Source organism: Liolophura sinensis, chromosome 6 (assembly GCF_032854445.1).
Source record: "Liolophura sinensis isolate JHLJ2023 chromosome 6, CUHK_Ljap_v2, whole genome shotgun sequence".
NCBI lineage: Eukaryota > Metazoa > Mollusca > Polyplacophora > Chitonida > Chitonidae > Liolophura > Liolophura sinensis.
Window position 1 is genome coordinate 71,199,145 of NC_088300.1, and position 60,948 is coordinate 71,260,092.

Sequence of the window (60,948 nt, forward strand, 5' to 3'; positions counted from 1 at the left end):
AGAGAGGAAACCGTACTGGTCTTTGTACAAATATAGGTCCAGATAAGATGTTCTGTCTGGAGAGTGTGGTTTCCTTTTAATCCAGCAAAGGCGGATATATATCGTTCACAGCTTTGGCTATATACAGACTGTTTAAAGTCAACGGATCACCAATATACCGTTTAGTGAATGAGAACGATCGGGCCTGGTGAGCATTACTCCTTAATAGTTTCTGCATGTAGTCAGATTCATGCGCGATCAATTATAGGACAGCCGAAAGAGGGGCACAATTTGTACCCATCGGAATATCTATATACACTGTTGATGGTTATGGTTTTCCCGAATCTCACATAGATGTTATTAATGAGAAATTCAAGCAAGTCGATGGACATCGAAACATCCCATGAATGATAACACTTGTATGAAGAACTATGTATGACCAGTATTATTAAACACCGATCCAATCAGTGATGACATTTTACCTATTAAATCTATGCGAGGAATAGTAGTATAGAGAGTGGAGAAATCCCAAGTAGAGATGTCCTTATACGGTACTTGTGTTTGACCGTTTAATTCTTCGATGAGCCGTTTGGAGCTTTTAAGAAACCAAATGCAGTGGACGCCTGATTTTTTTTGCAACTGCACAAAAGCACTTTTTCAAAAATGACTTTTTGTAGAGCTTTCGTTAAGAGAGTAGATTAAAGCCATAATACCATGACATTGGGCATTCCAAGTCGATATTAGCAAGATCCATTTCTAAAACACCAGTTCTCGAAGAAATATGTACGAAACATTATTAATATGTAAATGGTAAATAAAGCTGGTAGCCGGTTAGAGATATAAGTAGTCAACAGTTTTCAATGATACAAGGAAAACAATCTATATTTTAGAGATGAGAGTAGACTCCGTGGCCTAGTGTTAGTGTGCTAGCTAGCGCTGTGAGTTCAAGTCCAGCTCACGCTGGCCTCTTCTCCAGTCGTACTCGATCCGGTTTCTTTCCACCATAATACCGGTCGCCGACCTATACTAGTGGGGCGTTAAGCACAAATTAAATAAATTAATAAATTTTAGGCATGATACCTACACAGCAACAATGCATCAATGCTGACACCGACTCAGTTAAAAAAAAACATATTTTCAAACCTACTCATTTATGATGCTATGATGCTGAAATGTGATAGATTGCAGTTAGATCATTTGGAATAACAGACTGATTGCTTGATAACTGAATGACAGTGGACGACGACAGAAATCATCTGGTAATCCCTTCGTTTTTCTGAGAGAATTGATGCAAAATAGAATAGTTCTTTACGTAAGGGAGCGGCAATAAGCTAGAGTCTGTTACCGTGCCATGACTGATGTATGAATAAAGCACTTAACAAAGGAGAGGGGCGTTAAGGAAGATGCACTTTGTGCAGATTGTGTATCAGTGCTGATATCAAGCCACTGACTAAATAAAGCTACATAGTGATGATGTCACCATCAACATGTCTGAATATAAATCTGACATCAGACTTAGAGTTTAGGAGACTGGTTTATCCTGTCAGCCTTTCCTCACAATACCTGTTGCATTTCGCTAGTTTATGTATTAATCATTATTGCCGAACATTCCGCAGTGTAATTTTGCATTCATATAAATGCACATTTGAACGCACTTCTGGATTCAACAGATCACCGCTCTCATATTTTAAAATGTAAAAGTTTCTCACAGTCGACGTGGAGTTAGTGCATGAAGAATTTTGTGAGAACATGTATGGAAAGAGTCAGTATCCGTATCTACCAGGAAGCTTGGTTTCACCGTTGTTCAGTCACCGGGGGTTTCATTCGGCCACTTCATCAACTCTGATCGACTTTACCTGCAGGAACACCTGGACTTTTGACGATGTCGAGACACTAAGGCGCTTTTCGCCGTCTGAAAACTTCAATACGACAACGCGTGCAGCTGCAAAGTACAGGTCAGTTGAGCACTTTCCGATGGGTCGGAGATTCCAACCAGTTGTCATTTACCCTCTAAGGCGTGGTGACCCATCCCACATTCCGATTTTTACGGGTTCTCTCCGAGAACCACCTTGTTTCCCAGTTTTCAGGGAAATACAATCAAAATACTTCAGTTACCGAAGATCGTCGGACAGTACTTCCCATTTTTCAAAATTGTCGATTCAATCTCATGAGACAGTCAACTTAAACCAAGATAGTGAAACATTACCAGGCCTATCTTTGGCTCTACACAGCCCATCTTTGGCCCGACACGGCCTATCTTTGGCCCAACACAGCATTCGGGACACGAGGCATCCCTGTCCATTCTGTCACGTGACCTGTTCCAACAAAGGCCAGATGAAAGGACATTTACGAGTACATACGGGTGAGCAAATAGTGAAATCAGGTATTTTATCGAACATTTTCGTACTTTTATCATTCCTCAAGGTTATGTGGCATATACATGCGGGCAATCGGGTTGATCGTTAGAGGCAGGTACTGTTTGCTTGTGCGTTGAACATGCGACGGTGCTAAACTATTACACCAGACGGATCACACATTTATCAAATACTTACAAAAAGATGCAGTCGTCAGAATCATACATATACAGTAATACTTTTATCGTACCTATATCATATATATGTACACTCTTAACAAAGCTGAAAAGGTGGAGTTTGTTTTGTCATCTTTTTTGACCACTAAATGAATTCCAGTATTTATTTATTTACTTATTTTTTGTTTACCCTATAGTTTGCTGTTTAGCCGCGCATGATAAGCACTACAATGTGTAATGATAACAAGAATAAAAAGAATATAACTGTCTGGACATGATAATTCCGGGGATCGTCTTTGAAGGTCCTGCACAAATATTATTGGTAATAGCATTTCTAAAACTGAAAAAAAGGAAAAAATAATTGTCCAACAAAAAAAGGAAATATACTGGATTTGAATTTGATTCAATCATATCCACATGATTATACTAACATGGTTGTTTAATAAATCACAGGGGAGAAACCATATTCATGTGATCAAATCGGGTGCGGAAAGGCCTTTGCGAGGAACGAAGAGTTAACCAGACATAGACGTATACACAGCGGACAAAAACCTTACCCGTGTGGACAATGCGGCAAGCGATTTGGACGTAAAGATCACCTCAATAAGGTATACTTTCCAAAAAGTGTAACATCTCATTTGAGTAATGTGACAAAAAGTTTATGTCTAGAGACTAGCGGCTACCTGAACAAATTATACGTCTATATCTGAACAATATGGTTAAAAAAAGTATGGTTAAACTGTGAATAAATACAGTTTCGGGTTGAAGAATTTAATTCCATACAGATGCTAGATTTCAAGTTAAACAATGACGGAATTAAGATCATTAAGTCTTGTTCTATCCCAAATAAGACATAATTTTTAGTATTCTTTCCGCTCATTTAATTTTGTCCGTAAAAAGTCTTTTCATTACTTTTACGGAAAGGTTTTCGCTCCAGATATGTTTTTTTCAGTTTACTTGAAACATGAAATAGTCACGTTAAAAGTGTTTGAAAGGAACAATATGTTTCTATTGAAATGTGTTAATTGTGTATCGAATTGCAAAAAGAAACTTGTAAGAAGTAAGAACTTTCTTTGTCTTTGGTAAGTTGCTTATTTGTACAACGGTCTATGTTTTTTTTTGTTTTTTTTGACAGCACAAGAAGACTCATCTGCAGACAAAGGAAAAGATTGTCTATACCTGCGACTTTCCCGAGTGTAAACACAAGTTCACGAGATCTGACGCTCTCACCCGTCATCGTTGTAACAGTCACGAAAAGCAATTGTAATCACAATTCATATTGTTTCCGGTATCAGATCGAGGTTGTGTTAGACCTGTGCTGTTTGGTGGCCATATTGATACGATTATCGGAACTTCCAGGTCTTTGGGACATATATTCCTTCGATTCATAGGCAACAAATGTTGAATAAAAACTTTTTTTAACCTTTTGAAGAAAGAAGAGAATCTACTATAAAAGTGAAGAAAATAGGATGTTTACTAGGTTGTCTTTATCGTGGAAATGAGAAGGAGGTTCGATATAGACGAAAGCGACAGGGTGACCATGTATTGTACTGAAAGCGCTATCTTTGTGCAAGACAACAGCAATCTGCACAAGCGGCAATCTCTTTTTTAGTCTGATGTGAAGGCGCAAAACAGTTTCCTACTTACCAGTTTTGATGTTATTCTTTTACTTTTATATATGTGATGATCAAATTATTTACCGCGCATACACATGTGCATTACTTCACACATTCCTTTCATTCAATGCCTGAGTCAGTGTTTTAACACAAAAAAACATTCAATAAAAATGAATTATCTTTGAGTCTTCTAAAACATCCTTGCATCACATAAACAGAGACTATTAATTTATCTCTTTATTTATATGTAGGTGAGATACAAAAAACGTAAGTGAGATGAGAAAGAAACACATTATTCACATGCTACATTTTGTTCACCAAACAACACAAATCACATCTTTATGAGGTATCTGTGTTGACAAGCTATTGCCAATATAAGGGTATTTGACGGTCATCCATGCAGATCAGTTAACTGGTGAAGGGCGAAAGATATAAATATGTAACATGATACATATACGTCCGAGTAATGAAGATAATGATACGATTTCCGCCCCTGTCTAATATTGTCAGCAATCAGCATGTTAGAAACAATCTGTTTTAAAAGCACGGAGCTGATGGTGAAAGTCCAAATGTATAGGGGATACCTGAAAAGAAAAAAGACAAAAAAGAAGCTAATTAGGACACTACTGGAAATGGAAGCGGGATTAAGACATGTCTTTGGCCGTTTTATGATTGGCCTCTTTGAAAGGATATTTTCGTGGGAAACGTATTGTCATAGGCCGCCGGGAGCGTATTGTGTGGGGCTTAGTAACGGATTACTAGTATAGTAATTAATGATGAAATGACATGACGATGCACTTTACAGACCGCGACGTGCAAGAAACCATTCCATAACCTTTATGAAGAACCATTCCTGTTGTTCATTGTTCAGACTCCCAGGTTCATTAGTATAGTCGTCTTTTGCCTCTTAACTGAAGCAAAACACAAACAATGCTAATTCTAACGCAGCTTCATTAGCTTTCGGCCTGATATTTTTTCACGTTGATCAATATTTTCAAAAGACGGAGGGCACGTGGCAATATTTATCAGGCTGCATACCCACGCAACACGCTGGTATAGTGAATTTATTACAATGAAATGCATAAGGGTCCGACGCACGCTGCCTTTTCAAGGACGCTTTGTCACTATATCGCCAACAGCGACGTCACGGCTCATACGATGAGAAAAAGGGCGCAGTGCCCGACTCTGTACCTTGGTTGAGCTGAGAGAAAATACTTGACTTAGAAGGACAGCCAGTTATTCAGTTTTGACTCGAATAGCAAGGCTTTGCAATTTATTCGCCTCACAAAATGGCACGAAAAGTTTTTTCACATCTTGTTGTTATTTTATTTAGAACACTTGAAAATGAAGGCTGGTTGCTATCGGCTGGTGCGTATGTCTGTAGCTTAGTAAGTATATAGAAAAAATATCCAACGCATGGGCTGTATTCCGTGCCTATTTGGCGAATACCATAACTTATTCAATGCGACCAGGTCAGGTCCAAAGACTTTAAAAATGGTACTTGTTGCTGTTTCGTTTGGCGCTCAGCACTGAGAGGTTACAACTAAGAAACAGGACTGGTTAGCCCGGTGTTAGTATGATGTGGCTGAGTGTGGTGCCATGTCTGGTGTATCTGGCATGATACTTCAGTGACGGCAGCACTTTGGCGGTATGCATGGACTCTTTTTATATGTACACATATCTAATGACTCCCCGTCGTCATGCATATGACTAAAAATTGTTAAGTTCGACGTATAATTCCAAGCATATATACACATACATCCATACCTAATCAGTGCGGATTGATCATTCAGATTCCATGAATTTTCTTTGAATTGTAAATCACCAATACACCAAGCCACTTCACCACCACGGTGCGCTTCATATATATGTAACATAAAAATGTGATGTAAGTTTTTGCCTTATATACGTTTTTTTTCTTCATAAAGAACAACCGGTAAAATAAAGAGGGGTCTGACGACTGGAAAGGTTGGTCAAGATCAAGGTTTAGCTTGCGAAATTAGTGAAATACCTAATTAGGGTACGTGGGAAGGTCTGACAACAACCTGCGGATGGTCGTGGTTTTCCACTGGGCACTGCTCGATTTCCTCCCCCCCACAATGCTGGCCGCGGTCGTATAAGTGAAATATTTTTGATTACGGCGTAAAAAAACACCAATCAATTACATAAATAAATAAATACATAATTTGGCCCTTCGGTGATACCACAATTTACATCAACCATGCCTGTGAATAGCGTAATTCAGTATCAAAAGCGATCTTTTTCACTTAATTTTTGACGTTAAGAAAAATGAAAAATTGTATTTCGCAAGAAAGCATTTGAAGTATTCCTTCAGTACGAATTACCCTGATCAGATCACACACTTGTTGTAACTAAATGTACTTAAATGAATAGAGTAATTTTCGCATGTTCTATATTTATTTATTTGATTGGTGTTTTACGCCGTTGCATATTCTGTAGTCATCATTTATATTTACCTGCAAGGCAGTTGAGTCTGCTCCTGAAACAGTACAGAGGGATGCCAGTAGCATACACACCAAAGTTTTCCTACCTTGACACCACAGAGTGTTGATGTCCGTTGTTACCCTTTTCAATGTGTACTTGTATCCACACCTCCAGTCCTCGTTCGCCTTAGTGTTAAGCTGTGGATTTTAGTAACCACGCCTTTGTAGGCATTCCTGTACTTCTTGTTGACGAGACCGTAGACGACAGGGTTAGCGGCAGACGACATCCACACGACAGTAAAGCATGTCATGTGAACCGAAATTGCCACAAAGACACCGACCTGGGAAAGGGTATTGTCCAGTAGTGATGGTATAGCCGTGACAAAATACACAACGTAGACGATGGCCAACATCAGAGAGAGCCTGGCCTCAGTTCTCCTAGTAGCGCCTAAAGCGGTCGCATCCCCTATGGCCTCCACTCTCTTCCTACTTGCAAGAACGTGCAAGAAGATCCGGATGTAACACAAAGTCATAAAAACTAAAGGAAATATGGCCGTAATACCTATGACAATGGGTTTTAGAATACCGTTTCCTATCCATCCGCAGTTCTTATCCTGAGATTCGAACCCGAAACTTCCTAAGGATTCGTCAAAAATTGTGGGCAGTAGTATCAGGAAAGGTACAAGGAAATCGCAGAAACATGTTATGATCACAACTCCATTTCTACTTATGTAGTGGTATTTGCTCTTCAGAACAATAGCTATGTACCTGTTGATGGCAATAGCACCTGTACTCATCACCGACGACCCCAGAAGCCAGTTCGTGATGAAGCCAATGGCCCAGCAGGCCTTTGGGGCTGGCGGATGTCCGCTAAAGTATGTATAGGTGTGAACAGGAACAGATATACAGAGAAACAACAGGTCGCAAACGCTCAGACTTAAAACGAGGAAATTTGGGGCGCTTCTCAGTTCTTTGTTGATGATTACTGAAGCAATTACTAAAAGGTTACCTGGAATCCCGATCAGCATTATAATGCCACTTAACCCAGCCAAAAATATGAATACCGAGTCACCGTCCGGTGGAATGTCTCCTGTTGAATTGAAATTAGTATCGTTGCCTCCAGAATTGTTGAGAGCTTCAGAAATCAAGTCTTCCATGTCTCTTGTAATCTAGTCAGATACTGTCAATGAGCGATTTACATACTCTTTTTATCAGCTCTACACGCCGCTAATGAGTCGCTAACTCCGCTCTTTGAGCATCCTGCCAGCTTCCTGTTCTCTGGCCGTCTAGACTTGGGTATCCTTATTCTCCCCCATTATATATAGGTGTCTGGACTTACCCGATTGGTTGAGTTACGTGTCATTCAATTGCAAAGAACAAATGAAGCCGTTGTTTATTCGCAGCTTTGCACAGGGAATCCTTGATATTTTCCCGGATCTGCAATTCTGCTTTATTACATGAAGTTTGTTAGAGACCTCTTAGTAATAAGGTATATTTCTTTGCGCGGGCGAAAGTCTTTGCATCACACATGGGAAAGTTCTCGATGTTCGTCTCAGAAACTCCTTTGGTTCTTTGTTGAAGAAAGTCTTCAAGTCTGCTAATCATTCTCGGCACTTGAGTAGAAATATCAATCACACCAATAAATGAGCAATCTCAACTCAGGCCGCCCCAGTAATTTCAGCCGTTATACAGCGGGAATATATTCCCTACTTATGGCCATTCGGATACTAATACAAAATAAATAAATTCTATTGCGTAAATCATGTGTCTCAGCATATAACGAATCATGACTAACCTTCATGGTGTGTCATGGTTTACATTGCGACTCTTTAACTTCTATGTACTACAACAATGGGGCTTAATATTTATTTATAAAATCTATTTTTCCATATATATATATTTATATTTATGATATTGTTGTAATTATTACCCCTGCAGCCAAATATGCATATCAGTGCTGCGAGTGCGCCATTGGCCTATGGGAATCTGGAATAAAACACCGTTATTCTATGTGGAATTATCCTGTATATCTCAAACGCCATTTTTGATCTCGTTTTTAGCAACTACTAACGCGATCTGTAATTCGCTTTTTCTGTCTATCTATCGCTCTTCCAGTAGGGCTGTTGGTCTGCCGTTGGGTTGGTCTTTCGTACGGTTGGTTTGTCGTTGGGTTGGTCTGTAGTACGGTTGGTCTGTCGTTGGGGTGATCTGTTGTACGGTTGGTCTGTCGTTGGGTTGATCTGTTATGCGGTTGGTCTGTCGTTGGGTTGGTCTGTCGTACGGTTGGTCTGTTGCTGGGTTGGTCTGTCGTATGGTGGTCTGTCGTACGGTTGATCTGTCGTTCGCTTGGTCTGTCGTACGGTTGGTCTGTTGCTCGTTGGTTTGTCGTTGGGTTGGTCTTTCGTACGGTTAGTCCGTCGTACGGTTGGCCTGTCCTTGGGTTGGGCTGTCGTTGAGTTGGTGTGTGGTTCGGTTGGTCTGTCGTTGACTTGGTCTTTCGTACGGTTGGTCTGTCGTTGGGCTGGTCTGTAGTTGGGTTGGGCTGTCGTTGAGCTGGTCTGTCGTTCGGTTGGTCTGTCGTTCGATTCGTCAAACTTCTGACATCCTATTCTTAAACATGGATAATTCAGATAACGAATGGCTGGAGTTCAGGACAACATCGATTCTTTAATCGGTTTTTATGACGAACACACCAACGCCCATTTTTGAGGGTCTTCAGGTGTGCCCTTTATTTTGTGACCAGAGGGAATACTCGTTATCCTGTGAAATACACAATTTCACGATACAATATTCTAATACATACAACAAAGTGAAAGTATCACGTGTTTGTTATAGTTATCATAAAAAGGTGTCTGGACGGCAAGATACTAGGCTAACACACTATACAGCTATATATGCTGTTTATAGTTTTAAAGTTACACATGCAGAAGCTCTCAGACGTTCATCTCAATGAAAGATATTCCTTAGTTTGTTATGTAACCAAACGATAAATGAAAGATTATAAGGTTTGAAGTACATCGTCAACTTTGAACTATGAACTATAGATGAAACAAGAGAAAGTTGAGAGTTTGTTAGTACTTGGGCGGTATTTGTAGATTATAGCAAACATATCAAAGTTTATCATGGTAACCCCAGTAATGGAACAAACTGCCCAACGTAGACTCGGAATGGAACTACCACCACTCAAAGATTTGAAACGGCTTGTGTGGCGTCTAAAAGAAGTAAAGTGAATCTTTTGCACTACGAGAAATCAATTATTGTACAGGTCCAATGCTTAATGCAAACACAATTTGCAAAAGTAACAAAACGTTCTTTTACTCTTTTCAAATACATGTACTAATGATATACATGCTGCTCGAACCTAATATATCATTAGTTAATTATCCATATTTAATCAGCAAAACAACAACAATATTGTACCGACTACAACTATCGTCATTCAATTATCTGGGGGCCTCCGTGGCTCAGTCGGTTAAAGCGCTAGCGCAGCGTAATGACCCAGGAGTCTCTCACCAATGCGGTCGCTGTGAGTTCAAGTCCAGCTCATGCTGGCTTCCTCTCCGGCCGTACGTGAGAAGGTCTGTCAGCAGCCTGCGGATGGTCGTGGGTTTCCCCCGGGCTGTGCCCAGTTTCCACCCACCATAATGCTGGCCGCCGTCGTATAAGTGAAATATTCTTGAGTACGGCGTAAAACACCAATCAAAAAAAAAAAAAAAAAAAATCAATTATCTGTTTTGAGATGGTGCGTTAGGCCCACCATACATGAACATATTACAACACAAATAAAATTGAGAAATTGTCACATATATCATGCGTAACAATACATACACTCAACCTACCAAAAAGTAAAAGGGGCGATGCGGGTAACGGGTTTCAATACATTGGAACGCACACGGTAGGATGGTTATCTGCGTCTGTCAGATTACAAAATACAAGTAAGGGAACAAAACAGTTCCCTATACTCACAGAGCGACAATAACTAAGTGCAGCTGAAACTTGATTATTTACAGTGCTATTGCTAATAAAAAGAGAATAATAGCTACACACTACACTCAGAAAAATCTACAGATTTCGAAAAAGTAGAAACTCGAGGTAGGAGTTCTAACCATGGAGACCACCCAGAGCATCTGTAACTTGCTTCATCCTAGGGAAGCCTGTATCTGACATAATCATACCATACGCCTATTACAGAATAACGAGTGGCTGGAGTTCAGGACGACATCGACTCTTTGCGAGATGTTTAACTTGCACTTAAATTGTGTTTAAATTCTTCACTGGGATATCGTAGGTACACTCTCATTACACTGGGTTGGTCTGTCGTTTGGTTAGTTGTTTGGGTTTGAATTACTGGTTTAGCTAAATTGTGCAAAACCCTGCTGTTCGGGAGCTTATTAAGCCTATAAATGTCTCCCTATATTTGCGTATGTATGTATGCTTGGCGTTTTGCACCGTACTTAACAATTCATATGACGAGGAGGAGTCAATAGGTGTGTGTATTTGTGTCTTCTTATGGCAGAGCGAATCCATGCCGCCAAAGTGCTGCGGCCACTAGATTATCATGTCGAATTCACCAGACACTCCACCCAGTCACAGTATCCATACTGACAACCAGTCCTGTTTCCATGCTGTAACGTCTCAGTGGTGATTGCCAAGCAAGGCAGTAAGTACCATTTTAAAAGCCTTTGGTATATCCTGACCGGGGTTTCATCCGTGGTATTCCGACTGCGAGGCGGAGCCTCTCACCATTAAGCCACCGAAGCGGTCTTATATTTGAGTAGTCCACAAGTATATAACACAGTTTCTTCCACAACACGTTGTAAGCTAGATTTGGTCCTGTAGCCTGTACGATTAAGTAGGGATGGAGGTGGCAAAGAGTTCATAAATACTGAAATAAACGGGATTTTCCAGCACATTCCAGAAGAAATCAATAATTGTCTTCCTGGACATTCTTGTAGACAACATAACGAACGGAGTAGCTAGCGCGCAAGTCCACAGATATATCACCTGATATGAGAGGTCTAGCTGGTTTCATATTTGATACCGTAGAATGTGTAACGTACAAAACAGTAGTCAGGACTATCGGAGAATAATGAGGAGAGCATCAGAGCCTGTGCGGAAAGGACTCGCCACCTCCTCTCACCTCTCTCCTCCCGTCAGGTAGTTGACAAGGCTGCTTGCTGGAATGCCAGTCCATACCACTGGGTAGTTGACAAAGCTGCTTGCTGGAATGCCAGTCCATACCACTGGGTAGTTGACAAAGCTGCTTGCTGGAATGCCAGTCCATACCACTAGGTAGGTGACAAAGCTGCTTGCTGGAATGCCAGTCCATGCCACTGGGTAGTTGACAAAGCAGCTTGCTGGAATGCCAGTCCATGCCACTGGGTAGTTGACAAAGCTGCTTGCTGGAATGCCAGTCCATGCCACTGGGTAGTTGACAAAGCTGCTTGCTGGAATGCCAGTCCATACCACTCGGTAGTTGACAAAGCTGCTTGCTGGAATGCACGCCCATACCACTGGAGTTATTCCACAGAGCGATTCGGACTGAAATCAAAGTTCAAAAACATTAATATAATACCTCGTTTGTGACCGCAGAACTTTGAAAAATTTGACAGATTTATCTTAAAATAGCATTTGCTTGTGAAGAGTTCTCCATTTTAACACTCATTGAGCGTTTTTATCACATTTCCCACGTTGCCTTCAGTCAAACCTGACTTATAAGAGCCGTCCTTGAATTCGAACAAACCAGACTACAAGTTTACATGATTGTGGTTAACAATTCAAGGGTGTAATTAATCAAATCCCTTCTCCTGACAACATGCAATATGGAATATTCCATTTATGGACTCATGTGGACAACTCTGAATAACATAAAGTCCCTGCCATACGGCTCTGTGGTCAGTGAATATCCAGGGGTGTGGGGACAAGAATGAACAATCGAACGTAGCACAATACGGTTAAAAAAGCGCATTTCCGATTTTACATCTTTTCATTAAATGTATTCAAAGTTTTGATTTAATGATGCCCTGCATTATTTGGAACAAACGATTCGGAAGAACTGATATTTCCAGAATAGCACCGAGTCTGTGAGAAATTGCCATGCCCGCAAGCTGTTATACATGCGCTTCATTCAGTCTGGAAATATACATTGTTCAATATAAGCTGAAACCATTGAACACCCCGCCGGCGTTTTATATACTTATAGTTGCCTACCCGTTGTCACCAGTACAAAACGTGCATTCAAGCAAAGGATTAATGTCCTTTTAAAGGGTTTAGTTTCATGATGGAATGATAATGTCATCAGACAAATATCAAGTATGTATGACGTCAAAATCCTACACACAAGCTCAGTCCTGTATATGCTTCTAATCATGCACTCAAAGCCTTTAAAACCAAAGCGGACTATATATATATATATTACAAAGACCTTTTGTGCATATATCATCCTCAGTATTGTGTTCACTGTCCTCCTGTCACTGTATAAGAAAATTAATGAGAGCTTGTGGGGCATATCCGAAAAAGGTGTGAAAATCTACTTATTTACTATATGGCTGTGAAAATAGCTGATACCCGAGTTAGGCTGGAGGCTGGTGGAGACACTAGGACTCAGCTTTTAAAGAGGAAAACAACAAATAGTTAAACTTTAAAGGAAATAAGACAACACTAGCCTAACTGTTTATATACATCGAGAAAGTATACCACCACAAAGCTTTAAAATATCTCTCAATCTCTGTTTAGGAAGCAGTTCTTCGATTAGCAGAAAGTCCTTTTAACTATACAAGACACAGAATGTCAGTTTTACTTGATTTCAATACAATAGACACCTTATCCCGACTGCAGTGCGCCATGAGAAATGTATCGACCACATCTACAGGAATTTCACCACCAGAAAGCAGACCTATGGTTAGAAAAAGAGTACAGTTTACAGGTGGTGCATGGTGAAATATGGACATAAGCTTCAGACAGAACGGAATTTCACGTGAGAATTTGTGTGACACACCATCGTTTACCAACGCACATATAGTATCTGTTTACTTCAACGATGACACCAGAGCAAGATAAAAACAAACAAGCAAACAATCTTTTTATGCATAAAATTAAAATAAGCCCAATGCCTTGATCATGCACAAGCAGTCACACGGCTAGATAGCTACAATCACGCATACACTGTATAGCTGTAGATACCTTGACTGCGGGATTAAAATATGTACGAATAATTTGAATTCTTAATTCACAGTGAGATCTGAACGGAATGGATCACGGAAGTGAAATTGTTCTTTCACTTAGGAAATGATCTAAAGTATTCATTATACGTGATAGAGTAATTGTTGATTTCTAATGGTAAGTACATAATGATATCATATTCCGCAAAAAAATGATGCATAAACAACAAGCCCTCTCAAACAAAGCAGCGTCACGCGCACAACGCCACACGTCGACAGTCAACGATCTAGCGCCAGAAACGCTCGCTGTTCTACATACGGTACCGAAAGTTTTGTTCATATGATGCGATTTGTCATATGGATTCCTCGAACTCGAGAAGTTGATTGACAATACAGCAAGTCTATTTCATAAGCCACAATTAGACAATGCAATTTGAATAGTCCGCGCTGTGTATGGTATAGTATACAATAGTATAGTATAGTATAGTATGGTCGGTTTGTAAAGTTGGGTTGAGCAGCTCCATCGCGCCAAAACTGACCAGTGACGACGAGGTGTTGACGCGTGAATTTCGTTCACGTTAGCGCGGATGGGATAAATTGAGGTAGGGAGGAGCCCTGAAGTTGCAAACTACTACGGCTATAATAATATGCAACGCCAGGTGACCCTGCCTTTATGAAACGATCCGCTTCTGACACCCCTCTGCTGCCAGAGCCTGCAGAGAAGGAGGTGTGCATGCCATTTCCCAGTGAGACCGTGACCAAACTTCAGCTCGCCCCGTGACTGTGGGTGGAGGTGCGTGATGACAAGATGACTGAGATTCTACAATGTCCCATAGACCCCGACTCCCCACCCAAGCCTGCCGTTCTTGATGGCTAGGGTTAGCTTGAAGGAACTGGCTGCAGATGTCTCCGAGGTTGGCTTGACGGTGCGTCAGCCGTTATCCGACGGTTGGTGTCTCTGTACTCTGTCCATCCCCTACGGCGCCATGTTTGTCCACGTGAAAAAATGGAGAGCATACCGACTCGATGGCTTGAGGTGATCCTGACTACCTTAGAATGCGCACGACGCGGCACTCCAGCCCCTCATCCCACAATTGCAGTGCAAAGCATACGCTCCAGGCCTCAACAAACCACGCTTGGACATGACCGACCAGACCTCCCTTCCCTCATTGCTGCAGGACCAAGAGCTGACCATCAGCATCATGGACGAAATCCGTTACCTGAAAGAGGGAGCCGTGCTGCGCCAGGCGCGCAAGGCCCCACCAAGGAGGCGGGAAAGGAGGTGAAGCAGCAAATGAGTTAGTTTTTGCACGAGACACCTATTCAGAAGGCCAGCCCTCACTTCGTCCAGATGTACGTGGAGCATATGGCAGCCAAACTGCGCAGGCCCTTCATGACTGTCCAGGACGAGCCCGCAGACAAGTAAGTACTTTTTTGCCCCACCGTCGCCACTTAGGTGTCGATCAGCATTCTTCCCACGTGTGTACAGGGACGTTAACAGGATGCGAGTTCTGAACATAGATCATTGCGAAGACTTTCATATCGGTGATTCACCATTGTCACCATCACGAAACATTTCTCACGGTGACCGGACATGTTGCCCCTGCATAAAATACACACATGACTGTTGGAATAAATGCAATAAAAAAAGAAAAAAAATGTGACATTGAACCCCCGGTCTTTTCGTTGGTTATTCCGCCTACATCATGTGTGTTATGGGTAGTCCACAGTATGTGATTTTATTATTGGCTGTATTGGTCGGTCGGTGACGGCACTAGAATGACGGTATGTTTTTTAAAAACCCTTTGTCTTTCTGGCCTGAATAACCTGCGAACCACGAACGGGTGGAAAGAATGGGTGGACGTCGTCACCGACCTTCCGCGTTACACGGGTGTACTCGTATTATGTTTAGGGATGGTGTCGTCAGTCAGGGACGTCTGTAGGTCACGCGAGTTTACACCGAAGACGTCTGCCGACACAAGGATCACGAGCCCATTCAGCAGTATTATTTAAATACTGTTCTCCCCACGTTGATGTTTGAGGCTGTCGCCCCTACTCTCAAGACGCTCCATGTTAACTGCATGTACACAGTTGCCAACAGCAGCAGCAGCAGTAGTGCCGACAGAGGCGGCGGCGGAGGCGGAAGCAGGGATCAGATCAGACCCTGTTGATGCCACTTTCCATATACCATACTTCGAGCCCGATGGCCAAGCCTTCTTGCAGTTAAGCAGGTAACGGTTGTTGTTGTTCTCTTTTCAAACGCTCTCAACTCGACCAAGTCCGCCTGACATTGACTGTCTAAACCACCAGCCACGACCCGGTTACAGAAGACCCTATCGATGTCCATGCATTATACTACGAGCCCGACAGCCAAGAGGCTTACAGTGACGTCTGGTCCTTGGTTAGGCAACCCGGCAACAAGGACTCAAAGTGAGTCGGTCCCGTGTGTCGGCTTGGTCTGCAAGGCATGTACACGCTGTAACCGGGTCGTGGTTGGTGGTATAGACAGTCAATGTCAGGCGGACCTGGTCGACATGAGAGCGTTTGCCAAAGAGAACGACAACAACCGTTACCCACTTAACTGCAAGAACGCTTGGGTGGTTCCACTGCCCTCCCCTGTTCGTCTGATCCAGGTGCTTCAACACATTTTCAAGACGGGGCGTCGACCGTTGTACCTGCAAACGGACGGAAGTAAAGAGTTTCTGAGCAGACCTCTCTGGGCATTTTAAATGACAACGGGGTCTTCTTCTTTCACACGTTTAAGAAGACCAAAGCGTCCGAGGTAGAACGGTTAAACCTACCTTGAAAGCACGCATGTACAAGTATTTCACTGCTCACAACACTAGGAGGTATCTGGACGCCTTAACGTTGCTGGTCCGCGGCTACAATCGAGCGTATTACCGGAGTATAGGGCGGGATGTCATCGAAGATGCAGAACCGGAAAGTAGTTCGTCGTGCGTTGTATGGCCCACCCACGTTCAAACGATCGGTGTACCGTTACCGTGATGGCGATCTCGTCCGTATAAGAAAAGTGAAAGTGAAAGTCGAAAAATCATACCTCCCGACTTGAAGCACGGAAATGTTCCGCATCGTCCGCATCCACCCTCGTCAGCACGTCTTGTAGACACTGGAGGACGAACGGCGAAGGGCTGCTCTGGCCGTTTTACCAGACTGAACAGCAACCGGCGACTGCCGCGGCAGACAAGTTTTATCAGGTGGGCCAGATCTTAAAGACGGGGAGTTACCGAGGAAAACCGTACTATTAGGTGAAGTGGGTCGGTAACCACCCTGCTTCAATGCTTGGGTGCAGGCCACGGACGTCAAACGTATTTAACGCCGAGGGTGGTGGGGCGTCTGTCACTTCATAATCAGCCTGCAACAAAGGATGAATCAGTGCGTACAAGGCTTGCGCGAGAATAAAGAAGCACCGTGGAAGCCGTGCTCGGAGTTCTTCTGTTCAGACTTTGTCTTGGAGTCTTGGTAGGTGGTTTGACCGCGGGACTCAGCGTGCAGCTCCTCCATTCATTATCTACAAGGGCAATTGAACAAGACGCCTCGCCGTTGGCCGTTGGCCAGGAAGTCTTCTCCCTTACCACCGCTGCCGCCTCCATGGCCGAGTGATATTGTGAGTCGACTTGACAGCACTATCCTGGGCGAAGACCTGACACACCGCTACCCAAGCCGTTTACCGGCAAGCGGGACGCCTCCACGGGCCAACCCACCTCTTCCTGGTCGAATTTTACTGGATCTTCCAGTCCACCCAAACCCGCCGCCGACACCGACCATCACTCCCTAGCACCACCTCACCTCAGGCGACGGCGGTCACAACGGACAGAAGGACTAACCCAGCTTCTCCAGCCATGGATATTCGATGAGAACATCCGTTTACCTGGATTGTCAGCAGACAGTCGGGGTGTGGAAAGTCCGTGTTTGTGAAACGGCTGGTGGAGCACGCTCAAGCCCTCATTCACCTACCCCCGCACCGCGTCATCTGGTGTTACGGAGAGTGACAGCCGTGGTACGTCACGCTATGCAACGTACTGTCTGAAACAGGTGTGCCTAGCCTGTCAGCATTCGACGTTAGTCGTCGTGGACGAACGCATGACAAAGCTGTTTACTTCAAAGCCATGAAGATCCCTCGAATCAGGGGATGCATCCCAACATGGGGCGACACCGAGCGATTTAACGATCGCCAGTGCGAGTGAGTGTGGGAAAAACTGGACACACCACCCCATGCGAAAAAAAATCCTCTACAGCATCACGATCTGTGTCCGCCCTCCTGCCTACCAGTGTACCACTCCTCTTGCCTCTCCGTATACCACGCCTTCTTCCTCCACCATCTCCACCAAAACCACGCCTACCACCACGCCACGCCGACTACGCCCTCTCTCCAGCCATCGTACCACCGCAGATGTGGAGTCCTTATTAAATACCCGTACCAGATGTAAAGACGGCCCCCGTAGGAGATCACTGCACCAACATATCTTACGTGACCCTACTCAGTAACAGCTCGCACGGCTACTTGCCCAACAATACCTTGGCGCGTTTCACCACGAAACTGCCACAGCCCATGGTTGGAGACACGCTGGCGCCACTGGTGCCGCTGATTCCCACGAAGTACGGGCAGCACATCTCCAGGACCGTCCAACACGTGGAATACATCCCCGTTCGGAGCAAGCATTTCTCGGCGGTGGAAATTGATATTTGGGACGACAAGGGCCAACCCGTGCGATTCGATCGCGGAAGAGTGGTGCTCACTCTTCACTTTTGTCAGCGGCGCGCTTTACTTTTGTAATGAGCGTCATAGACAACCCCGCGATGTGTCGATCCTATATCGACTATTACGCCATGCAAGCTGGCGGAGATGGATTACCTGTGTTTCGGGGTGCAGCCGTACAGCGAGGTCACGATTTGCTGGGCATTTTCATCAAAATGGCACAACTCTTGTTAAGCCTGACGAGCAAGCGTTGGGAAAAACAGCATTACGCACAGGACTGAAAGTCATGGACGACGTGTGGGGTGGAACACCGGTGAGCCATGCATAGAAACGTTACGTTGTGGACAGAGGAAGACAGTTGTTGGGCAAAGCCGGTCGCTATGCAGGAGAGCAACACCGGGCTTTACAAACGGTGGCAGCTCACGGCCCAACGTGGGATCGGTAGACATGCTGGGGCGCCTGCACTGCGACAGGTTCCTGCAATACATGCTGTTGCCCTGCATACGCATACCTCGGATCACGCCACTCGCGCTTTGGTGGTTGCACAACACGGAGAGGTACACGTCCTTGTCTACAGCCCGAGCGCTAACGCCTTTGCAGGATAGTTTTTCTTTACTGTTTAATTCCCCGCTTTAGCAATAGCATGTCTTCGAACACAAGCTGACGATAGCTTTACCAGTTTACAAAACTTTGAAGAGCCCTGGCGTGTGTTTATCAAAGTCGTAGTGGTCGCGTCGAGGCAGCTATTTGTCCCGCTCCGCCTCGTATACCGCCCGCAGTTGGGGTTTAACCAAGGATTCCCAGTCTGGGTCTGACCTGGCCATGTACGTCAAATCCGTATCCATCACACGGTACTTCCAGTCAGGCTTGTCAAAAAAGCGAGCCATAAAATGGTAGCAGAGCTCACACATAATGAGTTTGGCGTATTGATACACCATACATCCTATTTGCAACGGTAGGTTGTAATGAAGGGTCTTTCGTCTCCACTTCAAAGGCGTTGTCATCGATCTGGTCGACGGTACGGTACCGTACACTCCCCAGTAACTGGCGCGTCTTCGATAGGCAACAGATTTTCACATTCACGTGTCGGCCTTGGTTTGTCACTGTTTTGTCATACCCGGAATTTCCCAACAACTTCATTGTTTCACTGATGAGTGCCTTGGAAGGGTCAGCCTTCTTTTTTTCGCTGGGCTTGAGTGACGGCGTCCGCAAAAGTTTGGAAGGCTCGCTAGGGCGTGTACTCCATCACTTGGTAAACGCGGGTCACTACCAACCCGTAAGCGTGCTTCCTCCACGTCTCCTGCAGGGTCTTCTACTCGGCGTCCGTGCACGGTTGATGGGTGAGATCGTTGTCGAAAGCGTGGCGGGGTGCGAACGTCGTTTCCTCCAGCCGGGCGAGGGAGTCTATATAGCTATAACAAAAGTTGCCTTCGGTGACGCGGCATTGCCATAACTGTAATTAGGGGCCAAGTAATTCGAATGTCCATAAGTTTCAGCTGCGGCGTACTGAGGGAAATATGATTGTTGTTTCTCTTGATGACACCCAACTTGATCAGGTGGGGGTAAAGCTGTTTCTTGATCAAGTTCAGGCCGTATTTGCCCGAGTTGAAGCCGAGGACGGGGCACTGGTCGTTTTAGTGGATGAATTTGTCCCCAACTCGCCGAGTGTAAAACTGTTTGGTGTCTTTGGATTCGATGCGCTCTTCTAACTGGTCCAGGATGTAGGCGTAACGCTCTGTGAAATAGGCGCTACTGACCTCACTGATGGTATTGAGGTAAGCCATCACCCGTTCGACGGGTTGATCGTAGTTGGGTACGTTGGTGTTGGCACTCATGGGTATGTGGTGGGACGTCCATTCCGTCGAGCCGGTAGTCCCTTCGTTCACAGAGGCCAGGTAAGTTTCGAAGTCGTAACATGCTTGTTAAGGGAATATCCCGTTGTCACCTTCAAGGAGATAAATGCCCATGTCCGGCAACACTTTGAAAATAGTGGGTTGATTGTGGAATACACCTCCCGGGCACTGGCAGAGAACGGCGTTGGTGCACGTCTGACCGTGTCGTCGTAATTTATACAGCTTACTAAACGTCTTATGACATACTTCACACGTGTAGAATTGAGTGTATCAAGCCACTGGATTCGATGGGGAGGCAGGCCAAGAACTGATATGATCTGGTATTCATACTGCCTACCACACGCCTACCCCGCCCAGCGCCGGAAAGCGTCTCCAGAGCCGTCTACATCATCTCCATAAACAAAAGAAGAGCTCTTACAATGTGTATTTACTCGTCAAGACAGTGGGAGGGCCGGTACGTTGAATCCGTCGAAGTCATGGTAGGAGAGATAGAAGCCCGAATACGAGAGCGACCCAACAATGTGTAGTGGTTTATGATCCAGGCAGCGTTAATAGCCCAACCATCCCAAGGCGCACCAACGGCAGCAGCAGTGGTGGACGATGCTAACCTAGTGCCAGGGGTACCCACCGTGGGTGGTGTGACAGCACCAGTCACAACCACGGAAACAGCGTATGAACAGATCCCCTCAAGACTATCATATATGCTACATGCGGCCGTCTGAGAGATGCCACCTACCATGCGGCCAAGCGTGAATTTGTAGTTATTGTGTGGCGCATTTGGAGCGTTACAACTGCCATATTTGTAAGGAGCAACAACAACATAACAATAACAACAGCAACAACAATAATAATAATAATCTGAGAATAAGTTTTACAGCGGTGAAAAGTTGTGTTGACGAGGATTGAATGAGGTTGTGTACCAGGGAAGCGTGCCGTGGACGTTTGTGTCCAGTCGGCACAGCTTGTTGCACTGGTCCGATACTTCTTACATATAAACAACGCTCAGATTTTGATTTTTACTGGCACATGCAGCCAACTCAGGCCTGTACCAGCACTCTTCATGTACATTAACGAGGTTGTGTACATCCAGGGTAGTGGGCCGTGCACTTCCTACATATAAACAACGCACATCCGACAACTCTCCATACTCTCGACGTTGATGCCGCTGTAATTTTTCCCCGGCTTACTGATACATGTTTGTATGTATTAAGCGTTAGATTTTAGTATTGTGCCTGTTACATTATGGGAGAATCGAGCGTGGTCGTTTGTGTAATGTAGTTACGAAGGCGGTCGGTACTCCTATATTGTGCTTTCCCATATCAACAACGCTCAGTCTTTCATTCAATTTACTCTGCATTTTATTCTTTTCTGACAAATATGTGTATGTATTAAGCATTAGATGTTTCTCTGTGTTTAGTGTTTGTTTAAAAAAATGAATAAAGTATAAAAAAAAACATAAAAAATTTCCTGACTAGTCGGCGGTCAAATTATTTTTTTTAAGTCACTGTCATAGAGAAAAAGTATGGTCAGTTGGAGCCGAGGTGTGGGGGTGTGGAATGGGCTGACACCCCGGCGAGCAGTGCGAGCCACGAACTCAGCGTCCGTAGGCTCGCCGATGGAGCGGCCACTTTGGAGGATCTGTCTATAGCCGAGGAAAATGGGGTCTTCCAGCCCTGTACAAAGGGAAGCAAATCTTAAAACTGATAAACAGCAGTGCCCTCTACCTATTTAAATAACAATACCACTGATTTCAATACTAACACCAGTAATGATGGATAATAAAAGCTGACATTGTTATTCAAATAAATAGAGGGTACTGCTGTTTTATCGGAATACAAGATTTGCTTCCCTTTGTGGAAGGCTGGCGAAGCCCATTATGGCGAGGCAAGAAGCATGGGGCGGAGAATGCCAGGCCCTCGGGGGTGCGTGAAGGGTGATGCCTAGGGCTGTCTTGAAAACATGGCAGCAGTGACCGTGCAACAGTTTCTCTGCACTTTATTCTTTACCGACAAAGTTTTGTATGTATTAAGCATTAGATGTTTCTCTGTGTTTAGCATTTGTTTGAAAAAATAAAAACAATTCCCGACTAGTCGGCGGTCAAATCAAGTTTTTTTATAAAGTTACTGTCATAGAGAAAAGGTATTGTCAGTTGGAGATGGTGTGGGATGGGCTGACACCCCCGCGAGTGTGAACCACGAACTCAGCTTGCGTAGGCTCACCGATGAAGTTATTGATATTTTTCTAATGGGCCAGGCGACCACTTTACGGGATCTATGTATAGCTGGAGATTATGTTGGTGTGGTGCTCCGTAGGGGCTCAACGACGAGATTTGTGATAGTGTCTCATGGGCCAGGCGGCCACTTTGCCGGATCTGTATATAAATTTAGCTGGGGACAATTATGTTTTTGTGGCGAGGCAAGAAGCATGGGGCGAGAATGATAGGCCCCCGGGGCGTGCGTGAAGGGCGATGCCTCGGGCTGTCTTGAAAACATGGCAGCAGTGACCGTGCAAAGGTGTCGATGGTGAATTTGTTTGGTGTGAGATCCCCCGTGGGGATGTCCGGGTACTGGCATCAAGCACCTCAGCCCCTTAGGGTAAAAGCGACTAACCCAGAAAACCTCTGACTTTGGTCCGACTAGTTAGTTTGTTTTGTTTGATAAACTTAGCGATATTCCCTGTGGGGGTCCCTGGGTCAGACATAACTACCTAAGACGATGCGCTCGCCAACCCTACAACCGGTAAAACTGTCTCCTGGCAGGCTTCATATGTGTAAATCCGCTCTTTCTTTTTCCCGTGCATCTGCTGGTGCCGGACCAAGTGCGTCCTCGGACAAACGCCCGGGCACATGAACGTGTGGTACGTGAATCTCTCTCCCCCTATGTGCTGCGTTCGCTCATGCCTGAGCTAGTTGTCTCGTCTGGAAAATGTCCTGGCACATGTTCGGCAAGCGAACTCACCCCTCTCCGAAGACTCTCCTCCTCCCCCTCCTCCTCCGTCAGACGCTCCGTGCCCTTGGCGTTGATGTCGCACTAAATTATCTCGGCGACTAAATTCGCGCTGACATTGTGCACATGTGTGGGTCATGATTTGTTTTGACGAGAAATGCCGTCCGCTAACACTTTTCAAGCCGTTTTGTACACGCTGCTAAAACCCAGAAGAAAAAAAAAACAATAAAACAATCAACTACTGTGATGGGAGCGCACCCTTCCTTCTGTCGTCAGCGAATGGGTAAATCGGAGAAAATAACAAGGGTTTAGCTGTAGCGGCACGATCCCCGTATCTCACAACCTTTTATTTATCCCGCTAACGCGAACGTAAACGAAATTAGCGCGCCATACGTTTGTTGATCTGCTCGTCGCAGCGCGGACATGAACGAACTCCAAGCGGGGAAAAAAACCCAACCCACCCGTTTTGGCGCGACACATCTCAACACGTAACTCTACAAGCCGACCAGACAGTATACTGTACTATACTATACCATACTATACTATAGCATACACAGCGTCGACTCAACGACACCTCCTCCGCCCCAAATGGACACGTTCGGCTCATTCTATACCACGTGTTTTTAATGGATATATTTGACATCATTTCACAAGTGCGTCAAATCTGCGTAGACAATGACGACATTGACGAGCATTTTGGGAAAGTCACCGACTGCATTGACAATACGCAGACATGTGGGCGCTTAAACCTGCCCAAGGTCAAATCAGTACATTAATAAGCCACTCACTACATTGACAAGTCAATCACTACATCAACAAGTCAATGACTATACGTTAACAATACTATATGCAAACTTATTGTGATATTTTAGGTTGAAGTTTACCTTGGTAAAGGTTCGAAACTAGGCTTGGGCTCTGTCACTATTTGTAACCTCTTATAGTTACATGGACCAGAAGCTAGCGTTTCACTGGGAAAGTAAATGAACCTTATGTGCGTACAACGCTATAGGTACTTGAAATTGATTACCTTCAGCTTGCTATATAATGAGTCTATACTTCTATAATACACATAACGAGAAAATGTATTTCACATCCTGATATATTTCCAACAGGCTTCAAGATACATCAAAATGCGATGTGGTAGGTTACCATGACAACGTGGCATGTCCGGAGTAACGATGACACGATCAACCTTCCACTGTAAAATTCATATAATTCTAGATTTACCATTTTACCGTTATACATGTACTTTCAGAACAAACAATTCAGATACATTGAGATTCTCGAAATAACTAAATGTAAAATAATTTCGACCAAAGATTATCTTTAGGTAAACACTAACTGTCTAAACAGGAATTTTCTGTATTGTTCTGTTACCTGCCTGGTTCTAGTCGGCACTCACCTTTGCAGACGACGGGAACGTGAATAATGCTGGCGTTGCCGTGGATACTTGCATCCATGGTTACTTGCATCCGTGGATACTTGCATCCGTGAAGGCATCTCCTTGTTAATCGTCGAGGACTATCACCATGCATCATGAGTTCCTGGATATAACTTGGATATACATTCAATGTTTCAATAAGTAAGGTGACATTCATAAAATATTCTTATTGATTTTTCATTATCTGTCAAGTAAGGAGGGAAGTCAAAACTCTGATGCATATGTCTTAAACTTTGCACTATATTTATATAGTCCTGTTTGAAATGTTCTGAGTGGCAAATGTGAAAAAGCACGTCTTACAAATTTACCGATACATCGATCTAAAGCAATACTTTGTCTATACCATGGAGGTAGAATTATGTAATCTACCTCCATGCTTATACAATTAACGTCAGTCTCGATAAGCCCAGTTTTACTTCATACTGAGTTTACTTGAAATGGCTTAATTACACCTATACTTAACCAAAAAGTATACATTTTTTTCAGAAAAGGATTGCCACAAAAGCCTCGATCACGCCAAGTCTCGTGGACAGGCTCGTCCTGTCACGTGAACATTAACCTAAAATCCATTCGCCGAAACTAAAAGCGACACAAATGAATCATTGAACATATAAATATGTGCTTTATTCGCAAAGCAATTATAGGTGTTAGCTCTGGGGTAACACCTGGTACAACATGCCTCATAAAGCCACATTTAAATCTGGGCAGATGTATTACGGAAGTGCATCAGTTACATTCCTGTGCATGCTTGAATGCTCTGGGTGCCGAAACGTATACACTCAAAAAATTAATATGCTAATTTATACAAAATATCCATTGTCTGAGTGATGCTAGAATGTATTCTGTTATTTGTTTTATATTAAACATAACATTTTGTTAATTTAACAGAATCTTTGTGTTGATTTAATAGAGCGTGTGTGTTATATTTAACAAAATAATCTGCTGTAATAACATTCGGTCGTTCAGACAATAGACTTTCTGTTACAGATTAGTTTTTTAGTGTAGTAGATTTAGATGTCATATAAAGCTAGTCTCCATAACCTTAGATTATCGGATAGAAAAGTTGGTCCATTTAATGAATACAGCTTACTGCTACAAAAGACAAAACAGGGTTTACACTGTAAGTGTTATGTGAATCAAAAGCGTGAAGACCACGTGATTTGTTGAAATGGTTGGGTCCAGCTGATCTTTACAAAAACAGAACAAACACAAGAACAACGCAGATGAAAATATCAAAGCTGAATGCGTGAGTGTTTTGTCTGTATCATCTAACCCTTTCCATACTTCCAAGAAAAAAAAAGATATTGATTGCAGTGATGTGCAGCTGTGTAAGGCAGGGTATACAACTCTCTCCTCAGTACAGATATACAGACAACATGGATAGCAGGAATTCCGTGCACACCACTGTCTCTCTGCTACTGCTGATTTGCTTCTCGGTGTCGGGGTGTCGCGGCGCTACCCGTCCACACGTCATCTTTATTGTGGCAGATGATTTAGGTAAGACCTAATATTTATCTAAATATTTCACAAAGTTATCAAAAAACTATCTTACACTTAAGTCAGACCTAGTTAAAATTTCTACTTAAGAATCTTTATTTAACCCTAAGTCTTGTCTTACAATTTTAATTACATAATTGAATATTAACGTTTAGATAAAAATCTTAGTTCAGTAGTAATAAGACACACTCAGACTAGTTTGACTTAAATCCAAATAGGCCTACTGTGTGATATCTGAGCCAATTGCACGAAGCCAGTTCTGACCTATGTCAAACTTTGATACTTCATTTAAACGCTTCTTTAAACCAACTTTTAAAGTATCGACATTAATTGTCGAAAACCTAGTAATAATTTCGTAAATGAAATCAATAAACTGGAACCATGTTTCTGGGCAAATGAAACAAAGTGTGTTCAGCAATAACGCACCAATGTGACTGCATGTTTTCTACGCCTGTTTTATCGTGTGAACATGAGAAAATAAACATACATTTGTGAGTACCTTTGTAACTACACAGTGTGCATCATAGCAAGCCGTTTTGGTATTCTAATTATTTATTTACTCAAATGGTGTTTTACGGTATTCTCAAAAATATTTCACTTGAACAACAGTCTAATATTACCCTGTCACATAGATGGGAATATCAACAGTCTAATGTTACCCTGTCACATAGATGGGAATATCAACAGTCTAAAATTACCCTGTCACATAGATGGAATATCAACAGTCTGATATTACCCTGTCACATAGATGGGAATATCAACAGTCTAATGTTACCCTGTTACATAAATGGGATTATCAACAGTCTAAAATTACTCTGTCACATAGATGGGAATATCAACAGTCTAATGTTACCCTGTCACATAGATGGGAATATCAACAGTCTAAAATTACCCTGTCACATAGATGGGATTATCAACAGTCTAAAATTACTCTGTCACATAGATGGGAATATCAACAGTCTAATGTTACCCTGTCACATAGATGGGAATATCAACAGTCTAAAATTACCCTGTCACATAGATGGGAATATCAACAGTCTAATGTTACCCTGTCACATAGATGGGAATATCAACAGTCTAAAATTACCCAGTCACATAGATGGGAATATCAACAGTCTAAAATTACCCTGTCACATAGATGGGAATACCAACAGACTAATGCTCGATGAGGATCACACACTTGTGTTCCACCAATATGGAGTGCATATATATGTACGCAGCATTGTAGCGTGATTGTGAATCGGGAGTTTACACTGGGGACTTTTGATTCCCCCACCCATAGCGAATTCGTGTAAGTGAACTATTTGTGAGTATGGTGTTAAGCAAAAATCCAATATATAAAGTAAGTATAACTTTACATTATATTTATTTTTTATGGATTTATTTATTGACTTGGTTGGTGTTTTACGTCGTACTAAAGAATATTTCACGCATACGACGGCGGAAGCATTAGATTTGGATGAAACCGGCCCATTCGCAGGCGTCTGGCAGGCCTTCCCACGTCCCATCGGTAGGAAGATCGCATGAGCTAGAGTTGAGCTCACAGAGCCGCTCCTGATTAATTCGGCTGCACTAGTGTCCTAACCACTCAGCATAGAGGCCCCATGTGGCATTGTTACACTGGCAAAACTGAAAGAATTACTTGGAGATATCACAGAACTTTAAGGAAACATAAATATTCGACGACTACAGATTGGTTAACAATGTTTTTCTCCTTCGTAGTGTTATTCAGGTATTCAATTGACGAGTTATATGTTGAAGGAATTGTATTATTCCATAGAAATCCTATGGATTCTGGTAAGCCCTTTCAGTATCTATATCGTAACTATGCATGTGTACAAGTCGTTTGTATCTTTGAAATAAATGGATACAGATAAACGTTAAATGTGTGTACATACAATTATTTTATACACATGTGAAATCTTTTGTATATACATGCAGTATGTATGAGGAAATCTTTTGTATATATGTGTGGAAATCTTCGGTACATGTGCAAATAAAACTACGTTTAGTTTGTTTGTACATGTAGTTTACATATTACATATTTGTAGTATGTTTATAGTTAATTTGAACGTATGCATAATTAAAGTTAAATAGGGGCCTCATTTCAGTACATGTGACAGTTAATCCTGTGATATCTCCAAGTAATCCGGTCGTTGTGAATTCAAGACCAGCTCATTCTCGCTTCCTCTCCGGTCGTACGTGGAAAGGTCTGGCAGCAACCTGCGGATGGTGGTGGTTTTCCACTGGGCTCTGCCAGGTTTCCTTCCACCATAATCCAGACCGCCGTGGAGTTGGTGAAATGTTCTTGAGTACGGCGTAAAACACCAATTGTATAAATAAATAATTGGAGAATAAATATCAAAACAGCTTGGTATAATGCACCTTGTATACTTACAAAGGTATTCACAACGTATGTTTATTTTCTCACGATAAAACAGACGTAGAGAACATGCAGTCACATTGGTACGTTATTGCTGAACACACTTTGTGCCAGTTGCCAGACTGTTCCTGTTTATTTATTTCATTTACAATATTATTAGGTTTTCAACAATCCACGTCAATACGTTAAATGTTCGTTTAAAGAAGTGCTTAAATGAATAAATAAATTAATACATTCATATACTAAAACCCGCTTGCCCTTGCAGGCAAGCTGTTTCGGTATTCATTATCGAATGTTTCACATGTATACAGATAACCAGTGCTATATAGCTGCTACTCCTAGATACCTAGGCCGTAGTAATGTATTAATTGTAGTCGTTTTGAGGGATCATACTCTGATTTGTGGGTATAGGATTTATAACAGGGCTGCTAAGCGCTTTACGCATTAGTAAGCACTTTCTCCACTCATCTACAAGTGCTTTGCTAACACATGTATATAGAATTAGAAATAAATATCAAAACGGCTTGCCATAGTGCACTTGACAAATTCCAAGCCAGACAAGAATTGAATTCTACTGGATGTCTCACATCACTATAGATTTCTCAAACTGATTTTGTAATTTAACGATATAGAAAAAGGTAGGCTGTAAGGCAAAGCTATCAGGTGTCAGTGAGTATACTACAGTGCTGTGCACATATCAATACACACTGTTTAAAACTGAATTGTAGTGCATTGAAGAGAAAACAGATTGCTTGGCCGAAATGAACTCAGAATGACATTTTCTGCTTCATATATAAAATACCGATATCGCTGGAAGAGTGAGTGCAATATAATGGGAGCTTCCGTAGGCCAGTCGGTTAACATGCAGAGCAGCATAATGATTCAGGAGTGATAAGCCGTGTGAGTTTAAGTCCAGCCATCCTAGCTTCATCTCCGGTTGTGCGTGGGAAACTCTTGCAGCAACCTGTGGATAGTTATGGATTTCCCCGGGCTCAATCCGTTTTTTGTTTAAAAAGCAGATTATCTCATTACATACGAGGACACTAGTTATTTTACATCATGCAAAGCTCCACTCAGCAAATTGAGATTTCTGAACACAAGATGTATTGGCCTAGAGGCTCCACGTCCCATTTCCCACATCATTATGCTTGCCGCCGTCTTATAAGTGTAATATTCTTGAGTACGAAGTGAAAACACCAATCAAATCAAATCAACCTCACATCATCTTCTCCATCATACCATTTTTAATTTGCTACGTGTAATGTGAGTTCAAGTCCAGGTCATGCTGGCTTCCTGTCTGGTTGCACGTGGAAAGGTCTGGAATCAACCTGCGGATGGTCGTGGTTTCCCCTGGCTTTGCCCGGTATCCTCCCACCGTAATGCTGGCGGCCGTCGTATAAGTGAAATATTCTTTAGTACGGGGTTAAACCACCAATCAGATAAATAAATAAATAAATTTAATAAACAGCTTTGTTTATTTGTGCAATAATATAACTAAACTACATGCGATATTAACTCCAACACTTTCACTGTTACAACATAAACAAAAGTACTTGGTTCAAAGAAAAAAAATTTCTCTTTTCTAAGGCTGGAATGACGTGAGTTGGCACAACCCTGATATCATCTCGCCACATCTCGACGGTCTCGCGCGAGATGGTGTGATACTAGGTTCTTCTTATGTGCAACCAAACTGTTCACCGTAAGTACAGTCACGTTTCAGTTCGTTTATGTTTTTACTCTTAGATATAGTTAGCTATATTTGATTTACCAACGACCTGCAATAGGGCAGTATGTGGCTGGGATAAATAATAGTTCACATAACACTGTTTTCTGATGTTTAGTAATGTTTACCTAGTTAAATGTCAATGAAATGATTATAAACTTTGCAGTTCAACAGACATAAACTCATGTCCTGAGATGAATTATGTTTTCAATGTGGGTTTCCTATTATACGTTATAATTAATGTCCTAATTCGGTGACTGTGAGTTCAAGTCCACCTCATACTGGCTTCCTCTCCAGTCGCACCTGCAACCTGTGGATGGTTGTGAGTTTCGAGACCGGTTTCACACTATTATGCTCGCAGCCGTTGTACAAGTGAAATGTTAGAAGTCGTATAAGACGGGCTCCACTTTATTACATATATCGCAGGGTAGAACAAGACCTATCAAATTGCTGCAGGGAGACCACGCAGCCGGCTCTGCTTTAGACAGTTTTATTTTTGTGAAACGGCCCTAGTCAGTTTTATCCTAGCCTGCTTACGGTGCTCGGCTAAACGACCCTTAGCCAGCTAACAGACGTTTATGGAGGGCTGCAAAAGTTTTGTGAAACTGGTCCCTGTACCTTTTCTGCATGAATACAAGTAAGCTATGTACCAAAATTATTAAAGAGTAATCTACTCGTGCTCGAGCGTCCTCATTCACTAGACAGTATCGTGATGTGCTAACTTTAAAGGATACATGACAAGCTTGGTTTTAATTTTATTTTATATGCAGTTAAGACGTGTCCAAGAGTGCAAAAGTAACAAAAAGCTTCTCAGATTTCTTCTTGGGGAGTAAAAGCTCATAGCGGTCAAACACGGACTTTGTAGAGCGAGGAGAGAGTCCAAAGGAAGGATGCTAAGCTGACCCGCGTTCGCAGATGACGTGTTTCGAAAATTTAGGACAAGTGACTGAAATATGCATGAGATGTTAGGCTGTTATTAAGAGATATAAAATACGCCTAAAATGAATTCCCTCTTTCAATATATTCTTTTGGCATAACTTTTTCCCAATTAATATTAAAACCATAATATTTGTTAAGAGTACCTTTTAAACATCCAGCAAAAAAAGGTCGTTAAATATAAATGCCTTTGTAGCAACCTTCGCGAAGGTAATCTGGCTTTTTCGCCTTTTCTAAATATTACTGCATCCAAAGACACGGACCATTCAAGTGTCAACATGTCTGGTCATGTCTTTCACTAAGTTATTTAAAAAACAGGTGGAAAGCAGATTTTACAAGCGTGGGTGGGAAATAAATGTTCCATAAGACTGCAAGTTCTATAGTTTAAAACTGTGCTGATCATGCACAATTTACAAGCTCTCGGAGACGCCAACTTTACAGTTTCGTCCCTTTATATGTATTTGTACAAATATATACACCCGGTTAATGTGTGTGGCCTATGCATTTATGCTAACTTTTGTCATCTGCGCATTCTTGCTAATATAATAAACTCTGTCAAAAAAGAAACGTAACCCCTGTCCTCGGATATCAAAAATTCGTTCGAATAAAGTTATTGCTTCCAAACTAAATTTTAGCCAAATGTAATGAAATTATACACGTTTTTAATGAAGATTACCATCCAAACAACTGCCTTTTCTCTCCTAAGTGTATTTTATTGCTTATGACGTCACAACGCATGGACTGACCCTGTTGACGTCGCACACAGGACCATTCACATGCAAATCATGTCAATGGCAGTTATAGTGTGGGGGTGTATAAAAGCCCATGTGCTTTCGTATTTTATTCATATATGCGTCGACGAAAGGCAGTCGGTAAAATGCCGCGACTGAGTGCTGCCGACCGAAATATCGCCATTGGTCGTCTTCAAGCCGGAGAAAGTTTTGGTACTATTGCACGACACCTAAATGTTCACAAAACAACGATATCCCGACTTTGGAGCCGTTACAACAACTTTAATTCGACCAACGATCAACGGTCCTTCACCTGCGTAATCGGCATGCCCTACCACACAGACTGCCACACAAATATCAGGTTTGAGGAGAGTGTCGGCTCAAACGATTAGGAACCGTCTGAAAGAAGCGGGTTTACGTGCCTGTAGACCAGTTGTTGGACCTGTACTACGCCCCTTACATCGACGCCTACGACTCAGGTGGTGCAACAACGTAAGGATATGGACTTTACAAAACTGGAGGCGCATCTGGTTTTCTGATGAATCCCGTTTTCTTTTGACACGTCACGACGGAAGACAGCGTGTGTATAGGAGACGTCATGAACGCTTTGCGCCCATCTGCGTCCGGCAGGTGGACAGATTTGGCGGAGGCAGTGTTATGGTTTGGGGAACCATCTCGTACAACCAGAAATCAGACTTGGTGATCGTTCCAGGGAACCTGACAGCCCAACGTTACATCAACCACGTGTCACAGCCTCACCTTCTCCCGATTATTGACCGACAGACACAGCTTTTTCAACAGGACAACGCCAGGCGTCATACTGCACGTGCAACAATGAACTTTCTGCAGGATTCCAACGTCAATGTCTTGCCGTGGCCCTCTAAATCACCAGACCTCAACCCTATTGAACACCTGTGGGATACTCTGGATCGACACGTGCGTCAACGTCAGCCACCGCCACAGATGCTTCAACAGCTCGCCGTTGCGTTACAGGAGGAGTGGAGGGCCATTCCCCAGGAGAGAATCCGGCGTATTATCCGCTCTTGTCCAAGGAGATGCCGTGCAGTGATTGCCACTCGTGGTGGTCATACGAGATACTGAGGAAGACGCCCCCTGGTGAGCAACTGGTGTCTGTGAGATGACTTTTGAAAAGACAGTTTTAAACATGACCATCTTGATTATTATTCTGCCAAATTTCTGACTTCTGTCTTCAATAAGAAAAAAGTTGTGCCGTCCTAAAACTAAATATTAAAATCTCTAAAATACGGGGGTTGCGTTTCTTTTTTGACAGAGTTTACATCTTTGTACGAAATTATCTCGTCTACGACAGTTGCAATATAAGCATATTATTCCCTACTATACTCCCAAATCACAGTGACGTGTGATTTATCATATGCAATTTTTCTGGCTATTGACAGTAGAGTAGTTCCATTTGTATCATTTATGACAGGAACAAAAAATGAAATAAAATATGTCAGTAATTACAAAACCGTTCCGTGTTGACAGCTCACGGAGTTGCTTCATGTCTGGCAAGTATCCTTACCACACGGGATTACAGGTATGCCTGCTATTGAAAATAATGGAAAACATCTAAAACTGCTACAAAATTGTTTCAAACACAGAAATTCGAAATCAAAGTACGGAAACAGATATATAGAAAAAGTAGTTTTTTTCACTAATAATGTTACCTGTAAACCTTTCAAACACTGTTGATTTTGTGACGAATAATTTAGTGACAAAAATATTTAAATATAATGTTTTGTGCCATATGTTTTGTGTGACTTCTTGATTTCTTCTGTATTCTGTTTTGAGTCGGGCGTTATCTATCCTCTGGAGCCCCGAGGCATGCCGTTGTCCCTGACAACCTTACCTGAAAAGCTGAAGGAAGCCGGGTACATAAACCACATGGTGGGCAAGTATGTATAAACCACTATACACAAACCTTCGCCACATCGACAGATGTAATAGTGTTCAATGTCTATACGTTTACAGGCAATGTGTGTACAGACATTTCACCGATCGATAGGCTATTGTGGTAAAAGTGAAAAGATAGGAGAAATAGTTGGGTCCAGTGTGAAGCCGATACAGTTCGTGGAAACCATATTACAGGGACAAAACCTTTACTATTGAAAAAGCATATACTGGATATTAGGTCTGAACAGGTGCGACATATTCACATCATTTGAAATGAAAATAATTCTCTTTTTCTTGGAGAAAAACACATATTATTTGCAGGCCAGCATGTTTAAGCCATGGAAGTGGTATACCTGTAATATTTCACGGAATGGTAAGCAAGCTGTTAACCTTTGCTATGATATTCAAAAACGATAATTCAGAAAAGTATCTGTAAGATTTAAAAAGAAATCAACAAGGCGAATAATATACTTCATTTACAGGAATTATAGATTTTTGCAGTGTATTCAAAGTGACATTCTCATTCATTAATCACAGGTAGTTTATTCAGCATGATGTTGGTTTACTGTGATACAAACAGGAAAGGTAAATAGTTTTAACATGTTATTTGCTGATTTTGATCTTGTGTCATGATTTCTAGACAAGCTGGGAACCTTAATATAAACGGTAATTATTCATTATTCTAATTTTTCCTCGGAAACCTCAAAACTTCTACTCCGACATCGATCTATCTTGTAAGATCTGAATTCTTTTCTTGAACTTCAAGTTGTCTCCCGATTTCCAACATCTGGGCCGTTTGCACAGAAGGCAATTCTTGTCCCACAAGAAACATACTACAGAGGACAACTCGCATTTTTCGATAAACATTCGGGACCCTACAGACGACCACTTGCGTCCTGAGAAAAACAATCGCTACTCCATGCACACAAGACAACTTGTATAATGAGAAAACCAATCGAAGTGCAAGTTCGTAAGTTCCATCCTGAGAAAAATACTCAGGGCCCCACGGAAGATCAACTCAAATCCTGAGAAAAAAAAAACGGGGCCCCACAGCAGACAAATGGCATCATGCGAAAACAGTAGGGGTCCAGTGCATACAAGACAACTTACATCCTGAAGAAAACAAACGGGGCCAAACAGAGGAAAAACCGCATCCTGTAAAAAAAAAAAAAAAAAAAAAAAAGAAAAAACCTGGGCCTCACCAAAGACAACTCAAAAGAACCGGGGCCTCTCAAACGGCAATTCGCATAGTTAGGAAAACAATAGACAAAATACAGCAAAATACAACTTAAGAAATGCAAGAAGGCACCATACAATGAAATTCTATTTATTGTTTGAACAGTGCTGTACAACAACCATGTCATGAAGTGGTGTTGTCTTGGGTAACCCTGGTAGTTCAAATTAACATATTATCAAAGGTTCAAAAGCATGGCGCTAGGTTCATATTACTATATCCATTTAAAACGTCATCTAGGACAATGTTTGGGCAGCTCAAGTGGATCCCAATTTGCTTGATTCTCTGTGCTACATATATAGTCATGCCAGGTCAATAGATAGGTGTAACTTGAGGACACCTCGTCCAAAAACAGAAAGGTTTAGGGAAAACTTTGCTTCCAGGCGCCCTTAATATGGGACAATTTCCCTAAAACTACCAGAAAGCAATATCGTGACTTAAATTAATGCGAAAGTTTTAAAACTCCTCTAGATGCAGGATCTCACCGTATAGTACCTTTCTTTTGTTGTTATATCTTGTGATATATTATATCCATGACATTTTGTATCTGAAGTGCTCACACTTGTATGTACGGTATTTGCTACTAGAGCGATTTATTTACTTATTTGATTCGTGTTTACGCCGTACTCTAGAATTTTTCACATATAAGACGGCGACAAGTGTTATGGTGGGAGGAAGCCAGACAGAGTTGCGGATAAACCCACGACCATCCGCAAGCTGTTGCCATACCTTCCCACGAACGATCGGAAAGCAAGCCAGGAAGCTGGACTTGAACTCACAGCGATCACATCGTTGAGAGGCTCCCGAGTCTGCTACAGGTGTGTATATTATATTTTCCAAAGTAAATTTGAGTTGGATTTTATGTTTGCTATGTGCTATTTGCTATGTATATGATATGTGTTTATCTATACAGATTAATTAGGATAAAGGACGTGTTGGTTAAACTTTGCACAATTTGTACATTACACTGTAGGTGGCACCTGGGGTTTTGCAATCAACAGTATCTTCCGACTTCAAGAGGATTTGATACTTTCGTCGGGTTCTACCTTGGTTTGGAGGATCATTACACTCACAGAAGTACGTTATTTACTAGTCATCAATATCCTGAAATGATTAATTGTAAATCCTCTTTCGGAGTTTTCACCACACGCAGGGCTTAAAATAATCCTTACTCTCTTTCGCTTTACATCACAGCCACCACTAGATAAATTTTGCCTAGAACGCTGAGGTCACTGGGGTCCCGGTGATGAGGTATGAAGTGATGTTAGGAAAAGCAATGTCTTTTTTTCAACACCTTTAAACACATGCATTGACCTTAAGTCTGCAGAATATGGTTCTAAGCAACACCTAAAATTTTATTTATGAAAGATAATTTAATAGTTCCGCGCAAAGACACAGGTGATAAGGCTAAGCCTGAACAAACCAGGGTTCGTCGCACAGGCCCCAAAGGTCAATCCTGAACAGTGGTGGCAGTGATGTAAAGTGAGCGTAGAGGGCGGCACATGCGCAGTAATGAGTATGGTCTGTGGCTCTATGGAATCACTTAACCATTCCAAACATCGACCAGTGTCTGGAAAATGACATGATAACATTGTCCCAGCACATGTTTATTACATACCCTTTTGGTCAGGGCAAAACAATGAGTTATCCACCCTTTGTGAGGTCATATTCTAATCCAGCCCCAAACAAAGGGGCACACAACGACTTTATAACGAGAACATGCACGGGTTGGTCGGAGAAGTCTTCAGTTGGCCTATACTAATTCCATCACTAGTAACAATGTACTGCCTATAAACTAGTAGGCTCCGTGGCTCAGTTGGTTAGCGCGCTAGCGCAGCGTAATGACCCAGGAGTCTCTCACCAATGCGGTCGCTGTGAGTTCAAGTCCAGCTCATGCTGACTTCCTCTCCGGTCGTACGTGGGAAGGTCCGTCAGCAACTTGCAAATGGTCGTGGGTTTTCCCCGGGCTCTACCCGGTTTCAACCCACCATAATGATGGCCGTCGTCGTATAAGTGAAGTATTCTTGAGTAGGCTACGGCGTAAAACACCAATCAAGTAAATAAATACATAAATATAAACTAGTACACAATCAGTCAGCTAGTTAGGAATTTCCCAATAAATGCGCCATCGGCTAACCGTGTTGTAAAACTTCGTGTTCACTGTAGGAGGTGGCTATGATATGCGCTTTAACGACACACTCTACTCCGAAGCCGAGGGCATCTACTCCACGGTATGTATTAAAACGATATATGCAATTAAAATTGCGCAATGTTATCTCTTTGTTAAAATACATTCAGACAAATTAAAATTAGCTACGCAGGTGAGTCAAGCAACTAATCAAGAGGAATAGTAAAGTTATAAAGCTTTTATATAACTGCGACAGTTGATATTAAGCATGCCAGTTGGATATTAAAATTAATACGACTCTACTGCCCTTACAGAACATACATACATGTAAATGGAATTAGATACAATAAGGCTAGATGTTCAAAATTTATACTGCTCTCTAACTACCGGTGCTCCTGCTTTGATTACATATTGTTCAATTCCAAACAAGTAACAAAGACTATGTTTATGAACTGAATGTGTTATGACCTGTGATGTACAATACAGGCGTGCAATGGAAACTACAGTGTAAGCCTATATGAAGCGGCAGTTGCCCCATCCGTGGCTAAAGTCTGTCGTTTAGTTTCATGCGATGGCTGCTAAGGCCAGGCTATTGTGATATAGCTAACTTCTGAAGACAGAATAATTCGGACTATTTTCTCAACAGTTTTTTAATGACTTCCACTTCATTTTTATGACCAGGGGCTTTATATTTATCTTGTTGAACAAACCCGTCACGTTTGATATATGAACAGTTGCAATCAAAGCGCAACTGAGATAATATTTTATTATCGAAACTTGTATACTAGAGCATGGTACACGATGTGAATACTGATTACACATATATGCGCCCTTCCAAAGTTATTAAAAAACTGGGGACTGCTTCTCTTTGCATGATCCCGTCCCAATTCGTACTTTATATACTTTCTAAGTACTTTGGTGGGTTGTGTGAAATGTCGTTTTGACCTAAAACATTCATATTGATTGACGGCTGGTAACCGAATGTCTGCTTCGTCGCACAGAATTCAGGACACGAGAAAAGCGATATTTTGTCATCGATGTCAGCCATCTTGATTTGTGGTCTTTTACATGAATTATTAAGGCAGTTGGGCGAGCTCCTATGCTAACATTAACAAACAGTCCCTTATAGAGAATAGTAGTTAGGTGTGTATCCATTTGTCAACTATTGCGTTGTTGTTGCTGCTTTGATTTTACTGTCCATGTTAAAGATTTTATATTGTGCCGTATATATGGTGCTTTTTACCGTCAAGACAAAATAATTTCACTAAACCATTTGACCATCTATAAGTAGCCTTGGGAACCACTGATTTCCCCTTCACCATCATTAACCCACTTGCGACGTTCTCAGTTCAAGAAAGAAGGACGTTTGCACCAGTCCGTTTTAATGAAGTACCTTAATTATTTTCCCTGACCAGTGTGTTGATTTGAATAATTGAATGAGACACAAAATTACCGGAAAGTACATTTAAAGAGAAAACTAGGAAGAGCTTTGTCATTCTGCTGACATTCAACCCACTATGAAGTCGTACCAATCCCAGCGTCATTATCTTTTATTATGTGATTCATTGTCTTTGACTATCAGCACACCTTAAGGAAAACGTTTATCGCAAAAACATTCTTTGCCTTACCCAAAGTTGATAATCCACGAGGACACAATACCTTATTCGACTAATTCTATCAAATAATTGCTTATCCGTCCTAAATGATCATGCTCATCCCTTATTCATTTTGCTTCATCCCTGGGCATATAATTGGTCATCTCCAATATGCCAGTTTTATTTATTCTGATTACTTATTCTGTCCGAGGATTGCTCATTTCTCATCCCATGACTGTTAGACCGTCGCTATATGGTTGTTAAACTCATTTCATGATGATTCGTCCTTGGGTATATAATTGATCATCTCTTGGATACCAGTATTGATCCCCAATTTTTTGTTTGACTACTTATTCTGTCAAAGGATTGCTCATTCCTCATCCAGAAATCGTTGTATGGTTGTTAAACTCATTCCATGATGCTTCATCTTTGGTCATATGGTTATTTATCTCTCAATACTGGTCTCAACTTATTGTTCGATTACGTATCCGTCATTCTACCTATTGCTTATTCTGCCAAATGATTATGCATCCCTCATCCCATGATTCCTCCTCCCAATCCGTTCTATCTTGCGCATATGATTGTGCATTCATCACCCCAATATTCACCGTCACTCATTCTATGATAACTTATTTATCATTCTACGAAATGATTGCTTATCCGTCATTCCATGATCTTTGTCCCTTGTTGTATTGGTTGTCAAGCTGGTTTTACAAAAAAAATGTTACATGGAACATGATTGTTCAACTTCATTTTCAATAATATTGATTATTATTGAAACATAACGTATTCACGTATTCCATGCTAACTTTATTTTTATCCCATCAAATGATTGCTCATACGCAGTACAGGATTGTTCATCACTCATTCCATGGTTAGGAATCCTGGGCTATGTCATTCTTCATCTCATGGTCTATTATAATTCCTCCTTGCAGGAGCTGTTTGGACAAAGAGCCGTTGATATCATCAATAGCCATCCGTCAGACCAACCTTTATTTCTGTACCTGTCCTTCCAAGCTGTCCATGGTCCTCTTCAGGTACATGCGTTTTAATAGCAAACACCTGTTGCATGAATCATTATGGGCGCATGTATTTAAAATATGTGTTGAAATATTTATCTTCTTTACTCTCTGCCAGATCTTTGGACAAGGCTTTACCGATTTACAGATCTAGTTTGAGTTTCGTAATGTTTGGTACACATTTGACAAAATTATGGCCGTAATCCTGCTTTGGACTTTCTATCCAGTTTTGGACAGTTATTAGAGTTTCTTTATAAAACGGTTTATTATACTGAATTGCAACTGTATGAGTGGCTTAACCACAACAAATTACCGATCACCTTAGACTTCTTCGCTGTTTAACACATTTTCAGCGAAATGGTGATCTTCCTGTTATGACAGCTTTCTGGACTATTTTCTTCTAAATGATTGGTTATTCTGAAAGAAAACTTGGTACCTAGCTTCACTGAGAGTACAGACGAAGTTCGAATTTCATACCTTTTCGTCTATTTTCAGCAAAAATTATGGGCACTTTTGTTCTTCTGAAATTTCAAAACAAATCAACACATGATAAAAGAAAGACTTCTCAATTTCTGCAAGTTAACTTGAATGCACCACCTACGTGGTCCATATTTTGCCACAATTTTCATTCAATCATTGGAAGGCGAAGATTGCCAAAATATTCATTTCGTTTTGGCACAAGGTTCTTTTGGTTTCAGGTTCCACAGCGTTATGAAGACATGAATTCTCACATTAAAAATAGGAGAAGACGAAGATATAGCGGTAAGATAAAAGCAAGTTTTTCGTCCAACCATCTCTGCGTGTGAAGCTTTATTTTATTTTGCTTAAAAGAAAATACAACACGGAATCAATGTATACATATGCATTGATAAAGTTTGTAACATAAAGTTTAAAAGACTTTTTGTCTTTTTATTTTTTTTTATGTTGCATATCGGGGATATCGCAATTCAGAGTAAGCAAAATCGCTCATTTTGAAAAAATCAAAGTGCGTCCATGTTATCAATTTTCCCTAATCAGACGCGAGTTATTTCTATAAGCCGATAACGCACCTGTTTCCGCTGACGTCACACCGAAACTGTTTTGCCTTTCAACCATGTGAGCCTGCATGGGATACTAGTGACGCGACATCATGTTTCTGGAAAGTACGACGTAAAACGGCAAGCATATATATATTCGTGTTTCACGTTTTCTCTGAAACGTTGAAGGGCCTCCGTGGCTCAGTTGGTTAACGCGCTAGCGCACGAGCTTCTGGCCAATGCGGTCGCTGTGAGTTCAGCTCATGCTGACTTCCTCTCCGGCCGTACGTGGGAAGGTCAACCAGCTACCTGCGAATGGTCACGGTTTTCCCCCGGGCTCTACCCTGTTTCCTCCCACCAAAATGCTGACCGACGTCGTATAACACCAATTAAATAAATAAATAAATCTAACATAGCGTCTCCCATGGCCTAGTAAAAATTCCAGATGACAAGTTGAATTATAGGGTTATCAAGCACGTTAGCAGAAAATGGCTGTGGCCGTTTTGGTGTGATTCCACCTTTCATTGCAAATAACTGTGGTCATACCATCTGTCGACTTTTTGTGAAGAAATCCAGTGTTTCTTGCTAGAATCTATGAAATAAACCTTGATTTTCTAATTACCTCTAGAATAGATGTATACGCAATGGCCCTTTTACATTTTTCATGCGTGAAATTACTCCAGCTTTCAAGCGTTTTACCAAATGACCCCCAGCATTTTTAGATACCCGAGACAACAAAATTTCGTCTCCTTGGAATTCTTCTGTGTGACAGTTTCGTTTATGTATGAGTTTAAAAACGTTAATTTCTTACGTACCATTGACGTATTTCAGTCATGAGATATTAATAGCCTGCCAATGAGCTGGTTCCTGTCTCGTACATTTCCAGCAATGGTAACTGCCATGGACGAGGCTGTGGGAAATGTGAGGCAAGCTCTCGAGGCGACTGGGCTGATGGAAAACTCTGTCATCATATTTAACACTGATGTAAGTCCGATAAATCACTTTTAGTCTTCCTGAAAGTACAAAGTAGCTTTATTCTAAGAGCTTTTTATCTGACATTTAGAATAATTTTCTTTTAAAATGTTACCTCCTACTCATAGGCCTAGTATAATCAAGGAACAAAGTTTGCCTCAAAGCTGATTATATAGAAGGAACGGGAAAGTTGAGGGTTTGGTCTGTCTTCAAAGACAAGGATGCACATATTGCAATGTTCCGACTTTATTGACAAGTCGTATTTTTATATATACTAGCAAGTGCCCGGATGACGTCATTCGTGTGGTCGCAGGATACAATAACATGCCCTACGTCAGTCGAGTAAGTCATTTGTCAGATAGTACTCTTAGCCCAGTCAGCAATAAGATAGCGATATTGCATTGGCAACGAGCATGAAGTATGGCGACCGGGAAAGAGAGGAGAGCTCTGTTATTACATTTCGCTGGTCCCGATGTGCAGAGGGGAAACAGAAGAGAGCACTGTTATTACATTTAGCTGGTCCCGAAGTGCAGACGCGAAACAGAAGAGAGCTCTGTTATTACATTTAGCTGATCCCGAAGTCAGACGAGAAACAGAAGAGAGCTCTGTTATTACATTTAGCTGGTTCCAATGTGCAGACGGGAAACAGAAGAGAGCTCTGTTATTACATTTAGCTGGTCCCCATGTGCAGACGGGAAACAGAAGAGAGCTCTGTTATTACATTTAGCTGGTCCCGATGTGCAGGATAAATGTGAAACTCTCACAGATACGGGAGATGACTATGATTCAGCTATCACTAAGTTTGATGAGCACTTTAAGCCACAGAAAATCTTTGCACATATTTCGCCAGGCTAGACAGAAACAATGGGAGACATTCGAGAATCTCATACCTCGTCTGCGCTCACTGGCCTTATCTTGGGATTTTGGAGACCAGAAATAAGAATTCATCCGTGGCCATGTCACCGAGAAATGTTCTTCAAATCGTCTACGCCAAAAATATCTGCGTGAAGCTGATTTGACACTGAATAAAAAGTTGACAATTTCCAGATTGTTTGAAGTAGCTGAACAGCAGGCTGGTAAAAGTGAAACAGTTGACAATGGTACGTCAGTACTTTGAAGTCTTGTTACCAGAACACAAAACCCGGAAACAAACAAGATCTGACACTCAAACCTAAACAATCATACAGAGGAAATAAACAAGGCATCATTTGCATCAGGTGTGGAAATTTTGGTCGAAATTGTGAAATTACTAAGAAACACAAATGTGAGAAATCCGGTTTTATCGGACACTTCTTCCATGTGTAAAACCAAGCTTAATCAAAAAGGGGAACCTATTCGACAATCCCGTGTTAATCAAGTACATCCAAATACACCAGGTGAAAGTAGAAATACCTGTGCTAACTTGTCATCTTCAGGTGATGGGTATGTCTCTGTATTAAACCAAAATCACAAATCAGATGGCCAACTTCACATCCACATCTCATCTGTACCTTTCAAAGTTTGGATAGACTCAGGTGCTAATGCGAACATCATTGATCATGAAACATGGAGAAACTAGCTGAAACTGGAATAAAGCTACATGGCTGTAACAAAAATATTTAATCATACAGATCAAACCTAAACTGCTTTCTCTTTCGGTGTTCTAAGAATTGAACCTAAGGTTAGTTACACAAGCACCTCTGATACATGTAAATATGAACAGTTGAAAATAAATCACAAAGAATGGTTTAATGGATTGAGTAAACTCACAGACTTTAACCTCAAAATATACATGTGAACAAAACAGTCAAGCCTGTACGTATACTACCTCACCACCTCAAAAAGGTCGAACACAAACTACAAGGACTCCTCGATGATAATGTTATCGAACCAGTCGAACCTGCTGAATGAGTTTCACTAGTTGTAGTTCCATAGCCTAATGATGACATACGCATTTGTGTGGATATGAGGCGCGCAAATGAAGCAGCCACAAGACAACGTTATGCAATTCCAACAGTGGACTAAGTTTTAGCTGATTTAGATGGTACGACGGTGTTCTCCAGTTAGACCTGAAATGGGGATTTCACCAGATAGAATTGGAACAATCGTCAAACAACATAACTTCGTTTGTGACCCAAAAGGGATTATTCAGATATAAAAGTCTGATGTTTATCAGCCGCTCCCGAAATGAATCAGCATAATATTGGACAAGTCCTTCAAGGTTGTGATGGAGTTCGAAACATGTCCGACGACATGGGACATGGGACACGTGCTATCCTCTAAAGGAGTATATCCGGATTCAGCAAAGGTTAAAGCAATTAAACAGACGAGAGAACCAACCAACTCATCTGAAGTGTGGAGTTTCCTTGGCCTCGCCAAGTATTGCTCCCGATACATTGCTAATCTGGCGGGGCCACTCCGACGACTGGCCAAAAAAAAAGTGATAATTGGAATTGGGGCAAACTGCGGCAAAACGCTTTTGACAGATTAAAGGCATAGATTTCGAGTGACACAGAATGCCAAATCCAGACTGATTGTTGATGCTAGTCCAGTCTGACTTGGCATCATACTAGCCCAACAACAACTAGACGGTGACTACCTGCCGGTACTCTTTGCCAGCCGTGCACGTACAGACGTCGAAAAACGTTACTCTCAGACGGAAAAAGAAGCTCTAGCCGCTGTGTGGGGAAGTGAACGCTGTCATCTGAACTTGTATTGTCTCGATTTCGAACTTATCACAGACCATAAACCTCTGGAATATAGCTGAAGAATATATGAGCTTTGTAACATATAACATGTTTTGTTGAGCTACGCTGTACCACAAGCGTTGAAGCTAACAGACAATAAGCAAACTTTTTAATTCAGACGCTGAAATTTAGAAGCTATCACTGCTATCCAGGTAGGTAAGTCTGACAATTTCCCTGAACCCTACAAACACATCCGATATGAACTCTCAGTTTCTTGGTCATTAGTCCTCCGGGAAATTAAGATTGTGATTCCTAAACAGATACGGAGAAAAGCTCTACAACTTGCTCATGAGACGCATCCTGGACTAGTGAAAACCAAGCAGCTACTACGTCAGAAAGTATGGTGGATTAGACAAAGAGAAAGAAACTTTGATTCGACAGTGCCATCTATGCCAAACAGTTGGAACATCATCTTCACCGGAATATATGCAACCGACCGCGTTACCCAGTGGACCATGGAAAGAACTTTCCTTGGACATCCTAGGTCCATTTTCAGCTGGAGAGTATATTGTTGCCGTGATGGATTATTACTCTATATATCCTGAAATTGCAGTCATGCAGACTACCACTGGAGACAACATAGTCAAATGGATGGAAGAAATACTCGCTAAACACGGCTACCTCGAACAGATCACGACGGACAATGGTCTACAGTTTGTGTCTCAGGTCTTCCAAACAGGCTAACAGTGGAATTATTCACCTTAGAGTCACTCCATACTGGCCCAACGCGAATGGAGAAATAGAGAGATTTAATCAGACAATTCTGAAAGGAATTCGTGTAGCACACAGAAGTTGCCTTCCATACTTCTGAGATAGTGCACCGCTCCACATTCAGCCACAGGAAAGTCCCCAGCTAACTTACGGTTTAACTGGTCATTCAGGAATACAATTCCACAGTACTCTGCCCACCCACCAGAATACACAGAGGTAGAATACACCGAATATAAACACAAGGAGAAAACCCGGCAGTATGCAGATAACAGGCGTCGTGCAATTCCTTGCAATGTGAAACCAGGAGACAAAATACTGACACGTCAGAAGAAAGTCAACACACTTTCCACTAACTTTCACAGAACGCCATTTCTTGAAGTGAACAGAAAGGGCAGTGAAGTAATTCAAAGATCAACATCTGACAAGAGGATCTACCCCACCGCGCAACCCAGTGTTTCCTTGCGCAGTACTCGAAGAGGGCGAGAAGTGAAGCTTCCTCCTCAGTTAAGTGACTGTGTTGTTAACTGACTTATTTGAACAGTGCGTATGTTTCAGTTAACAGTCTTACTCTGAATCTAACTAACACTTATAAACAAGTCACAACTGTGTTTTATTTCAGGTCATATGACATTTCAGATAAATGACACTTCTGATTAACATTTCTGGTTAATGACACTTTGTTTTATTTCACGTCATATGAGATTTCTCATTAATGACATTTTAGGTTAAATGATTATCTTGAGCAAAAGAATTGCATTTCAATATCATACTGTTTATTTCAATAAGCACTTTCATTCATACATTTTTGTTTACATTTCTTGATAACCCAAATATGAAAATATATACTTACCAAGAAATATTCATGTTTAAGAGTAACAGTGTATATCTCTATTGTTTGAACTGTCAGTTCAAGTTCTTTACCGAGTTAAAATCCTCTGTCAGAAGTAATGCATGTCGATATGTCACAATTTATAATCTAAGAGAAGGAGGGATGTAGTGTGCCGACTTTGTGGACAAGTCGTGTTTTTATATATACCGGCAAGTGTCCGGACGGTGTACTTCGCGGGGTCTTAGAATACAATAACATTTGCAGCGGACGTCAGTCGAGTTAGTCATTTTTCAGATCGTATTCATAGCATAGTCAGCAACAAGACAGCGACATTACACACATGTGTAATGTGTAATCCTGTGAGCGAAAATAATTACGTATTTTTGGATTATTATTTTATTCCTGTTTTTCGCCGTAATCAAGAACGTTTCACATATACGACGACGGCCAGGAAACCTGACAAAGCACTTGGGAAACTACGACCATCCGCGGTTGCTGGCAAACCTTTTCAAGTTCGACCAGAGAGCCAGCATGAGCTGGACTTGAACTCACCGTCATAGTGACACGCTAACCAATCGGCCACGGCCTTAATTACGTCATTATTTACACCATTTGTTCTACTTGAGAAACATAATATTTCTATATAAGAATGATACTATTTATATTTCAGCTAAAATTTATAGCAACTGTGTACAAGGAATAATAGCATTCCAACTTGTCATTGTAACAGTCTAAAGGCAATAATGATGATATTCATGCCGATAAAACACTTGTCATTGTAAAAGTCCAAAGGCAATAATGATGATATTTATGCTGATAAAACACTTGTCATTGTAACTGCCCACAGACAATAATTATATTCAAGCTGATAAAACACGTTTCCCGGTAACTGTCTATAGGCAACAATGATATCTACACTGAAACAAAATTTACTGTAAATGTCTACAGGCAATAATGATATTCAAATCGATAAAACACTTGTCATTGTAACTGTCCACAGGCAATAATGATATTCATGCTGATAAAACACTTGTCACTGTAACTGTCTTAAGGCAATAATGCTATCTAAGCTGAAATAAAGCTTATTGTAACGGTCCACAGGCAATAATAATACTGAAGCTCATAAAACATTTGTCAGTATAACTGTCTCAAAGTAATACAACTACCTAAGCTGAAACAAAACGTATTACAGCTGTTGTAGCACAGGCAATAATGGTATCTATTAAACATCAAAAATTATGTATATTTCTCTCTGAATATACTTGGGGGTCGGGTCACACCTAAGACTTTAAAAGAGGAAGTTGTAACTGCCTCGCTTGGTGTTCAGCATGAAGGGGATAGTGCAAGGACGGGTCACCGTATCAGTATAATGGCTCGGGCGGGGCATCTTACTTGCCGTCGGTAAGGCGTCTCAGTGAAACAGCACTAGATAAAAGAGCGGTGGAAATCCGTCCTGCAACAAGGAGGCACATTACATGTACTCTAAGGAATCTTTCGTCGTCATATGACTGAAAAATTGTTAAGTACGACGTTAAACCCCAAGCACTCGCTCACTCAGTCTGAATGTACTTGGGTATTCCGTGTGATCTGTGGTATGATTATCAAAAGGATTCGGGATTTTAACTGCTGTTGATAATTTAAACTTCAGAATGGTGGTCCAGCCCATAAGGTATCTAACAATCTACCTTTGAGAGGTTCCAAAAATACCTTGTATGAAGGAGGCACCAAGGGACCTGCATTTGTGTACAGCAAAAAGCATATCAAAAAGACTGGCTACATTAACAATCAGTATGTACATATCAATATTATTTATACATGGTAACTTGAACTCCATCAAGCAAGAGATTAGTGTAGATTTTCATTCAGTACAACACGAAGGATCTGCAAGAAAAGCTTTCCGTCCAGTTAACAACATCTCGGCGACAAGAATAGAGCTAAGTGCCATGTTAGTTTTGAGCAATTTTATGAATTCTCCAACAGTGACTTCTGATAAATTACAGATAACACCACCGCATTGTTTTTTTTTTTTTTTTTTTACATAATTCTTTTTAGCCGTGATGCTAGATGGCTTGTTAGTTGGTACTGTTTAAGCATTCTTTGCAGTTGGAAAAAGTCCTAAATTGTGTAAACTGAGAAGAGGTTGGTTACGTGTGACTATACGCCAACTATTACACTCTCGTCGTCGCTCTGGTCTACTCTCTATGCTGTAGTCTTTTATATTTCATACTAGATAAATACTATTACTGAAAATGAGGATCACATTAGTATACTATTTAGCACTACCACACCGAATAGCCTCCAAATGCTATATAATTGCAGAATGATCCATGCTGTCGACTGGTTCCCCACAATTCTTCACCTTGCCGGAGTTACACCGGGTAATGTAGTGTTGTGTACAATTCAATGCCGCTTGATGAACAGAAAATGTGGTAAAAAACCAGAACCGTAAAAGGGACATGGCGGTTTTCTTTTGGGAGTATTTCTTTTTTTTCAGTAGAAGAAAGGAAAAACTCCCACAAAAATATCTTGGGCTCCGACATAATAAGCCAATCGGATTACGTTTTGCTTCGCGCTTTGTTGAAACACTTATGTACATGTATATGACACTGTCATTGAGTGATCCCGGGCCCGGACATAACTAAGTCGGGCCTCGAGTTAATCAGCCAATGGCTGCTCGGCTATATTTGGTAGGCCTTTTCGCAAGCAAACATGAATGATTAGATATGACTCCCACCCGATCTCTCTTTGAGGAAGATTTTCCTTTTTCTTCTCGCGGGAGTGGGGGGGGAGGGGGTACTGAAAAAAATCCGACTGCAAAAGTGGAAAAAGTAAAAAATGAACAGTTAAAAAAGAAAGAAAACCGCAACGTTTACAGCTCTGTAGTTTACTTAATTGTATTTACTTTTTCATTATTGTGTCCTTGTGCAAGAGGACGTTTAATATCTCAGTCAAAATCGACCACAAGCTCCCTCTGTGCCTATAACTCCTGTCTGTATCACTCTTTACACACAAGTTTTTTTCTTATCATCTCGAAGTTATTCTTCCCAGCTTAGAAACCTGTTTTCTGATTTATACATGCATTTATTCAGTGTACTGTAACTCCCATAACGCCGTATTTGTCTGGCATTTATCAAAATAAATAAACAAACATAATTTGACCTTAAATATTTGATGTAGCTACAAGATGCTGTGTTGGATGTGAAATATGTGCAATTTTTGTTTTCTTCCATTGATGTGGCCCTTAAATTGCCAGACCGGGACATTGACGGCGTGAACCAATGGCCTACACTAAGTGAAGGGGTAATCTCTGCTCGTAAGGAGTTTGTGTACAACATCGACGAATCTCAGGCGGCAATAAGGTTAATATGTTGATTGCCTTGATACGCAACCCCACCCCCCACCCCCAACCACAAAACCACAACCACAAAACCCCACACACCCACCACTCAACTTCCCCTACATATCGTATTAAAATAGGGCTTGTCCTGTTTTCATTCGATCAAAATTGACGAACCGATACGACAGACCGTGTGACCACTGCTTATTGCCCTTACTTGTGTATCTTTGAAATTTTTTTTTCAGGCCTGACATGTTTCATGTTGCCGAGAATTGAACTCCAGACCAAATGATCTGTATTCTGTTTAAGGGTGGGTAAATACAAGCTGATACAGGGCTCGGCTGGTGACCTCAACGGCTGGTACCCGGTGGTAGGGTCTGGTGCCTCACCCACATATGTCACCGGGGAGTCTATTGACTTCAGGCTCTATGACATAGAGGGTAAGAGTCTTCTTAATTTGTGATTAAATGTTCAGTATATTACTTTGACAGAAATAATGCAAAGAAATCTGAAATGTTTGAAGGACGATACAATCAATTTTAGCACAAAGCCCAGTGGACTAAAAGTAATTTCTCATTCAACAGCCGATCCCAGTGAACATTTTGACCTCGCCAGCCAATTTCCGTCCATAGTAAAATTGATGAAGAGGAAGTTGAAACAGTACCGGAAGAGTACTGTGCCGGCAGGGAACCAACCACATGACCAACGTGGTAACCCAAACAACTTCGGCGGAGCCTGGAGTCCAGGCTGGTGTTAACTGCCAATGTGGCATGTCATAAAATCTTCTGACGTATAAAGAAAAGCCATTTACCTATTAAAACGAACTGTTTTCAGATCCGATGCCGTACATATTCTTGGCGCTCATTTTTTTCGACTTTAAATTAATCGGGAGCGGTGTTTTCATTTTCGGGCATATTATCGTTCTGAGCATATTTTCCCGGTCATATCCAGATGGTATCTGCCTGCGGTGGAACTGTCCAAACGTCGTTACATTTATGTGGCTAGTTACAGACTGCGGCTTTGTCAGGAGGTTTGGCAGGTGCCTGGTGAAGGGCAGTGGTTTCCTCCGAATTGTAGGATTTTCTGCACCTACACGCATACCGGCTGTCTTACAGCTGAAATATTCTTGAGTGAACAACGACCAGGGCCTCCGTGATCTAAAGAGATTAGCACGCCAGCGCAATCAAACTGCAAAGTTCAAGTCCAGCTCTTGCTGGCTTCCTCTCCGGCCGTTCGCGGTAATGTCTGCAGCAACCTGCGGATGGTTGTGGGTTTTCCCCTGGTTCGGCTCCGTTTCTTCCCACCATAATGCTGGCCGCCGTCGTATAAGAGAATTATTCTTGAGTACGGCGTAAGCACCAATCAAATAAATAAATAAACACCGATCAAATAAATGACTGAATGAAGCAGCCATTGGACGTTGGCCTTGAGATTGAGTACCAGGAGACGTCGATTGTTTTGGCATCATGAGTATTCTTCGGGCTACCATAACGCTGGCCGCCGTGGTATAAGTGAAATATTCTTAAATACAGCGTAAAACTCCAGTCAAATAAATCCAAAATGTTAGAAATACGTCAGACAATATAGTTTGTTTGTTTAAAGGTTTACCATAAGTTTCAACATTGTTTTGGTCAATTCTGTAATAGAATGATCCAAATGCTATAGTAATGCCTAAATGCGACGAATTGCGAGTCTTGGCCCAGTGGAAATTAAGATTTTTGTCTTCCAGTGGCTGGGAACACAAGATGTGTGGATTCAGTCCCAGCCGTGTGTTCACAGACAGAAGATTTTGCGCTTTCATTTTTCTTGGTGACAGCAGGGGGTTGACGACGCTCGTGCCTTTCCACCAATATGGCGTACACAACTATACCTCACATTTGTGAATGTTTATTAGTTGTTTGCCGAAGGTGGGTGGTTTATCGCGTGTATAATCCGGTTTCTTCCACCAATAAAATTGTTCGCCATCGTATAAGTCGTATAGGATGATCGAGTCACACCTAAGACTTTAAAAGTGGAAGTTGTAACTGCCTCGCTTGGTGTTCAGCATGAAGGGGATAGTGCAACGACTGATTGACCCGTATCAGTATAATGGCTCTGGCGGGGGCGGCTTACTTGCCTTCGGTAAGGCGTCTCAGTGAAACAGCACTAAATAAAAGAGCGGTGGAAATCCGTCCTGCAACAAGGAGGCACATTACATGTACATGCACCCTAAAGATTCCTTCGTCGTCATATGAGTGAAAAATTGTTGAGTACGTTATTATTTACGACATTATGCATTAAACCCCAAGCACTCACTCACTCAAAATACAATAAAGGAAATATGCTGCCATACAGGGACTGGTGTGTTTTACACTTAATCGGCGGCGATCAGGTATATGACCGTGTGGAATATGACCTAGCTTTGCTAGGTATACGACAAGTCTCCTCACTTACGACCGTTGCTAACGCAACAGATGGATTCGAACCTGGTACCTTGTGCATGTACCTGGTACTTCAAGGGATAGTGGCGTGTAATGATGCGATTAAACCAATACATTCAAATACGGTCAGATATATACATGAAGCAATGAAGAATAGTGATTATTAAGCGAAAAAACATACTAGCTTCTCTGAACGTATGCATTCTGACACGCCAGAGGGTCAAAGGTTATTATGGTATTTAACTGTTCTCTACGGCAACTTATTCACAGATTTGCTGTTTGTGCCTGTTTCTACTTACCTTACATTTTTACACTGAAAATGACCACAGGAATCCATACTTTATGTTTGTGTATAGTTATCTAGTGTAATACAGTAAAAAACAACTGAGCGTAAATTCGACGTGTACACTTTTTGCTAGCGCAGTGTAGATCATAAATAAAAAAAACAAAAATTGAGTATTAGTCAGTTATAAGATAAGACAAAAATCAATACGGCCATATGTATGTAGTCTATATCAGCGCGATGAGGCAAATCAAGACAAACCATTACTGATAGAAACAATCCTGGTGGATTCTAATGCACGAGCCTTAGGCTGTCATTTAGTTTGCTTCATGGCATTTTCTAAGCGAGTAATCCTAGTATGTACCACAGTTCATCTGCCACAAGCATGTTACATGCCCCAAGCCGTGAACTTTAATTAGTTATTCCGTCTCTGTCTTCTTTTCCACATGGGACATTTACTTTTTGAGGGGAAATACTCTTTGGTTGTCTTGCAGGTATTATTATAGCAAGATACAAAGCATTACCAGAAATGTCTGATTCGTGTATTTCCTGTATTTTGAACTTTCATACTGCATGGCCGTGGTCTTACACTCATTCAGTAACAAACCTCCAATGTGTCTTCATTAGCTAATCTATACTCTTTGTTCTTCACTTTCAGTGCAGTGAATTTCATCTTCACTAGCGTATAGAAATATTAATACTTCGAAACAATGTTTACGTTACAAAAATCTCTATTCAGGTTTATTTGCTTGATCTATTTCTTAACCCAGCGAGCCAAAACTAAAGAATGTTTCATTAACTTCGGATGTTTAAATCCAGATAAAAACAACCTTTGCAAATTGTGACAAAGCATCCGTCTTCAAAGCTACGCCTTCTTTTGTTCCCTTAATTGGAAATCTTTTATTTGATATGAATGATGTGGTCAAAGAAACCCAAGAAAATTGGGACAAAGGGCCAGTAGTATTCACTGTATTCACGTCTGGCTGAAGGACTAATGTAAATGGCTACTAACGATTGTATAATAAGAGTTACTACTCAGAAACCATGGGATTCTTTCAGATTACGTCTATTTACATAGCATGATCTTTTACAACCTTCATTCTAAAATTTAACTTAAAAGAATGTTTAACCTGAATCCATAAAAAAATGTCGTCGCTCATCTGAAAATGTTCTAAAGCAAATATTCACATAGAAAATTCTTTAAGGTGGATTTCAGTTCATTGTCCAAGGCCTTGGACTCAAAATGGTATAATTCATGGACAAAATGCAGAAATTCCTATGTGTTCCTTGGATGATCTGGTGTGTGGGAGCGATCATTTCTTCGCTGTGAGAGGTCAAGATACAGGGAATACCGTGTTAAGATGTAGGTTTTAATAACATGTAGAAAACAAACTACTTAGTAAGACTAGAAAAACTGGAAAAGAAAATTAGAAAAATGGATAATGGAGACAAGAATGTCTATTAGGAAAAGTCCGTCTTAAATCCTCCAAATGGAATGTTTCATGATATTAGTTATTTGATTTATTTGATTGGTGTTTTTTACGCCGTACTCAAGAATATTTCACTTATACGACGGCGGCCAACATTATGGTGGGTGGAAACCGGGCAGAGCCCGGGGGAAACCCGCAACCATCCGCAGGTTGCTGACAGACCTTCCCACGTACCGCCGGAGAGGAAGCCAACATGAGCTCGATTTCAACTCACAGCGACCGCATTCATGAAATTGGTATCTGGCTGTATAAGATGATTTGGAATGATTAACCTGACAATACAGGGGATTTGCCTATGATTTAATGTCCCTAAATATAGTAAATGGTAAATATAGTAAACATACAGGAGATATACCTGTGATGGTGTATCCCTATGGTAAACATAGTAAACATACAGGGGATATGCCTATGACAGTGTATCTATATGGTAAATATAGTAAACATACAGGGGATATGCCTATGAGGGTACATCGCTATGGTAAATATAGTAAACATACAGGGGATATACCTGTGATGGTACATTACTATGGTAAATATAGTAAACATACAGGGGATATGCCTATGATGGTACATCGCTATGGTAAATATAGTAAATCTACATGGGATATGCATATGATAGCATACACCTAAATATAGTAAATATATTCTTTAAAAAATCGCTTTTAGGTGGATAGTTTAAATGATACGAAAAGTACTCATTCCACGCCTTCCAAACTGTTATACAAGGTATAATTCTTCTTTTAAATACCCATGTGTCTTTATACAAACATTATATTCCAGATGTACTTGATCCAGTATTTCACCATCTAAAGTTTGCAGGCATTTAACAGAAACTCAAGGCAAAACACTTCTGTGTAGCTTTTTCAAAAATAGCGCCATGATTCTGAAAGAATTACAGAACAGAAGTATCACAAATAAGAAAGTATTCTTAATGCAAAATATGTTAAATGGACTAATGCTTTAGTGAAGTGTTGTCTGTACAAAACTGAAAGACTTTCAATATGGTTTTGTATAAAATAATCCCAGCAAATAATACCTTCGGAAAATTGGGCGAAATTCATATGATTCCTGTGACTATAGCAAGCAAGATAAAGGAACAATAGAATACTTATTTTTAGAGAGCTCAACTGGCCAATGAAGGAGAAGAAATAAATGTCCACTTAGGGCAGGTGACCACAAGAGACAGGGTGGGTAAAAGGACGAGCCAACACATGCCTTATGTTCATACATCTTACGTACTTTGCAGATAAGATGTCAGAATATCACATTGAAGGGAAGTGTATTTAATCAACTTCGTACAGAAAGTCACAGTTTAATTAAAAATGGGCAAAGTTTCGAAATTATTGCGAGATATACAGGATTACAAGGTCACAACTTTAGTACTCGCTCGTGATCTGCTGACTTGTGGGGAGTAAAAATTACTCTCCTAAAAGTGAAAAGTTATCCCTGTCAGGAACCTTGTATCGGTGGTTACAAGAGTGCTAGGTTTTCACACAATATTCTTCTAGCCTCACCTGGGTGAATTATCACTGCATTATCTCACACATTCTTCTTAACTGGATCATTTGGTAAAAGCAAAACTGGACCCTCAGTTCCTTGTATCACACGAGGCACTGTAGTGTCCGAGTGATGCATAACGCCTATGTGTAGCTGACATCCTTTAGATACTCCCCTTTGAAGCTGATGTGATGTATCCACTGCACAAGGCATCGTTCAGGATTCGATAGCCAGGTTTTATGAGGTGGGAACTGTGTGACAGCTGACACCAACATACAGGCCTCAGAAATATAAATAAAGCAGGTAAACAACACAAAATAACAGCTTTTCAGTCTGTTGTCCTTTTGGACGTAATAATCTGGCCTTGACAAAATTGTATATGTCCTAGAACAGACATATACATAAACAGGAATATGTTTATAGATTCAGTTCCAGGAAAAATAGGTGTTGGGCTAACATCTGGCATTTAACAGACATAATATTTCCGCGCACGACCAATACACCTACATTGATACCCGAGTATACTGCAACGATGTTAATTGCTTCTGTTGCATTTGTCACCGTGTGTTTGTATCCAAGCTTTCAGTTTCCCTTCGTCTTATGGTGAAGTTGCAGATTTTGGTTACCACGCTCTTGTAGGCGTCTCTGTATTTCCTGTTAACGAGTCCGTGGACAACAGGGTTAGCTGCGGACGACATCCAGACAAAGGTAAAGCATGTTTTGTTCAGCCACTCCGGCACAAACACTCCGGTCTGTGCAATGGCATTTACAAAAAGCGCCGGTAAAGTTGTGACAAGATACACGATGTACACCATGGCTAACATGATAGTGAGTCTGGTCTCTGTGCTCCGTGCCGTTCCCAAGGCGGTTGCACGTCCAAGGGCATCAACTCTCCTTCTGCTAGCAGTTACGTAGAGAAAAATCCGAATGTAACAAAGCGTCATGAAAATTACAGGGAATGTGGACACAACAGCTATTAAAACAATCCTTAGAATACCATTTCCCATAAATCCGCAACTTCTGTCCAAAGATTCGAACCCGAAATTCCCTATAGTTTTGTCAAAAAATGACGGCGATATTAACCGGAAGGGCAAGAGGAAATCACAGGTATACGTTATTGCCACAGCCCCATTTCCGCTTATTTGGTGGTATTTGCTCTTCAGAACAACAGCAATATACCTGTTGATGGCAATAGCACCTGTACTCAGCACCGACGACCCCAGAAGCCAGTTTGTGATGAAGCCAATGGCCCAGCAGGCATCTGAGGCTGGCGGATGTCCGGTGAAGTATGTATAGATGTGAACAGGAACGGGTATACTGAGAAACAAGAAGTAGCAAACACTCAGACTTAAGACGAGGAAATTGGGAGCGCTTCTTAGCTCTTTCTTCATGATGACTGAAGCAATGACTAGAAGATTTCCAGGAATCCCGACAAGCATTATAACACAACTCAAACCAACCATAACTGCGAACACCATATCTCCTTCAGTCAGAACTTCTGTTAAATTAAAACCAGTATTGTTGTTTTCAGGACCATTGAGGACTTCAAAAGCCAGGCTTTCCATGTTTGTTGTGATCGAGTGCTATGCTGTACATCCCTTAATCACCATTATGTATCTCTCTTTTATAGACTGGCAGTGGAAATCACTGGTTGTCGCTGGTGAATCTCACCAGCATGCATTGTCTCGGATCGTCTAATGGATTAATCGTATACAGAACGTGCCTTCCATTGGTGATGTATGGCCTTTCCACATTATATTTAAAAATCATTTGTAAGTCATTTGCTGTCACACTGTCGTCGCCGCTCTGGGCCCCGTTTTACACCGTAAGCGTCATATCCGACATTCGTATGCCACTTGTAAACCGTAAAGGGGCGTCGGAAATCAATAATCGAACCCACTCTACTCCTGGCGCGTTAACCATTGTGACATATCTTTTCACCGCATGTTGTCAGGGAAGTTATACCTGGCGCCATTTTGCGACTGCTTCATAGAACGGGCCGTTGTTTTACTCCCCATATTTGTGCTCTTCCATTGTATGCCTACATCAACTGGGATTCTGGTGGGATCTGGCCACTAAATATTGTTTTGGTGGTATTGTCCGTTATATATGACGACATAACATTTTGCATAATTCTAGACCAGTGACGTCTGATCTCTGATCACTGGTGACGTATGAGCTGCTGCTATGTAAGCATTAAGTTCAACAGTTAGAAGAAAACTCTGAACCGAGATAAATTGACAAGAGGTCCAAATATCATCGGTTAAGTGTGACCATTTGCCAACTATCAAACTGTCGTCTCTGCTCTAGTTTTGCTCCCTATGCTGGAGTCGTTTTAAATATGTGTTTAGGGCTATATCCTTGACACAGTAGTTTTGAATAAATAACTTGTGACGTAGATTTATACAAACAAATCTTACAATGCGAGATATGTACACGCCATTGGCAGGATACAGTAGTTTTGAATAAATAACTTGTGACGTAGATTTATACAAACAAATCTTACAATGCGAGATATGTACACGCCATTGGCAGGATAACAATAATTAAGGATAAGCTTTCTTGAAGAGAGTGGATACAAGTTTGGTGGTACAACTTCTTAACCCAGGTACAAATGGAGCTTTTTTATGACGACATGTGTATTTCAGGAATGAGGTAAAGTTTATGGCAATGAATGAAATCAGTATTTAAAATCGTGCTAGTATATAAACTGTCGATAATCAAAGCCTGTATCTCAGTTGCGCTTTGATTGCAGCTGTTCATATATCCAACGTGGCGATCCAATTCAACATGATGAATATTGCCTCTAGACTTGGGTTAAGAGGAAATAAACAATCACAAAGCAGAGTGCCACAGATTCTGGACGCTCTGTCCATGTTTACTCACAAGAGAATCATATTCACTGTAAAACTTAAGACACTTAGAGAGAAGGTATTTGATGGAATAACCTTGATACACCAGTTTTTGCAGTAATGACTTGTGACGTTGATTGAAATCGTTACATAAGACATATGTTCTAATAATTGCCACAAAGCTAGATATGTACACGCCATATACAAGACTCTTCTGTATATTACTGTCCAAGTAAGGTTTAATACGTGGAACTGGGGTGTTGTCTACAGAAAAAAACTGAAGCAATATCTAGGACAAATATTTAGTATTTTGGCCAATGGGAGCAGTATTTAGAACAGGGATTTGGTCTTTGCGACAAAAGAAGCAGCATTTGGGACACAGATTTGTTAAATGGGAAAACAGAAGCAGAATTTTGTACACGGGTGTGGTTTGTAGAACAATGAAACAGGGATGTGGTCTACAGGAAGAAAACAGAACCAACACTGAATTCATTTGTTTTTCACCCATAAACCTGAGATCAGATAGATGTAGTTTAAAATTTATTAGGCTTAAAAAATGTGTATATGAAATTAATCTCTAGGTTTTCTCAACACATGATATGCTGTCACACAACATGAAATTTTATGACTCACAGTGAGAACTTATGTCCATCCCGCCTCTTTTTTGTGATAAATGCCTTCCATGGCGTAGGGCATGCGCTTCTGTGACGAATCCTGATTAATCTGTATGGTCTGTCATATAAAATGTTGGGGTTCTTTTAAATCTAGTTCTGTAAATCTATTACTTTATTTGTGCAACCCGTTTTATCAATAACTTTATTGTATATTTATAATTTGCTACAATTATGATTAATTCTCATTATCATCTTAGTGCTATGAGTGGATCATTAGGCTGTGTGGATTTACGTTAATTACATTAAACCTATTACATTGTCCCCGAGCAATGCATTACGGGATTGTTTACTGTGGTGTAAGAGTTATGTCAGAGAACCGAGGGAATCCTTACACGCCTTGTCCATCACTGAGTTTGCTCACGCACTTCGTGTCCTAGTGATTGAAAGGCAAGCGCCACTAACCACTAGAGTACGCCCCCCTCCTCAATTTTTCTAGGCAATTCAAGATGCCAAATTCCTGGCACGTGATGTGAATGTACATGCAGGTGTACATCCGGCTTGTATTCTGGTCAGGTCTCTTATCTGGACCAATATTTGTACAAAGACCAAAACTGTTTTCTTTCTCGCAGACTGTCCAACAAGAGGGATAATTTTGACATTGTAAATTATCCTTACTTGGAGGGCAGTGTACCCGAGGGGTCCTGCATATGACATGTACATGTCTCGCCTTGTAGCATCTGTGTGTTGTGTGACGATTTCAGTCAACATCAGAAGATATTCGTCCAAAAACTAGTGTGTCAAGGTTATTCCTCAAATTTTACTATGAGTATAATTCTTTTGTAAGCAAAAATGTGTCTCTGACGCTCTGCTCCCTGACTGAGTCCAATCCCACGTTCCCCGGGGCTAGAGGCTGTATATTCATCGTGTTCACAGATTGCAACGTTGGACATATGAACAATTGCAATCAACGCGCAACTGGGATACATATTTAGTTGCCGACAACTTACATTCTAGCAAGGCACACGATTTCACTCAGTCGCCTAGAACATACTTGCGTCTTTCCAACATCACTGAAAACTGCTGACTGTTACTCTTTGCATGATTCTGTCAATTGTTTTCGGTCATAATACACAATAGTATCTCCCTGTGATAGAATAACCCAAATGCTGGAATTGAAAAAAAATCTTGTTAGGTATCCGACAAGCCTCCTTATTTAAGACAGTTGCTAACGCGACAGATGAATTCGAACCTGGTACCTCATTGGTCAAGGGCTAGTAGCGTGTAATGCCTCGAGTAAAGCAATCAAGGAGATACATTCAAATACAGTCAGATATATACATAAGTAATGAAGAAGTATTCCGTCTATGTCTTCTTTTCCACATGAGACATTTACACTTTGAGGGGAAATACTCTTTGGTTGTCCTGCAGGTATTATTATAACAAGATACAAAACATTACAAGAAATGTCTGATTCGTGTATCTCCTGTATTTTGAACTTTTGAACCGTGGTCTTACACTCATTCAGTTACAAACCCCCGGTGTGTCTTCATTAGCTAATCTATACTCTCTGTTCTTCACTTTTCCACCTTCACTAACGTATAGAAATATTAATACTTCAAAACAATGTTTACTTCACAAAATATCTATATTCAGGTTTATTTCCTTGATTTATTTCTTAACCAAGCGAACTAAAACTGAAGAATGTTTCATTAACTTCAGATGTTCAAATCCAGATAAGAACAACCTTTGCATATTTGTGACAAAGCTTCCTTCTTCAAAGCAACGCCTTCTTTTGGTCCCTTAATTGGAAATCTTTTCTTTGATACGGCTGATGCCACACAAAGAAACCCAAGAAAAGTCTTGACAAAGGATCCACAGCATGCAATGTATTGATACGTGGCTAAATAGCTAATGTAAAGAATCGATACAAAGCATTACCAGAAATGTCTGATTCGTGTGTTTCGTGTATTTTGAACATTCATACTGCATGGCCGTCGTCTTACAGTCATTCGCTTACAAACCTCCAATGTGTCTTCATTAGCTAATCTATACTCTTTGTTCTTCACTTTCAGTGCAGTGAATTCCATCTTCACTAACGTATAGAACGAGAGTCAACTTAAAGTTGAGTGAACAAGTTGAGACGTGTTGAGTACGCTGAACAGCCATGACAATAAGCGCAGCCGATAAACCAACGACACGATTCTTCACGCTGCTCGCCATTGTGTCTCATGGAAAATATTGGAGGGAAAATATGGAGATTTCCTTCCAATTTATGGAAAAAAACACAGCTCAACACCGTTCAACTCACGTTATCAGTGTTGGACGAAATTTGATTTGTAGTGTGCACGGGACACTC

General features: G+C 41.4%; 3 protein-coding genes across 3 annotated transcripts; 1 reads left to right on the forward strand and 2 right to left on the reverse strand.

Moving 5' to 3' along the window:
- Window positions 1-6,715: 6,715 nt before the first annotated feature.
- LOC135467515 (melatonin receptor type 1B-A-like) lies at window positions 6,716-7,726 on the reverse strand. Its single transcript, XM_064745288.1, has one exon. It carries the CDS (start codon window positions 7,724-7,726, stop codon window positions 6,716-6,718), a length of 1,011 nt encoding a protein of 336 aa, XP_064601358.1.
- Window positions 7,727-26,061: 18,335 nt separating this feature from the next.
- On the forward strand, window positions 26,062-50,193 carry LOC135467516 (arylsulfatase J-like). The gene is made up of 14 exons (XM_064745289.1): window positions 26,062-26,182; window positions 30,153-30,264; window positions 33,462-33,513; window positions 33,768-33,871; window positions 36,077-36,180; window positions 37,270-37,334; window positions 39,762-39,863; window positions 40,544-40,607; window positions 41,748-41,845; window positions 47,748-47,887; window positions 48,419-48,477; window positions 49,353-49,458; window positions 49,746-49,876; window positions 50,021-50,193. The coding sequence occupies exons 1-14, from the start codon at window positions 26,062-26,064 to the stop codon at window positions 50,191-50,193; spliced, it is 1,431 nt and encodes a 476-aa protein (XP_064601359.1).
- Window positions 50,194-55,683: 5,490 nt separating this feature from the next.
- Window positions 55,684-56,691, reverse strand: LOC135467517 (melatonin receptor type 1B-like). The gene has a single exon (XM_064745290.1). The coding sequence runs from the start codon at window positions 56,689-56,691 to the stop codon at window positions 55,684-55,686; it is 1,008 nt and encodes a 335-aa protein (XP_064601360.1).
- Window positions 56,692-60,948: the final 4,257 nt, after the last annotated feature.

Coding starts and splice junctions, on each gene's coding strand:
- LOC135467516 (XM_064745289.1), top strand. CDS start 26,062: ATGGATAGCAGGAATTCCGTGCACACCACTGTCTCTCTGCTACTGCTG. Junction 26,183..30,152: donor TATTGTGGCAGATGATTTAG/GTAAGACCTAAT, acceptor CTCTTTTCTAAG/GCTGGAATGACGTGAGTTGG. Junction 49,459..49,745: donor GAATCTCAGGCGGCAATAAG/GTTAATATGTTG, acceptor ATTCTGTTTAAG/GGTGGGTAAATACAAGCTGA.
- LOC135467517 (XM_064745290.1), bottom strand. CDS start 56,691: ATGGAAAGCCTGGCTTTTGAAGTCCTCAATGGTCCTGAAAACAACAAT.
- LOC135467515 (XM_064745288.1), bottom strand. CDS start 7,726: ATGGAAGACTTGATTTCTGAAGCTCTCAACAATTCTGGAGGCAACGAT.